General features: G+C 31.4%; 5 protein-coding genes across 5 annotated transcripts in view; 3 read left to right on the plus strand and 2 right to left on the minus strand.

The window, feature by feature from the left end:
* Window positions 1-6,051: 6,051 nt before the first annotated feature.
* Window positions 6,052-16,836, minus strand: LOC114393318. The gene is made up of 8 exons (XM_028354611.1): window positions 16,399-16,836; window positions 13,967-14,709; window positions 11,416-13,154; window positions 10,179-10,381; window positions 9,424-10,021; window positions 9,255-9,336; window positions 7,017-7,064; window positions 6,052-6,562 (listed from the first exon to the last, which is right to left on the minus strand). The coding sequence occupies exons 1-8, from the start codon at window positions 16,712-16,714 to the stop codon at window positions 6,359-6,361; spliced, it is 3,933 nt and encodes a 1,310-aa protein (XP_028210412.1). The 5' UTR covers window positions 16,715-16,836; the 3' UTR covers window positions 6,052-6,358.
* A 12,740-nt stretch (window positions 16,837-29,576) lies between these two features.
* On the plus strand, window positions 29,577-32,097 carry LOC114392115 (transcription factor bHLH85-like). The gene is made up of 5 exons (XM_028353152.1): window positions 29,577-30,290; window positions 31,023-31,238; window positions 31,380-31,445; window positions 31,545-31,610; window positions 31,863-32,097. The coding sequence occupies exons 1-5, from the start codon at window positions 29,667-29,669 to the stop codon at window positions 31,950-31,952; spliced, it is 1,062 nt and encodes a 353-aa protein (XP_028208953.1). The 5' UTR covers window positions 29,577-29,666; the 3' UTR covers window positions 31,953-32,097.
* A 9,357-nt stretch (window positions 32,098-41,454) lies between these two features.
* LOC114394248 (zinc finger protein ZAT10-like) lies at window positions 41,455-42,572 on the plus strand. The gene has a single exon (XM_028355924.1). The coding sequence runs from the start codon at window positions 41,654-41,656 to the stop codon at window positions 42,374-42,376; it is 723 nt and encodes a 240-aa protein (XP_028211725.1). The 5' UTR covers window positions 41,455-41,653; the 3' UTR covers window positions 42,377-42,572.
* A 17,307-nt stretch (window positions 42,573-59,879) lies between these two features.
* On the plus strand, window positions 59,880-61,699 carry LOC114392044 (LOB domain-containing protein 39-like). Its single transcript, XM_028353080.1, has 2 exons — window positions 59,880-60,403; window positions 61,292-61,699. Exons 1-2 carry the CDS (start codon window positions 60,220-60,222, stop codon window positions 61,612-61,614), a joined length of 507 nt encoding a protein of 168 aa, XP_028208881.1. The 5' UTR covers window positions 59,880-60,219; the 3' UTR covers window positions 61,615-61,699.
* Window positions 61,700-68,313: 6,614 nt separating this feature from the next.
* LOC114393928 (QWRF motif-containing protein 2-like) overlaps window positions 68,314-72,089 on the minus strand; it is a 6,165-nt gene continuing 2,389 nt past the window's right edge. The window contains exons 3-6 of the mRNA XM_028355434.1: window positions 71,632-71,748; window positions 71,413-71,502; window positions 68,908-69,015; window positions 68,314-68,777 (exon numbers count right to left, since the gene is read on the minus strand). Coding sequence (XP_028211235.1) covers window positions 68,694-68,777; window positions 68,908-69,015; window positions 71,413-71,502; window positions 71,632-71,748 — 399 coding nt within the window. The 3' untranslated portion in view covers window positions 68,314-68,693. The remainder of the gene's footprint in view (window positions 68,778-68,907; window positions 69,016-71,412; window positions 71,503-71,631; window positions 71,749-72,089) is intronic.

Below are 72,089 nucleotides of genomic sequence, written 5' to 3' on the forward strand. Positions count from 1 at the left end.
GACTCCTAAAGGTTGGTTTCCCTTATTCCTGCACGAATCCTTGCTTTTGCTCTCTGAGGGAAACTTTAATTTCGTGGTTATTCAGTGTCTAGTTATGTATCTTTTTCCTTTGCTTCCTCCTCTTTTTATAGGTAAAATTTGCTTAAAATTTATGCAATCTCACGCTAAGCGTGACCCCTGCGCTTAGCGAGTGAGTCTGATGGTCACACGCTTAGCGCATGACTCGCGCTAAATGCGTCTTCACATGATATCTAGCTTCTCTATGTGACTTCTTTGTGTTGAGCGAGTGCTGCATACGGAACGAGAGTCTTCAGATTTTTAACTTCTCTTTCAAGTTTTATTATGTGTTTCTACAGCAAATATAAAACCAAAACAATATAAATTCACTAGTTTAAACACCTACTGGACAAAAACTTAGATGATGTTAAATTTTAATTATTCACACAAAAAGGAGCAATAAAAGATGGGAAATCTAACAATTTTTATATGACTTAATCATAAAATATACCTATGCACAACAATTATCAGTATGAAAACTCAATTACTATACATTTATTTTAATTTGATGTAACTATTTAGCATCTTCTGACTATCGCATTTTGCTTAAAAAAATAGTATAGGAAGATGTTTTTAATATTTATAAGTAACAATTAAAAAAAGTGACATGTATTTCTAAAATAAATTAAATTAAAGTATTTTCAAACAATATTTTTAGTTTTAAATTTGAGGCGTTACAACCAAACCTAGTATTTTTAATTAAATAGCCTTTCATAAGCTTAACCTAGTTTATTTAAAAAAAAGTCTAACCTAGGTTCACCTTATATAAACCAAGTCATAAGCTTATATCGGACAACATGTCCTAATAAAGAACTCATTATTCCTCCAACATCAAGCAAATAAAAATTGAGGTAAGCCTTTCCTTGTTTATTCTACTAGTCACGAATATTTAAATAAAGGTCTATTTTTATTTAGCTGTAGGCCTGTAGCATAAATTTAAAGTAAAATTGTACAATCATGAGGGTATAGCTCAATTAGTTGAACATGGTGTATGGGGGTGTATTTGATTTGCTAAAAAGATAGGATATACATAACAGTATTGGACAAGTAACTGACTCACAGGATAATTTTCTGTATTATATGTTATTTGGTGATCGATGCACAGTACAAGTAATTTTATATTATATTTTGTTTGATGTGCTTATATAAAGAACAAAACAATATAAATTTTACTATAAAATTCTAGGTGCATTAACAACACCTTGACAGCACAACAAAGGAGATACACTTCCACGGAGGAGCCCTTGACGCCATCAAGCGGAGGCCTAGCAGTGTGAGGCTACCACATGGTCATGACGATGGTAGCAACGACATGATGCGGCCTCGTTGGAATTGGCCCAAAGAAAAAAAACATAACGAGAAGGAGGAAGATGACGACATGAACATTTAATTTGAATAAATTAACAATGAAAAGAAAGAAATAATGAGCAAAAAAGGAACAACAATAGTCCATACAGTCCTCGCCGGCAACCAAGGTGCCCACGTCGGCAGCCAAGGCAGCCCTCGTTGACTGCCAAGTTACTACGTTTGGAGAGGGAGATTTAGAAAAGGAGGTGCATATGGAAAAAGAAAAAAGGTGTGGGATAATGAAAAGTCAGAAAATAATGATAGTATTATATTTTTACTTTTATTAGGCATTGGACAAAAAGTTATACTAGAGTTTAGTGAGTTACAAGTTTTTGGATATTTGTCTCGTCCATCATTCTTTATTTTGTATTGTCCCTCGGTCATTTTCTAAATCAAACATTGAACAAATATTTTTGTGTTGTCCAATCTCTTATTTTTTAGCGAATCAAACACATCCTGAGTGTTGTAGATTTCTTGGTATCGTATTCAATTCCTACCAATAAAAATAAAATAAAATTGTACATTGACCAATAAATGAAAAATGATTGACTGTATTAAGATGTCTATCATTCAACATTGTAAACGGCAAAGAACTTAAAACAATTTCTTAAAAAATATTTTTTCATTGGTTCTTTTTATAAGATTCAAATAAGAAGTGATGTTTGGTCTTTTATTTTTATTTTTATAAGAACCACTATAAAGAAGTGTAAAAGATAATGGAAAAATATCAAAAGAGTGATCATGTGTGGTTGATTAAGCTTTTTTTTTTCTTAAAAAAAAGAGATATTTTATAAAATAACTTTTAAAAGAGTTTAATATACGTGCATTGTTAGTGTAAAAATAACAAACTAAACATACATAATGTATGTTTTGTGATCTAATGACATTGTAAAAGACTTTTACATTGTTAGTGTATGTATTACTTTTTTATATAAAAAAATAATCAATATTTATAAACTAGTAGTGAGAAAAAGGACGTGAAAGTGTAAGCAAAAACAAAAGTAATAGAAAACAGAAAATATAAAAGTAAAACATCTTAAGTATAGTTGAGTCTAATGGAAATGAAGGAGTTAATCTCCTGCAATGTGGTGAATCGAGTTTTGAATCTTCATCAATGAAAAATGTATCTCACTTGATGTTCCATAGTGCGGCTTTGGTTTCAAAAGAGGGTACTTATAAGGAACCAAAAAAAGGTATTTTGGTTTAATTTTCTGATTTTAAAAGGTGAAAAGGAGATATTAATTTTAAAAAAAATACTTTTCAGAATTATATTTATTAAATATTTATTTATTATTCATTTTTATGCTTTTAAAAACAAAACAGAAACATACTTTATTCTTGAAAAAGAATTATGTTGGACTAGGTAATCAACCGTTCGTACTAAAGGCATCCCTAGATTTTTTGCAATATAAATGGAATAACTAACGTTGCATGTTGGAGCTTTCGGTAGATTCTTGCATGAAATATATTAATTCCATGCGCAATTTTAAACGAGCTCCATTAACAAAGAATGAATTAATATATTAATTTAACAAGGCTCACATTTTTTTAACAATAAAAAGTATCAAAAGAGTATAAAAGATTACTAAAAGAATATCGAAAGAGTCAACAATTCAATATTCTTTATTACGAAAAAATTGTATGTTGTATTAAGTAATCAAACCGAAATCCCTAGACTTTTTGCAATTTGAATAGAATAGCTAAACCGACAGTTAAAAGTTTTATGTTTAAGCTTTCGGTAGATTCCATGCATGAAATACTAGCTGACCCAATCAGTTAACAGTCTTTTCAAGTAAAAGAAGTTTATTAACATTCTATTGATGGTTCAGGATATTTTCAGCCCATAAACAAAGAATAATCATTCAAGATAGGCAAATTAATTTTAAGAGCTATGATTTCTTCCACTAAATTATTTTTTATGCACTGACTTCAAATTAAACTTTCGAGCACATGCTTAAAAAATATAATTATATGTCAATTATATCACGCCATTTTGATAAGCTTAAGATCATTACTGTTATTATTAGTCATTTTTGAACAGTGAAAATCTCAATTTCAACGTAATATTTAGTTTTTAGTATGCAAGGCATCTTTTACTATTAGTTCAACTCATTGAATACGAATGCTATATTGGTCAAAAATCATCAGCCGCATTCAAGTATCAAGCCTTTAATTACTCTTTCTTCCCTCCTCGATATAATAACTTAACTCATTGCTAGCTATGTGAGGCACCACCAAGAAAAAAATACAGAAAATTAGAGAGGGAAGAGGAGAGGACTCGCACATTGATTATTAGAGAGATGGCACAGGACATGTGGGGCATGAAGAGATGGTTCTTCAAGAGGCTTAGAAAGCAAGCATTGAGAACAATGAAGCTTTTGAGGTCTGCATTCAAAGGGAAGAAGCTTTATTCGCCACTCTCCTTCATGGACTATGTGATTTTTAAGATTATGTCCGCGTTTGACACCATTGTGTTGGTCTTCATGCTCTCTTTTTTCTACTTTTGTTGCGGCTGCACCTTCTAATTTTTAGAAGTTTGTTTCATGTAATCATCATAGGAACATATTGTTTTTTACCTTTAAACTAGATTCTAGCTGAATGTTAGGTTAGGGTATTAGAACTCAGAGCAGAAAGAGAATCGGAAATATATTACACCTAATACATAGTTGCCCCAACTAACTCAATGATATTAACTGTTTCTGTTGTACAATAATTTATGGCTAACCTTACATGTAATCATATACACTGATAGCTACTAAAGAGGTCTAGCTCACTTGGTTGAACATGGTGCATAAGTTGTTACTGGTACTTGTTTTTTATTCCTACATATCAAAAAATATATATACACTGATATCCCTCTACAAGCTCAAGGTGGTTGCTGAGAGGGAAACACTTTTACCTTGGCTCAAATGTCAGCAAAGGAAGTAGACAATAGAGGTTTAGTTAAAACGTAACAAGTTGATCAGAAGTTGCAATAATATGCCTTGAACTTGAAGAGCCTTGGATTTTTCTTCTCACAATCAAAATGAATATCCAATTTCCATGTGCTTAGTTTTTGCATGTAAAATAGGATTGTGAGAGAGCAGCACAACACTCAAATTATCACATAGAAGCAAGTCACAAGACTCGCAAAAGGCTACTTCTTGGAGAACAAGGCACTAAATTGGGTCCAAAGAAAACACAGGAACCCGAAGTTGATTTACAATCATCCGGCTCACTTGTCCAATCTGATTTACAATCGAGATTAGCAGGTTGTATGAAATGGCCATCTTTAATAAAATCATTTTGTTTCCAAATATCCGTTTGTTTAGGTTTTTAATCGAGTTAAATGATATTGTATAATCCATGTAATCAACTCTACCTACTGGAATAAGGTTTTGTTGTGATTTTTGAGTGCATGACAGCACATCAACAATTGTTCAAGGATGAGCCAAAATTGAGACACTTTATTGTCAATTTTTATTTTTCATCGTTTGAGTTGTCATTTTTTATTCAAATAATTAAGGATTTCAAAAGAATTTGAGGTGAGAAATTATTTAAACATTCCTGAATCTAAATATTTGGTAAGAACTTCAAGATTTACAGACAACACGAGGTTAAAATTTTAAACAAAGAAAATTTGATATTTTTAAAGTATTATGTGTTATTCTGATTGGTAAATTATACGTTTAAAAAATTGATAAATTTACATTATAAAGATTTTTTGAAGTAGAGAAACACTAACACAAAACTTAATTATGAAAATTAAAAAAAAAGAATCGCATTCAAAGAAAAATTATTGAAGAGCTAGAGTCTTGCATTTTGATTCTCTTTTTTAAAAGGATCAAGAGTAAAAGCCCAAAATATATAAAAAAAAAAATGAAAGAAAGTACTCGCACCTCGTTTTATTGCATAGTTAATGATATATCAAAGTCAAGATCTAACTTGTCCTCATAGCTTTTGCAAATTTAGTCACTATAATCTGAGTATAGGTAATCTGAATATATACTTTGCCAATTTTCACGTTCATTTGAAATCACAGTGCCTAGCGATATGTGGAGAGGACTATCTTAAGTTTTGCTACACCCTTGATGGAATGGTTTAATAAATTAAGGAGTAAATGTATCTTTAAATTGCTTGCAGTTTATATACAAGCATCAAACAAGAGAAAAGTCCTTGAAACTTGTAAAAATGATTTCTCATAGCAAATCTATAAATTAGACCTTGAGATTGTATAAAAATGACTTTATAAAAAATCGTTTATTTCAGTATTTTATACTTTATTTTTCTACTGTCATTTTACACTAATCTATAACTATTAAAGACAATGCAAACATTTTGTCAGGCCAATTTACCCTCTAACTAATTCTAAAAATCACTTTTGAATCAAACAATTTTTTTTTAAAAAAAAACTCCTCAAATACAGTTATTAAAAAAAAATCCTCCAATGTGACAATTATTTACATATTTTAATTATTTTTTATTTTAATTTAAAACTAAAAAAATAAAAGAATTAGTAGTTGAGGCACTTAGTGCTTGGTTCCAACTTGTAAATAATAAAGTGAATGAAATTTTATAAAATTTAGAATTAACGTAGAATATTTAAAATATCAAGAATTCCCCTAAAAAAATCAAGAATTAAAAACCTATACGATTGAGAAGACTAAATTCAGTAATTTGAGTTTATTTAGCTTAAGAAAGAGTTTGGCAGATTGTAGACCAAAATGGGAGGGGGGAAAAATCTAGGATCTACAACAAAAAATTTTACATCGGCATCATTAGATCTACAACAAAACAATAGAAATGCACCTGGGCAAACCCCAAATTTCCGTGTCTGCTACTCACCAGAAAGAAACTTTACAAAAGCAAACGACATAAAATATTTACATATATTCCGGGCATACAAAATATGCCTTCAGCTCCACCGCTGGCTTAGCTATATGATTTTACTTTTGATAAAGGACACCTATCATATTCATATCCACTCAAAGTTTGTTTCTTTGGGAAGAACCAAAGCAATGAGGCAATCTGATGGATCATGTGCAATAGAAAGCAAAGAGCACGTTTCAAGTGAGTGGGGGAGAATGAATAGCAACCTTGCCCATATGGATTTTGAAGCTGGGATTTTAATAACCCCAGCACAATCCCTCTGCTTCAAGTATGATATGAAATCCTGAAACTGGTCGACAGACATAGGATCAACGAGAGGAATGGACTGTGTTACAGGACACAAACATGAAATTCCAATTCTTATTCATAAATACGTAAGTGCAAATTCCAATTCAAACAAACTGGAATGAATAATAATGATAAGAGGATTTTAAAAGAAAATATAGAGCACCAGGAGAGGTGATATATTCTATTTAGTACCAAATTAAGATTATATGAAGTACATCTCAGCAAGGGGTTATAAGTTGGTCCTAATTCCTAGCCGAGAGTAGTCTTCATCCAAAACATAAGCAACCATTTGTCAAAGGAATCTAAACAAAATATACTAGAACTTGAGATAATTTAGTTGCTCCTGGAAGTCTCAGAAACGACAGGTAAAATAGATCAACATTAAGATTCAGTGCTCAGTTCTGAGAGACAACACCGTTTTGCACTCAGAAATAAGTGAGGAAAAGAAAACATACCCTTTTGTGGTCACTAGAGGAAGATGGAATCAAACGGCACACTTCCCTCTGCACCAGAAATCAATACCATAAAGTCAGATTCAGGGAATGAAAGGGCAATGCAGACAACCTTCAACAACAACAAGCCTTATCCTACTAGGTGAGGTAGGCTACATGAATCACACAACACTATTAAGCTTAGTTATGCAATGCAGACAACCTCAAATACTTCAAATAATATTGGATATTGATACACATATAATACAACTGTCTCAGTATCAGAACAATGTTGCCTTGTCTACAAAACTCTTCATGATTTTCTTAAAGTAGTGAATGAATCATTACCATAACGTGAATATAACATTTTTTATTTAAATTTGGCTAGGATTATGCCTTTTCAATTAGATTTCAAGGGCAGAGAAGAGTAAAAAGAAAGACAGTCATTTGGGTTTGCTATTACTGTGTCACTGCTACATCGATCAACGGTATAAAAACCTAACTTTGCCACTCTTTCTGTTGTCCCTTAAAGTCTTAACAAAAATTGAACTACCAGGCAAAATAAACCTCCCAACATTCAGCAGCACACTTGTTTTTGGGGTGATTTTCATGCAACCTGGTGATTTTCTGATGAATCCACTTGTTCAACCATCTGCTATATTTTTTTTCCAGCCAAACCCAGCATCTTTAATCAACCCACTGATCACCATTAGCCCTCTGCCAACTCATGTATGTTCCCTGTTGGTTTGGTTCCAACAGAACTCATTGCTCCCTCCTTTACCACAGGTCTGATTCATGCAAGTCTCTGTTTCTGTTTTTCGCTGAGTTGCATACTTCACAGCTCAAAAATTATGATCTCATGAGTTCATTCATAGTTTTCTGTTTTCCTACTATAATTCCATGTTTTTTACTTCATCCTCTCTGAATCCCCCCCATGTTCCTTGACTTTTGTTATTGACTTGATGGTGATTGGGAGTCTACACTATTGACTTTTGATTATTAATGATGAATATGTCTTTAACTTTGATTTTTTCAAGCATTTATTTATGTAGTATAAATAATGTAATTTACATCTATAATCTTTGGTATACAGCACACACCATCAAGCTATTGTATTTTTCATATTGATGTCTTAATTATCCTACACTAGTATTGACGCTGGTTCAAGGTCCTTGTCCTCCTTAGTAGGTGTGTCATCATTCCCAGTTAGTGTGCTAGAGGAAGATGTCATATCCTGAATAAGGGGAAAGGACGACAACCCAACAGACTCAACTTCTAGACTACTCTTCTCCTGAAGCTGAGGAGTGAGGACTAGTGTAGAAGGACTCTGTTTTATGAAAGGTGACATCTATGGAGACCAACACAATGATTTTTTGGATGATAACTGTTGGTATCCCACATCCACTATTGACATAGCCAATGTAGAGCTTATAAAGGCTTGCACAATCCACATCTTATGAGCTAGCTTTTTAAATTGAGTTAGGTCTAACATAAATTCAAGATGGTAATAGAGAATAGATCCTCATTACTATAATGCATTGGACAGGACTGTGACATTGAGTTCATCAACAAAGATTCACTCTTTCACTTGCAACTGTCCAAAATCTACCAGTCTTGCAGCTCTCAATGCAATATAAAAAAAATCCTACCTAGCTCCACGACTTTCCTAGGTCAGTCCTACAATCTCCAGGCTCTAGATGTCCAACCTTGGACATAGGGGAGAGGTGATGAGATCCCATATCAACCTAGATATAGCAAAAGTAGAACTTGAAGATTTGGGCAATCCTCATCTCATGAGCTAACTATTTGGATTGAGTAAGGTTTAGAGCAAAGCCTCCCCAGGATCTGGAGATTTGATACCAACTTGAAAAAGGAGGCTGAATTTTATTTCTAATTCAGTAATTTACATAGGATGATTACAAATCATATATATAGACTACATCTAACCTCATAAAGCAAATACAAGAGAATAAAAATTGTACAAACCAAGTCTAATCAAATCTGTCCGAATTATGGTAATTATACTACACAAGCTCTTATAGATTGTAGATGGGGGCATAGATGGGGACCAAAGCATGCTGGTTAAGTTTGTGCATGCTATAATATTTTGAGCCATGTAAACCCAATAATATAATCAAAGAATGCTTATCTAATGTAATAGCCTGAGAAAAGGCATCAATTACAAATTACACACATTTCTTGACAAATTGAGCATGACATGATTGGAGAGGGGGAGCAGCCAAAGGATGTTTGAAAACTCACTCTATGAGATGGAGTAGCAGCAAATGTTGATTTCACATGTCGAAGATCTGTTCGTTTTGTCATGTCTAATTTTGAGGGCCACCTGCATCAGAGAAAAGCAATCTAAATGGGAATCCATTTGAAGAAAATAGTATTCCAACCAAGAGGAAACAACAATTTGATATCTTACTCGGCAGGCTCAGGTATGGCATTTGAATATCGACAAATATTTGAATCTGCTTTGCATGCATAAATTGTACAGTAATTAACCCCACTTTTACAGAGATTCCCCTGCCATTGATACAGCAAGGACTGCCCTGAACATTCCATATCGACTGCTTCTTGAACAGGCAGTGGTGGAGGAGGAGGGGGAGGAGGAGAACTAGGCAGTGGAGGGACCAAGGGTGGCTGAACCTGGGGTAAAGGTGGTGGAGAAGGAGGAAGTGGAGGTGGCATTTCAGGCTGAGGAGGTGGCAAGGATGATAAAGGTGGTGGTATAATTGATGGAGGCACCTGCTGGTTATAAGGATGCATTGGAGTTCCTTGTATCTGAGCAAGTGGAGTTACTGAAGCAGGAATAAAAGGACTGACAACAGCATTACCATGAAAATTATTTGGCATTACTCCTGTCTTGAATTGGCTGACAGGTAAATGATTATTAATTCCCCGACGATCCCATGGACCATTAGGAGGAACATAAACAGGGCGAACAAAAGGAGAAGACTGAATTTGTTGTGGTGGTGGAATGGAAGGTCCATGTGCTCCAGAGTGTGAATGCGGAACAATACCTGGTGCAGTTGGACTAAATTTCAAAAAAAGACACCATAATTGTTCGCCAGAAAGCAGTATATAAATCTAACTTAGTTATTCAATTTATAATTCCATAACCAAGAAAAAACTGTACCCACAGACATGCGCATAAACAAAGAATTCATAGAGCACTACCTCCTTGATGAGGATCCTGTGACAAATTATCATAACCATCAGGTTTTCTTGCTCCAAGCTCTGACATCTCCCTAGAACCAGGAAAGTGCCAGTTTGACTGAGGCAGATTATGATTTTCTGAATTTATTCTGGGGGATACAAGCTCCATTGAATTGTTCTCTGGTTTAACTGAAAATGGTACAGCAATCTGATTTCCGGGTTTGCTGTATAAAGCAAGGAGAACAATATGTAAGTTATTAAACACTAATGACTTATTCTGAGGACTTACTATGAAACAACGTAAAAGCTGTTGGCCTTGGAAGAAATAGCAATCCTTAGCCACCCACCACACATTAAAGAATCCATGATCAACAGACAATGGTGTAAAATAAAATTAACTTTATCATTGGAGAACTAATGTAGATTAAGTTATTAGTTTCTATTATTTATTTAGGGTTTTAAATTTCAAAATTAGGAATTTTTAGTTTGGGATTATTTTTTCATTTTTGGTTTAGGGATTTTATTCTATTTTGGATTATCTTGTTTTAGATTAAAATAGGAATAATTATTTGGGGTATTTGGCTATTTTAGGTCTATAAAAAATAAGCTTAGTGTAAACACTTGAGATGCTTTTGATTATATTATATGGTAATGAGATTTCTTATTTTAGAGATATTCGATATTTTGGTCAGAGGAGCACCCCACCCTAGAAGAGTAAACTTTGTTTGCCAAGGCCTGATTTTGGAGCCTGGTTTTGATAACATTGTCACTCTCCGTCTCAGCTTTCATGTTCTTCCCAAAACTCATGCATTTGAGATTTACCTTCAGATTCCATATTGAGACTATTTGTCCCAAACAGTGGTGCATTTGAAAACACTTAAAATATTAAATAAATTTAGTTGTAACAAGAAATAAACCATTAGCTTCACTCAATGTCGAATTCAGTATATTTTACACTTAAATCAAATGACACTAGTTAATCATCAATTTGCTAATTTAGGAGTATATATTTATGTACCATCTAGTGAACATGTCAAACTGAAAATACATTTAAAAAATTGAGAAAAAGTGGAGCATGTGTTCACATGCAGATCTATTTTGGTGCCTTTTGTTGGGACTTAGGAGAGAGTGAGAAGACATTGAAGTTTAAGGCATATGCTTCCAAATGGGAAAAAAAGAAAAAGAACCATGCTCTTCAGTCATCAAATATATTTGTGTTTGTGTGTGAGTATACATTATAAAAATCAACCTTATATACCTGAATTCTATCTGGAAGAACAATCCTGGACAACCACGGAGATTCTTTAGAACAGAAACTGCACCATCAACATTACTACATTCGACAAACCAACTACATCCCATCTGCAAGTTTGTTTGTGTCAACTGCACAATTGATCCAGAGTTTCCAATGGCAAGATTGCAAATGGCCATTAACTCATCATCTGTGAGGAACAAAGAGCTACTACGTGGAATAGTTATGCACAGAGTGCTGGATGGCACCATATCTTCTTCACGCATGGGAGGACAATTATTTCCAATCGTATAATTATCACTGAGACCTAGGTTTTGATTAATATTATACTTTGTGCGCAATGAAGCAAGTAAGGTAGACAAGTGAGACATCCTTGTTCGACTGCTATCGGCGGGGCTCCCTGATAGAGTTCGAGCATGAGGTGATCCAGCAGGGTTGTTAACTTTAAGGTCAAGATTGGGAGGGGGAGGGGGAGGGGGAGGGGCAGGTATAGGCCTTCCACCATCCATATAAGCATGCCCAATTCCAACATTAACTGTTCCTGGACCAAAATGCTGGTTGTAGTTACTTCTTTCTCTTCGTAGTTGTCTCAAATGCAACATGACAGTTGCAGCTTCTTCAGGAGTTTCAAATTCCATAAGTAATGCAAACTCACAGCTAAGATCAATGAATGCAAGAGGACCCTTGTGGATCACCTTCCTTGTTTCATGCATGATCTCATCCCTGGCCCATTGACTAGGAATATTTCCAACATAAATATGAGAACTAGAGCCAACTGCAACACCATTCATTGCACCCCTAGTTCCAAGTCCTATATCCATGAATTTTACACGGCAAGGAAAACATCCAGGTAAACAGTGTCGAGTTTTTATTGCGTCAATGATCCTTCTGTACTCAACCAAGGCAAATCCTTTTACTGGGAAGAAAATAAATTGTTCAATAGTACCAAATCTTTCTAAGTGAAACCTAATATGATTTTCAGGCACATCAGGACCTACATAGCCTATCCATAACTGCTTAGAAGCAGAGACAATATCCATGGCTGCAGGATCCCCATCACAGCACCAGACAATTTGACCTTTTGTTGAAGCAGTTGGTGACATAAAATGATGATTAGGAGATGCCAAAGAATTACTAACAGATCCACTAGAGGATCTCAGCGGAGGTGAATTGAAGTTCATATTTAAGACATGATTTTTCTCTACATTCAGGAAATCATTTCTACCTTCAAATGAATTGCTCCTAAAGTCTACTGGTGTTCTAACAGCAGGTGAGAACATTTGATGGCTTACCGAGTCCCTAGGTGTGGGCATATTCCCTTCCTCCCCCACCCCAATGCTCATGGGCTTTGAGACTCCATTATCGTAATGTGAACCCACTTTTAACACAGGAACATGGTCAAGAGGAACTGCTGAGCTATGATCCATCACATATTTATCAGTAAAACCATCAGAAGAACCAACATGAACTCTCAAACTGCTGCCTTTTCCAGATGATTCACCAATGCTTTCATGTTCCTCAGAGATCCTAGGAACCATGTAGTTCCTATTCATGTAAATTGAAGAATCAGATTTATCTTCATCACTATCTGCTTGACAGTCCTCCAAATCTGTTTGTCGAGGAAACATTCCAAGAATTCCTTGCAGTACTGACGTAATTTCCAGTGATACATCAGAGAGCAAGTCAAGCAACTTCTTACATCTACACAACATCCATTTCCGCAGTAAGGGATCCTTGTCAAGGACCTGTATAGAGAATGGTCATGAAAAGGTTTCTTAATTAGTAAGAAAACTAAAATTCTTAATTAAGAAAAATTAAGCAAAAAGTATCAAGTTTTTAACAAACATTCTTCAGTGTCACCAGCAACCAATAAGCTAGCATTTCTAACAAAATATAAAACCTAAAAGCAAAAGGCTCAATCATGACTCAAAGTAAAATTCAAAAAAGAAAATCGCATCACATCATGTCTTTACAATCAAGTGTCATGTATAAAGTAATCTCCCTTTGATGAAAACAAAGAATTATTAGGAGCAATACTGACAAGCTGTACATTACAACATCATAAATTTCTACCAAAATTGAAAGTATTTGATACAAATCAGAAAGTTTCTTATGATGTATGGTTCACATCTTAATGTGGATTTTATAATAGTACTATTTAGTATTATATTATACAAATAAAACCAGGAAAGGAAGAGAGAGTAGAGAGAACCAACATAACCACAATAAATATAAAGAAAATTGAATTACTAATTTCATTCTACGCCTGGCAACATTTTTCATTTTAGTTCCTATATGATATGATATAACCTTACAATTTAGTCCCTACATGAAAAAATGTTCAAAAGTAGGTCCCTGCCATTTGCTGACTTCATAACAGGGTCAGTTTTGGTCTACTTGATAACATCATCAAAATAGAGTAATAATAAAGTTCACAATAAACGTAAAGTCTATGTATGCAATTTGTTATAACAGCTATATTGCAGAACAAAAATATAAAACATATACTGTGTATAAATGATACCCACACAAGAAGATAAAAATTATGAAGTATTACCTGCATAAGCAAGCAGCTTTTGCCAACAGATGAATCACCACCAGAAACATGGTTGTCTTCAGTCATAATTGCCTCACCAGCCTCATTGTCTCTGATGCCTGACCCAGTAGAATCTGTACATGATTTAGATCCACCAATTGCTCTTTCGAAAAGGTGAACTGCCTTATCATCATCAAATGTGCTAGTCACCAGGCTCAGAAAACGCTGTCCTTCGGCATTAGTTGCCTCTTTTGTGGCAGAGCCAAAGAGATCCAAACAAGCTGCAAGCAAATCTTTTGGACAAGAGAAGAATATCCGAAGTAGACATAACACGCGCAACTTGGACAGTTTAGTCAATGAAGATTCATCTTCATCTAAAATCTTTTGTTTCAACTCAGAAAAGGCCTCAGGAGTATCTTGCATATTCAGGAAATTCTTGTCAACCATCTGTAAGACATCCTTCCCTTCGAATAAGGCTATAAAAAAGGTGAGCACATTCTGAAAAACTGCTTCGCAAATTCCTCTAATTACAGCTAATGTAGGCGCCACCGATGAAGCATCGCAGCAAACATCAGCTAGGCCACAAATACAGGCTCTAGCAGTTTCAAATGCAATACCACTGGAATCCTCTCCTCTGCTGATCAAGGCCAAACTCAAGTTGTGCATATTAATAACAACTTTAGCTGCAGCTTCCAAAGCAGTTGGACAGTGACATGCGTACCGAGGAATAAGATCCGCCACAATTCTTTGTACACTCATACAACCTGTCACATTATAGAAGATTCACTTTGGGAAAAAGAGAATTCCAATCATGGAAATTTTTCTATCCATTCCTTCAATATTATTGACAAAGAATATAGTCCACTTGCAAATTAAGCACTTAATCAGGCAATAAAGCCACACGAGGTAAAGACATGGCTACTTTAGGTGATATTGAAACCCAAATCTCTTGTGCTTTATGCAACTAGCTTGGCCTTATGGAGGGAGACTCCAAAACCCAAGTACTTTACAAGCATAAAAGAAACTCATACTGCAGATATCAAAGTCCAAGTTTAAAGTTAAATGCTTCGCTTGATTCTTCAATTAAAACTATATCATGAACAAAAAAAATGCAATTAGGGATAATCTTTTGAAGCCCCTTGTAACCATGTCCAAGACTAGATTAAACAAGAACTTAAGGCTGAGCTTTGATGCAATCATATAAGAAATTCCTTAGTTTCGTCTCTTAGAGTTCTGACACTAGTCGTTACCCTGTCATACATGTCTTGTTACTCTTGTATAGCCTGGATATAAGCCATGCAAACACCATTTTTCTTCAAAGTTTTTCACAACACTTCTCTAGGCACTCAATCTTAAGCTTTTTCCAAGTCAATAAAACCGTATGTAAGCTACTGTTGCAAACCTTTTCCTGGTATAAAACCAAATTAATTCCCGATAATCCTCATCCCTTCTCTTAATTTATGCTCAATCACCTTTTTCCATAATTTCATGGTGTTACCTGAGAGTTTTATACCACTATAGTTAGCACAAATCTACATATCTCCTTTATTCTTAAAGTTATTATGATTAACCAATATATTCTTGTTAGAACTTGTACCTTTTTGGAATCATAGAATAATATTCAAAAAAATTTCCTCATATTTTAACAATAGCATTCTCGTAGGAACATCAAGACTTCTTTAGTGAGTTTTAAGAATCAATCGGCAAACATCTTCACCAAGTCCTAGGATAGTCTACATATGTTACAAACTGGATGTATTTGATCCATATGCACAAGCTTAAGGGGGAGTGTTGATTATTGTCAATCATGTGATTGATATTGTTGATTCTTTCTCAATTTCATAGTTTCTTCATTTAGGAGATTACAATATCATAGGAAAGGTTGGTGTATCATAGGAAACTATTATTATATCTCTTAAACTTAGGGGTCCCTTTCTCCTTTTTTTATTTTATATCTTGTATCTATGTTAGTACCTCAGAGCATTGCTCAAATGCTCAATCAATCCAATTCAATACAAAATATTCAACATTTTTCCGTCTTATAGATTTGGCATTCTTCACCATATGTCAGCGACATTTTATGTTTCAAAAGAACATTTGAAATAAAATGATTCACAAACCCTAGTAACACTGGCAAGAATAAGATTTCTAAACCGTGAGATGTCATCACGTACAAAACAATTTCAAAATGACTTGAAACCTCAAGCAATTCCCAAACAAAAAATGGAAACTATTTCTTTCATGTCAAATACTCCAAACATTGAGCAAACATAAATAACACCTAACAGGGTGAACTTTATGCACAAGATTCCCATAGAAACATTCCTAAATGGCTATCTACAGAAACGCTCCTCTCCAGCAAAATCACATTCCGGTTACAATCAAACAAATCATAAAAGAAATAGTAAGAAACGCTATTTAATGAGCTAAGAGTGAAAAAAAAAGGTTATTACCTCTGGAAGAAGTGATGAGAGCGAGATAACTCTGTTCGAGTTCAGACATGGAGGAGGGAGCGTCTTTTCGAAGCAAGCAACGCTTAATCCGCTTGTAACCTTCGTACACGCTTCGAATTTCATCCTTGTTCCGCCGCTTCGCGAGAATCTCCTCCTGAGACAGCGGGGGAGTGGACGACGGCGTGGGTAGGGTTTGCGGAGAGGAAGGGGTTGCTTCGGATTCCGGCGGCGGCGGTTGCGGCGGCGAAAACGGTGGCGGTTCTGGTAAAGGCTCGTAGAGCTTTCGCTTCTTCAGAGGCTGCTCCGCTGAAGCCATGGGAAGTGACGAATGGACTGTACTCGGCAGTCGGCACGCAGTCCACGAGTTTGGAGCGCTTCTCCGAAAATGAGGGATGACAACGGGTCGGGTCGGGTCGGGTCGGGCATGGATAGTGTGATTTTCGCTACCCACTGGTTCGAACAAATTTGTGTCCACTACCCGCATGTTACTTAAGCATATTCAAATCATATAAACCATTAAATCGATAAAAAAAAAATCAAAAATTGCTTAAAGTGGAAATCTTAAAAAATAAAAATTTAAAAAATCACATATTTTTTGCTATTCAGTTCTATTTTTTGATCTTATTATCAAAATCAAGTCAAATTACATATTATATTTTATTTAATGAATATTTAGCTTTACCTAGTTAGCATTGTTTTAAATTTATATTAGTTATAGGTAAATAGTCACTTCAGTCATTAAATTTGCAATGCGCTACATTTTAGTGCTTGAAAGATGAAAAAATAAAATTTTATCCCTGAATTTGTGAAAAGTGTAATAGTTTAATTCAAATGTTAAATATCTTCATCAAAGCAAACATAATGTTCTACATGACATTTGTGGATGAATTTATCAACGAAAATTATCTTACATGTGTTATTGACGAAGTTGGACGAAATTGTTACTAGAAATTTTGGGTGAATTTGTCATAAAATTTTGATTATCTTCAACTCCATCATCAAAAAGCTCTACAACATTGTCCCCTTCCTCTTGTGTTATTGACATCGCTTGGCTTGACCTTCTCCCCTTCCTCTTCTAGTGGTCACCTCCCCAACCCACGCTTCCAAGAAATCTCGCTCCTAATTTTTGCATCTAGATCCAAACACAAAATGCTCAAATATGTCAAATATGAGCCTATGTTCCACCTTTTGCATCACCATCACTCACCTCCGACACCACCACTATCGTCCAGATCTAATGACACTAGCAAGGTTTTGTTCCTCTTAGTTGTCATGTGCCTTGAAAGTTATAGAGAAGGGTTAAATCATCCATGGCAGCCATGGGAGAAACAAAGGGACACAAATTGAAGAATGTGAAGAAGAAAAATCTAAGAATGCAAAGAAGAAGATCTACTTTTCTTTTTGGATCTGAGAAGAGGGTTTATATTCTTGCAAAAAAATATTTTTTATTTTGTAATTTGTGACAGTTTTTAACCCCCAAAATTGTATTTATGTTATATTTTCAGTTTCTACCTTTTTGTTTTAAGCTTATACCAATATAGCATATGTTCACCACATTTTCCACTCAATAATTTGCATTTCTTTCTTAGTTTCTGATGGCCTCAAGACTTTAGACAAAGAGCAAAGTAAAGAATCCAACCTTTGTGAGACGCAAATACTTAAAGATAAAAGTCATAAATAGAAGAAGCTTTGAAGAAACAACATACAAATTATCTTGTGCAAATGCATTCTTTCATTCTTTCTTGTAAATCTTTGTATAGATACTAAGTTCTCAAAGTACCTTGTAAACCTTGAGATAAAAGACTAAAGTGCGGAGAGATATATCCGTTTGTAAGACAATCTAATTTTAGTCAGTATGCAATCTTCCAACAAACCTTGTTGCCTTGTTTCGAGCCAACAATGGCTTGGTAGGACAAAGAATATTGGATTAAAGTTAAGCTTGGGGTAAAGCTTGCATTTGTAAGAGTCATAAGTGACAGTGAATAATACTTGTAACTTTGTAATAAGTTAGTGGAATCTTGATAGTTTGTCAAAAACTAGACATAGTCTCAGGGTAAAGATGAACAAATATAAACTATTGTGTGTTTTTCTTTATTGCTTATCCTAATGTTAACTGACAAAGAGTTCAAATTTGTTTTTAGATTTTACATTTGTTTTTTTATATGTCAAGAAAACTAGTTTTCTCATTGTTTAATAAAGTTTTATTAAAACTTCCTTTATCTATTTTTAGTTATATTTGCATCAAATGATAAACATGTTTTCAGTATAAGAAAAAGTTTAAGATTTCAAAAAACACAATTTAATCCCCCTTCTTGTGTTATTTGTTTTTACAGAAGAGAAAACAGTAAAAAGATATAATCAATTGAATAACATCAGAAAACTTTATTAAAATAATGAACTAGAGTACATGTGTACAACTACATCATAATCCAAGCTCTAACGTTTTAGCCAACCATGGTCATAATATAGTCGAACAACATACAAGATTGCATTAAGAATAAAAGAGATCGAAAACCCTTAAAGATTAAGACCTCAATTGTCCCCGATGTAGTTTTGTCTCTCAAAAGTCCTTGCTGCTCAAAAATAAAATAATACCTTCTTAGATACAACACCAATACCCTATTTATAGCTTTGTAAAGATAATTACTCAAATTAGGCGCACTACAACTATGGTGAAATCCACCACTATTGTGGTAAAAAACTATGACACTGAAGCTTTGGGGTGTTGTGGAATGGCTATGACCCTCATTGTGTTGATCATGACCCTCATGGTGTTGACCATGACCCTCATAGTATTGACCATAGCCAACAGCAGAAAGATGACGTTGTTCTAGGGGACAATTATCCTTTTGCCATGGCTATACTACTTACCACAATCGTGATAAATTTACCATGATTGTTATCAAATGATAAAGTCTTCAAATATTTTGAAAAACATGTAATTTCAAACTCTATCACTCAATTGAGTGACTTATGTTTCTGCAATACAAAACTAATGTCCAAACATAAGTTCTGTCAATAAAATGCATGAAAATGACACAAAAACTTGCACAGAATATCACTAAAAAGGTGATTTATCATGGAGCTCTAAAGATGAATTTGTGAAGATGCAAAGTTGGTTTAAGAGAGCCATATTCGAGACGACTTAAGTCATTAAAATTTGAAGGAAAAAGACCATTGTTGTTGCGGCTTAAGCCATGCTTACATGGACGACTTAAATCAGTTAGAAAAAGGTTAGACCGCAGAAAACTCACATACTATTTAAAGGGGATTTATGACACACGAAAGAGTGCTTGTTTTGTATGTTTTGGGAAGTGTTTTGAAGCAAGAGAATCGCACAACGCTTTTAGGCTTGTGGGCTCTTCTTCAATTGATTTCTTCTACCCCAATGGCTATGCATAACTAATTTCATCTTTCATTTGGGTTTAATGTAATCGAACCTATTTTCATTTAATTACTCATTTTATTATTCAATAAAGAATTGTTATTGCTTCCCTTCTATGTTTAATGCTTGTTTTTTGTTTGATCACCCGATTCCATGAATCTCTTTATTCAATTATAATTGAAAATTTTGATTGAATTGCAAATTGTAGGGAGCACCTAATAATTTTTATGCTTAGAGATAGGATAAAAAGGATTGAGCATCGTTAAAATCATTATTCCCAATACAAGTATGTTGGTTACACTAATTCAAGGGATTGATACTAAAATTAAAGAACTCCGATTGTCTCACTTAAGAAATTAATGTTTGAATAAAATTGTGGGTTGATTTTTTTGTTTGGTAATGTAAGATAAAAACAAGAAAACAACAAAGAAACAACAATCTAAGGATTGCAGTGCCTTAGCATCCACCGTAAGCAACTCTACCAACTCCAACGGGGGAGTAGAAATCTCAGTCAGACTATCACCCAAGTTTGGATCCAATTTTGCTAGAAAATTCACACACATGTTTCCTTCCCTTAATGTATGAACCAACTGAACCCTCAAGTTTTCCTTTAGAAAATCCTTGATACCTTCAACAATGAAAGCATAACGGTGGGAATCTTGACGCGGTTGTTTGATAATGGTGAAAGCATGAGTAGAATCTGACACACACAAAATGTCATCAAAATTCATATCCCAAGCAATCTTAAGCCCATTAAGAAAATGTGGACATGAACATCCGCGTTCAGAGTCACTTGGTTACCCTTGGTCATGATACAAGATACCCACTTCGAGGGAGAAGAGCTAGCCATCCTAGTCTCTGTGTTGTCATCAAAAGCCGACGTAATAGACTCGTACATAGCCAAAATTCTCGCCAAAGTCTGTTGATGTTCACAAGCAACCTGCTTGAAGACATTGTGGATTGACGATAACAAATATTTGTTTGAATAAGAAAATAGTAATTACACATGTTAGAATATATGATTTGATGAAGTTAAATTCCAACTAATGTTTTTTTCTTGATTTAGACTCCGTTTATTTTATTGTGCATGACAAGTATTTTTGAAAATTCTAAAATTAAAATTTCTTTTCTTAATTTTTTTTATCTTTATGTAAATTATTATTTAGATTTAGTTACTATAATTTTTCAATATGCATAGTCTAAAAATTATATTATTAATTATCAAATTATCACCCAACTCCTTTGAAAAATATATTTTTCAATATCCATAGTCTAAAAATTATGTTATTAATTATCAAATTATCACCCAAGTCCTATGAAAAAGATATTCTTACTCATCATTTTGTTCCTCGATCGTGCGATTTAATTTGGTACATTCATTACCTTTTGCATTTTGACTAATGGACTATTGGTTAATATTACGAGTGTTAATTCTCCATCATTTCATTGGTTATCGAGGGAAACGCGTTTGGTTTGTTTCCAATTCATTCCATAATATCGACCTTCTACCATCCACGTATATTAGGCAACCTGGCGAAATTAAATAATTATGTCCATAGTCTTCGGCTGACAATGAAGTGGTAAAAGGTCTCAATGGTTCTATATTTGTTTCGCGAAGTCTGCATGGAGTGAATTAATTTAATACGTATGTCCATAACTATACTTAATAATTATCTTAAAAAACTATACAATAATTACTTACTTAACACGTCCATAATTATACTTAGTTAGTGTTACAAAGACTGGAAATACATTATACGTATCATACCACCCTAAGCAATTATGTAACTATATTATAATTGTATTATGTGAGCCTTTGAATTAGAAGTCCTATATATTATATATGCACTCAACAGACAGGACCTTTTTTTATACAGAATATTAATTGTTTATGTCATTATGTGGTCTAATCCTTTGTTATGTTATTAGAGTTTACACTTAAGGTTATAAATTGTTTTTTTTAATCTTCCCATTCTTAGGGAGATAATGTATAAAATTGTTGTTATAAAATACGTATTCTCTACAATTATTAAAGTAAACACAAAGGTTAAAATATAGCATGTTAAATATAATAATAAACAAAACTGTAAGCTTGAAATATGAAATAAAATATTAATGAATTTCAATTACACTCCGTGTTCTTTGCTCATACGTGCGCCTCACCTTTAAGATAACATGTTTGTAATATTTTATCGAAACTCCCACCGTGTTTCACCTTTTTATTAGTATATTGTGTTTTAATCTGTTTAATGTATTATTAACTAATATGTGCTGTGAAAAGTTGTACGGATTATCGACCAATCTGAAGTTTCAGGCCAATTTCAAGTTTATCAGACTCCATAAATTTCTAACCCTAAAGCGAATTTTGATGTGATGTTCTGTTTAAAAAAATTAATAGTCATTTTTTTTAAAATAATAATATTTTATTAGAATGGTTATATTTTTATTACAAATGATCCTTTGAGTTTTTTTTTTTTGTTGAAAATCAATATGTTTTTAAGCAAAAATCAATATGTTATGAGACAGTGTATATAATTGAAATTAATAACTAATTAATTTTTAAGCGTGGCTGTGTGAGAGTATCGAAAATTAGGGGTCTTACAAAAATAAAAGTTATGCTATGTTTGTCATATTTTTTGGCATGCAGTGATTTGATGTACTTGGAGGATGCACAACAAAATTGTGTTGACACGGTAAAAAAAAAACATTGTGTTTTAGTTTTAGAGCTTCTTGGGTGATTAGAATACGCTAGGATATGAAAGATAACAACATTATAAATATAAGAGTATGAAATTTTAATCTTATTGCATGTTTAACGCACATCAAATAAAAAATTAAATAATAGGATAAAACCCCCTACATATATAAACATGTAAGAGACTTACTTCCTTAAGCCTCTAGTCTCTCTGTAATTTTCTCGGAAATTAAATGTTTTATTAATCCTAGAGAGTATTTTAGCTCTTCGTTAGATATTCAGAGTATTTAATGCCATCTTTTTCACCTGTAATTTGTTTGAGTTAGAATACTTAGCTTGAACGCACTTGCCTTTGCCTTTCGAAACGACATTTTCCCTTTCTTCTTTTATATATATATAAATACACTTTTCTTTTCTTTCAAGAGATTATGTATTATATATAAGGAATGGTTGGTCCATACTCATATAGCAAAACACTGATAATTAATTACTAATAAATATGAGTTTGGGCCATTGATATAGAATATAAGAAGTAAGAGACAATTAATTAATAAATCATGATGCTTATATCTTTAATTTTTGACATAGTTATACAAAAAGTATCTGTACAAATTATAACTAGTATAGTAGTATTCATTATGTTTATATATATTCGTGACCAAAATCAAGAGACTAAGTAATATAAGTATGTTAGAAAAGCAGTGATAGGGTCACGTGGCATGCGCTGCGTGGACGAGAGGCTATATAATATAAGTTAGTTCGGTTGGTAAGGTAGTTTAATAAGACATAACAAGCTGTCAATAGAGTTAAATGCTCTAATTCACAGTTCACATAATGATATCGTTTTAGCATTTGGGAGACGACGAACCCTAACATTGAAGAACAACGTAAACTAGAACTTGAGGCCACGGCATAATAGCTAGACAGAATTTGGAAAGGGAATAAAATCAGATTTTTAGGGTCTCCAATAATGATATATATATTCATGTCCTATATCTTGAGCTTCTAGATTTTATTCTCTGGCCTTTTCAACTCCTAAAAAGCTTTGGTGTTGGCTGATTTAGGGTTTCTTTAAGCCATTACCAAAGGTCGTGCAATGGCCGGTGCAATTTCCAAAGAGCAACGAAGACCTCACCCAACTTTGTTTGAAGACAAATGCTATAAGAAAATGTGGACATGAACATTTCTACATCCGACGCGTCGAACGAATGGGAGCGCAAGGTTCGGCGGAATCTATGGATATAGATGAACTGAGAGTTCTTAATGTGTTTAATTGCCTTTGTTCAGGTAACCTGTGGGATTAATCTTTGTACGATCCTTTCATCAATTTGATTAATTTTATGTACGATATCACAGCTAGGGTCTTAGTTTTTTCGTGGATATTATTATCCCCAGTCATGCACAATGCATATATATATATATATATATATATATATATATATAATTTTTTGTTATTATCGTGATTGACACATAGTATTTACTGATTTTTTTTATGATTGATCTTTATGAAAAATTTGACTATCGTAAGATTTTATTTTTAATTTTTTTATTCATAAAATTCAAACACAAAATTTTATTTAATAAAATCAAATTTTGTACTACTTAAAACAAGTTCAATAACTTGTTGGTAATGTATATAGTATACTTTGTGGAAATGTAATGTGGGAACCATTAAGGCATTGACAAATTGTTTAATTTGATTTCTTTTGTGAACTATGTGATATATTTAACCTACAATAAATACTTACAGCGGGCAGGAATTCTTGATTCTATTTGAACACATATATCAATGCAAAAAAGTAGGTGCACAGATGATGATTTTAGAGAATTAATATTAGTATATTATTGTAGCTTCATCTTATATTCAGTGGTAGAGATCGAAAGAGAGTTTCACTTACAGCTGGAGGAAAACGCAAAGATAATATTTTGGCCATACATTAACAACTTTGACTTTTGTAGGGTGTGGGGGTGCGAGATATATAGAAATTCACGGCAATGTCAATTCCGTATGGAGGTCTACTTCGTTGCTGTCAATGAGTTGGAAGATAATAAAACTTCTTGTTCTTCATGGAGCAATGGGAATATCGATTTTCAATGTAAACAAAATAGTGCATGCAAAATGTTCTCTCTGACTATAATTTTTAATTAGTTTAACTATAATACACTTACGGTGTAAAGATTTAATTATATTATCATTAAGAATAAAATATGTTTCTTTTCTTCTAGAATTTCTAAAGTTCAGTTTTAGTTTCTGAAAAATTTGTTGTCTGTTTTTTCTTCTTTAATTTTGAAATGTGACTTTCTCATCTCTAAATTTAAAATGCACCACTTTTAATTTAGATAACCTTTATTAAAGAGATGAGAAATATATATATTTAAATAGCACTTAAGACAAAAAAATTCAACATTTTAAAAATGGAGGATGGAAAATGAACAATTTTTTTAAGGAATTATAACTGAATTTTGAAATTTTAAAAAGACCAAAAACATATTATACCCTATCATTAATCATATATTATCATGGATAATAAAATTATTCATCTTAATTAACACCTTGACCTATTCTATCGTTTAGATAATTGCTATCACAAGGTCAGTTATTCTTGAGCTTGTTCTAGTGGCAGAACCATCCATTTTAATTAGAGTAATTAGATAAAAAAAAAAAAAGAATATATTTTACAAAAAATAAAAAATAATATTTAATTAACACTTTTTTTTTTATCTTACGTTCTTCAGTATGTTTATAAGGTGTTTAATGACAAGATGCCACTGAAAGTAAAACATGATTCAAATCTTTTAAGTAAGGTGTTAAATTTAAATTTTGTGGATGAAAAATAGTTAATTAGTTGAAAAATAAAATCCCACTAAAAGTGATATTTAGCTAAATTTTTTGACAAAAATTAATTATCTATGAAATTAATGGAAAAAAAAACTAGACAAAAGAGAGGAAAGAGAGATGAAAATAAAATATAAAATTCTTCTATTATAAACTAATAAGATAAGATCATGTTGAAAATATAAAATACAATAAATAAATACTTTAACCAATCATGATAAGTGTTTACATGATGGAAAAAATGTTTTTACTCTTTCAAGCATGGATATATTATTATTCAACATCAAGAATGATATAAATTAAAAAGAAAACCTTATTTTGAAAGAGTGCCAATGAAAATATATTGAAAATTGATGTATTATTCAGTGCATGAATTTAATTGACGTAAAGTTTTTCTAATTTAACCAATAATATTAAATTTGAGTCTTGGGTCTACATATACATTGAATACTAGCTCATAAAAAATATGATAAGAACTTTTTTAAAATAGAAAGAAAAATTCCAATTTAGTTGTAAAAGAATAAATTGAATATGAACTGAATAATTTACATAAATAACAACTTAAAGATAGAGAGGGTATGAGAAAAAATTAAAAAGATAAACAGATATTTTGGGAATAGAAGCACTTAAACACTCACGATTTCTTAAGTCTGACAGATTTCCCTTTTATTATAAATTTCATTTTTGTATTGACATGTAGAATATGACTCTATCTTTACTACTCATATTCTAGCAGAGTAGCATGTCAAGTAAGATTCCCTCTTGTATTAATGTTACCTACAAGAATTTTGACACTAAAGTAACCAAGAGTTAATTAGGAGGTTGAAAAGGGATTGAAGTCACATGTTCTCTAGTGGCATTTACAATTCATTCCTTATGATGACTCTGATAGAAAGAGCTAAAAATGATCTATTATCCATAGTGGAAAGATATCCTTATATGTAGAAGGATACGGGGGGTGAGGCTTCCTTGAGATCTTAATTAGGATAGTTCTTCGCGCATTAGCTTGATTGGCTCCACATTAAGGCGGTTTAGGTCTATTGGATAGAGTTGGACTTGTGATAGGCTAGCTAGGTTCAAAATAGCCATAAGTTATTTTTAGCTTATTTCAATTAATTGTTCAGGATAACATATGAAAATAACTTACAACTTACATAAGAATAGTTTTATCCTATTTTTACTTTGATTATAAGAACAATTTACATATACATGAAAGTTTTATATTATGAGGGATTTAGGTAACTTGATTGAGTAATGTATATGAATTGTTGTAAATTTTATTTGTATCTAAGTTTAATTCCTACCAATAAATAATAGAATTAGCACTTATTCAATATAAGCAATTAATTAAACTATTTATCTAAATAGACCATAAAATTATAGTGAAACATATATATAACAACTTTATTCCATTGAGAAAATATTTTTACTTTTAATTATAAAAATTCACATTATTTTTATTTTTATTTTTTATTTTTATAAATTATATGGGAAATTAATAGTAAAAATATATTAAAAAAAATTGTAATTAAAAGTGAAAATATAAAATAAAATTTAAATAGTGTCTTTAAAACTAAACAGCTCCTAAGTTTAAGAATTTTTTCTTTTTATTTTTTTTCCACTGGGTCGAGTTATCAATATAATATAACTCGCATCCAGATCATACTCTCAGCAAAGTATGAGAATAATATTTTAAAACCTTTCATGCTTTTTCCCGAAGATGCTCTCTCACCTTTGCATCTCATCTCATGGGAGAGTATTTTACTAATTTACACCAAATTATTTGGATAAAAATCCAATTATTTCTTTTCTAATAATAAATTTATTTTAGGATAATATGATAATTTAATGTTTATATTTTTAAAACTCATTTACTTTTCTTCTCCACCAAATTTAATGTTTATATTTTTAAATTAAAATTAAAAAGTATTTAGAAAGAGGAGAAAAATGAATGAGAGAAAAAAATAAATGAGTTTTAAAAATATAAACATTAAATTATCATATTGTTCCAAAAAAAAATATTATCACAAAAAAATAATTAGATTTTAATTCAAATAATTTGGTGTAGGTTACTAAAATACTCTAACATGAGAGTATGTTAACAAACCTATATATATATATATATATATATATATATTATTGGAGATTTTACATAAATAGGAGGCAATCTTTATTTTGTCTACATTGGATTTCAAACCCTCATAAGTAATAACACAAATTGCTGTGCCGTTTTTGTCGTTAAACTTAGGAAGGTTAGTAACTTAATGGTTTATACTTTGTAAATGGTAAAGGAAAAATATTCTTTTAAAACATTCTTCAAATTATTGTTTAAAACTGATAACAGTATCTAATCATAATTTAGTCAAAATATTTTTTGTGGATGAAAATGAGTTTGCATATGAGGTGCACAAATTATCATCCTGCTTCCTAGAATACAACTTAACCATTATATGCGAATTGAAGTGTAGATTCGGAATGCCCTACAGCCTAGAGGACATGATCTGTGAGATATTACAGCATAATGTCTGGAACAAGATTAAAATAAATTGATATGTAAGGCATTATATAATAAATAAGATATGGGAATCATTGATTGGATTGTACATTAATCCTACAAGCTTATCCTGCTACTGCTGGACAAAACTTAGATACAATTTTTTATATTCAATTCGTATATAGCTATGTTTGATATCCGTTCATTCTAATTTATGTGCTCAGATAGAACAAAAGTAACATAGGGTTACTTCTCTGAATGTAGATTGAAAGTCCCTCCACCACATTCCCAAACATGCATTATATTATTCTTTAATATAAATTAAATTTTACCGTAGTTATTTGCACAAAAATATTTTGCATTAAATATCAGGTTAAGTTATTGAAGTGAACTCTAGTTCTAATTAGAGACCAACACCAAAAACACTTCAAAGGATTTGTATCTAAGTTTATTTTTTATTCTGTACTGGCCAAGCTTGTAATTAGTTTATTGGAGTTATAAGTGAAAAATAACTGTTCCATCTGATAGTAGAGATTTAAGTTCAATTTAATTCTTTAACACTTATTAGTAATTTATTATATTGACTTGGACGATTGAGTGATTTTGTAGACATTATCTCTATTGTTAGGGAAACCAAACTATTACACGGAAAACTTGGGAAAATTTGAGCGTCAAGAGAGCTTAACTATTACAAGAAAGACACAATGACAGACTGACTTATCACACCTTGGCAAAAAGAGTATCTCAATCTTATGCCAGCACAAGGTCCTATAAGGATCTTTCTTAAAAAAAAGTGTTTGTCCAATACACGATTAAATACTAAATATAAATATCTCTCTTAATAAAAATTCGAACACCATGTTATAAGAGATTAATCCCGTCTACTAAATTCAATTCCAATTGCTAATTGCATCTAAGTTTTGTTCATTAGTGTATACACTGCATACACAAGTTCAAGCACAATGGTGAGCTTGCTACACCTAGGAGACAAAGAGCGTTCTCCACGGTTGCTCTGTCGGTCCATAAAGTACTTTAAAGAATGTGAGATTCATCCCACGATGTGTGGCCGGCCGCCCTTGGACCTTCATTTTTTTTTTATTGCCTGACAGAATTTCTTTGCGTTTATTATATTGTAGACTCCCACGTTCGTTCTTCAATATCAACAACGCGCATGCTAAGCCCTCTCTATTGTTCTAACTTCTGACTACATCACTATCACCATTAATTAACACACTTATTAATCTTGGTTTGTCACCTCTCAATGATTAACACTTAGACCCCGTTGCCATTTCGAGCACAGTTTTAATTGAGTCCTTAAGGTGTCTAAAACCCATTGAAATATTAACATTAGAAAAATGCTTATCAGTATCCATTGGTTAAAAAATTATTTTAATTTTTTTTATTAAAATGTATAAAATTATATTATCTATAATTTTTTAAATATTATCCTATGATTTTTACAATAAATATTTTTTAAAATTCTTTAATAATGTTCTAAGGACACTGATTAATAATTTTTTTTTGAAAATTAACATTATTCTAAATTATCACGCATGAACTTGGTCCCATATGAGTTGTCCTTTGCCCTCAGTGGACTACTCCTGAGTTCAGTTACAGAGAACTAGGACCTATCCATGACACAATCATGACAATTTAAAAAATGGCATTTACAATTGAAGTCAATGCTTACACTAACACTTTTCTTGGGATTGAGTATAAATATGTCTATAGTTTTTGCTTATGCCAAGCAAAGCATTTAATTCGAGCTTCAATTCTCTTTGCAGTGGCATTAGACCACACAAGAATAACCAACCAACCCAACCCTTTTGGCCTTTTTTTTTTAAACACAAACAATAGAATGGAACCTGTAGGAGCCTTCCCTGATGGAGAATGGGATTGCTTTCGCCGAATTTTTGCGAGTGATGAGGAGCATGAGCATGATTTATTCACACCTCAATTTCCACTTCTGTTTGATGGTGATGATGGATTGAACATTGTGACACAACACACATTTTGTGCTGCTCCTGAAGCCGGTGAAAATGCGTGTATGTTTTATTCTTTAGATGCTGATCACAACTCAAATTCTTCTCAGTATATTTCACAAGAAAGTAGCTATAGTAATACTAGTAGCAACTGTAGTGGTGACGACACTGTCTTCATTGCCAATCCGGGTAACGCAAACTATTATTTTAGTTACCCTGATCATGTGCTAGCAAACAATAATGCATGTGTATATTCCATGGATGAGAAATTTTTTGCCTCTTTTGTCCCATCGATTTCTGACATTGTAACGGAAGAGAGTGCCAAGTTGTATAAAGATGTGGGGAGTGACAAATTGGAGAATTCTCAATGCAATCAAATGGAACCTATTGTTTTTCCCACCAAGCAGTTGCAGCTCAAAAGGAAGCTTGATGTGCCTGCTGAAGATAAAATCAACAAAGGATCTGAGAATCAAAAGAAAAAGGCTCGTGTTTCAAAAGATGTAAGTTTTGTCTCTAATTTCTCGAAGAGTAATGCATTATACTTTAATTTCTATGCACTTCAACCAACTAAAATCATCATTTTATGTGATTTTTTAAGGCAAATGCTAATTAGTGGACATTGATTAAAAAACTTAAAAGTAAAAAGAATTCTATTGAGATATTTAAAATTACGTTGTGCATAATTTTATTTGTGCTTATAAATTTTATAATAAATATTTTCTTTTTAATTCTTGTGCATAATTTTATTTGTGCTTATAAATTTTATAATAAATATTTTCTTTTTAATTTTTTAACCCGTGTATGTTAACAAGATTCATTTTTAAAGTAATTATTCTATAAAAAATCAACAAACTTAAGTGACAATTTATAATTAAATGAAAATATAAAAACTCTTCACTTAAACTAATTGCTTAGTACGCTAAATTAGTTTCTAAAATTGAAAGCACAAATCAGTTTTTGATCCTTAAAATTCATAAACATATCATTTTAATCCTTGAAATTATCAAATGACATGTTTTTCTAATCCTTAATCTTACAATATGAAGTTTATTTTTAGTCCTTGGAATTGCAACAACAAAGATTAAAATTACAAATTAACAATTAGTAATATCAAGATTGAAATGATATTAATATACTTTTAGGATCAAATTGATCAAGACTTAAAATTTGGGACTAAGTTATTCTACACCGAAGGTGGAAATTTGTAACAGTTTGTTGTGTTCCATGATCAGGGCCAAGGATGCATGAAAAACACATGGTCCAAGAAGAATCAGAAACATACCAGCAACGGGGAAGAGGCAGAAGAAACTAATACAGGATTAGATGGACAAAGCTGTAGTAGTAACATGTCAGAGGATGATAACACTTCTAAATCTGCTCTCAACTCAAATGGGAAAACAAGAGCAAGTAGGGGATCAGCAACAGATCCCCAAAGTCTGTATGCAAGGGTATGTAATTAATTAATTAATTAATCACATTCAAATACAAAATCAGTTTTTATTTTATTTTATTTTTGTCCTTATGTGATGTGCTTGCTTGGTACAGTTTGTGTGTGGTACTTAATATATATTACGTCTTGAATCTTGCAGAAAAGAAGAGAGAGAATAAACGAGAGACTAAGAATCCTACAGAATCTTGTCCCAAATGGAACCAAGGTAAATATAATGTAACTTTTGTTTTTAATATTGAAGTCAGTGGAAGCCAAATTCAATGGAGTTGTGTATTAATTTCATGGATGGTCGTGTATAATGTAGGTTGACATAAGCACAATGCTTGAAGAGGCAGTCAATTACGTGAAATTTTTGCAGCTCCAGATCAAGGTAATGATCATTGTTTTCTCTAATTTATTTTAGGATAACCTTGATACTTAAGCTCTTTCGCTTTCCAGTAAAATTTAAAATATTTCCACACATTTCAGTCTTTAACCAATTATGAGATTAATTTTTTATTTTGAGATTTAGTCTCACTTAAAGTTTATCTCCTCCCAAATGATGTATTGTGCGATTTTCTCTAATTTAGAGACATTTGTTAATGTACGATCATATTATAACTCTTTTTTCTTTTCTGTGTAGCTTTTAAGCTCCGATGATCTATGGATGTATGCACCATTTGCTCACAATGGGCTTGACATTGGACTCAATCTCAACTCCCTGCCACTTTAAGAGGCTAGAGGACACGTTTACCGTTTTTAACAACAAACGGAAAACAACTACGTAGAAAAAATAAATATGTAAAATAAAATTGAGCAATATATGTGTATTCTAACTTGTTATTATTGACTAATGTGAATAATAGCAATTTCTTCACTTTTTCATTATTTATCACTGCACGTGGCGTCTCCTTCTGACTTTTGTGACAACTGACAATCATTAAATAATTAGGAAGCCACCTTGGTGCTCTAACTTAGGGACTGCCCATGTTCAAAGAACATCGTAGTAATGAGCTCAAATCTAAAGTGCACTGTGCACACGAGTTATAGTAATTGCGTCAGCTTATTCTAGACATTGGAAAAAGAAATTCATGAATATTTGTAATCAAAACCTGTTTTATGAAGTTCATATCGAGATCCACGTGAAGCTGGAAGACCATTGCGAATAGTATCGGGCGTGTGTTGTCTTTCACAACAAAAAACAAGACGAAAATAATACATATCCCATGTTAAATAAGCTTTATATTTTGAGATTTGTTAACAACTTAACATAACCTATATATTTTTAAAAAGAGTATGCTAGTAAATTAAACCATTGATGTATTTTGAGAAAAAATGTAATTATAATTAGCTAACGTATTCTTATAAAAAAAAGTTTGCTAACGTTTTTTTTTATAAAATTAATGGGTGCATCTTAACAAATTCTTTAAGCATTTGCTAGTGTAAGAAATGATATTTCAGTATTTTTTATTGATAACTTCAATTTTTTATACATTGTTTTTCCATTTACTTACAAACTTAAGAAAACCCATTTTTTTTATAAAGTTAGAGTGATGGTGAAGTGAAGGCAGAAACATCCCAATTAAATTGACACTCAACTATCAACCAACACAACAATAGTCCAAAACTCCAAATAAAAAACCCATTGTGCATTGTGCATTTCATTAAAACTCAGTATTTCTTAAAAATAATCATATGTTAAAGGTCAGTCGTTTGATTTGTCAATTAAAATTTAATTTAAATATTATAATTTGTGAGTTTACACTAATAATATGTATATCATTTTCTTATACCAATAAAATTATTTATGGATATAGTATATTGTTTTATCGACATAAATTTAAATATTTATACCTACAACCTCTTTATTGTTCCATAAAGTTTATATAAACACTAGCAACACACTTTTTAGCATATTTCTTTTAACAGACACTTTATGGTTGGCCAAGATTTATTGACAATTATAAAGTTATGAAAAAAAAATTTAAATAGCAAAAAATATGTTTAAAAGAATGTATTAGAAGAGTGTTCCTGGGATTTTTCTATTTTTAATAATGATTCCACCATCAAATATGACTTTAGTATTTCAATTTTTAATTATTGGATAGGATTTTCAATTATTCTCGTACTCAATAGGTGAGTATAACTTAGTTGACAACACACAATAAATTTAGTGTGCCACAGTTGTTGAGCCCTAGCCTTGTTATTTCAAATACTCCATTCAATCTTATTTATAAGACCTAAATTAAAAGTGGTGTTTAGTTCTTTTTAAAATGCCCAATTCATAATATCACTTACATTAATTTTTTTAGACTAAAATACCTCTCTTGAAAAGATAGGTTGTAATGACAATTAACAACTAGAAAAGTGAGAAATATGAATATTAATGAATAATGACAATGATAATTTTTAAAATAAATTTAAATTTAAGACACATTTATTATTTTAAAATTAATTATTTTTCTTAATTTTAATAAATTAAGTAATTGAGTCTTATAAATATGATTGAATTGAGTAATAAATTTTACTTGTGAAGATTCTAGCTATTTTTTTTATTCAAGTCTAAACTGATCATTCGTACTATGCACTTAATTTTTATGTGACAAAATTAGAAGAGAATAAAAATGATGCCTTATGAAGAAGAAATGCAGCTTGGTATAATAGGAATTGTCAAGCCCATAGTAGCATTTGGGCTAGGGTGACAATGACCTAATGTCACACTCATATGTGCTTCAATAGAGGCCACCATTTCCGTTACCCATTATGGGAAGTGTGTAGTGTGTACCCATCGTTTCTCTAAAACCAACCCCGTTGGTGACCCCTTTCACCCAGTTGCAAGTTGCAATTGCTTATTGTCACTAAATAACAAAAATGAATTAATTTGTAACATATCTGTGCCCAGTAAATTCATGAGATCATCTCTTTTTGTATTCTTTTGGGTCCAAGTGATAAATAGAAGCAGCAGCATGGTTTACATATAATTTATATGTTTGAAATGGACACAGAGGTAGGTTTCCTCGTCTTTTTTCTAATTGAAAAAATATCACAATTTTCAACGTGTTTTGCCTTGTTAAAACTAAATTGTATCGTCCATTGTCAACCTGAAAGTCTCTACAAAGAGAATTAAACGTTTTTTTTATTAACTATAGTTGATTAAATTGTTATTTTTATATTTCACCTAATCCGTATCGGTAATATATTATATGATTGGGTTTGGGCCGTTTGGCTGCGGTCTTTAAATTGACCAGAAACACACTAGGTAAGCAGTGACTTACGCTTTCTCAGGTATAATTTTTTTTTAACAATGAAAATGATATTAATATATATATATATATATATATATATATATATATATATATATTATTTATTTCAGAAAAAAATATCCTTTTCAGTTTTCAATTCATAGTATTTTTACTTTTTTTTGCTAGTGTGTATCACTATCAAACCTTGATATTGGGAGCGGTGGAAAATGGCCATTCTTTTGTTTTTAACAATTAGCATTCTTACTGTTAATTATCTTTCTTGTTAATTAATATCCATTGCAATTACGTTCACAATGAGGTATTGTGACGGGGACTGGTTGTTGATAATCTGTGAAATAATTGTCACTACACGTCTTGTGCATTAGGATTGCTATTTTTTTATTATGCATTAAATTTTTAATGTGCTGTGCCATTATCATTGGATGTGTCAATACATTATATTTAGGCACGTGTATTGTACTCAGAAGTAAAAAGAAAAGTAAATGATGTTTGGACTAATTTATTATATAGATCCAAAAATGTTAAGTCTGAAAAATTATTTAGTTCTTTTGCAATTTTGATGGATCATCATAATATTATGTTTGTTCACATTTGGTATATTATTTGTTGTATGATATTATTTTTTTAATACAGATTGAGTATTTTATATACATTTCAGAAAACAATAGGTTTCATCTTTTTTATACTTTATTTTAATTAAATCTATATATCATCAATTCCTTTGAATTTAAGGATATATTATGCCCATAAAAAGGATAGATTATTATTTAAAATTTTTATTTGATCGAAATGTATATTTAGATGCAGAATAAAATTGCATCCTAATATGTCATACACCCCTAGAAATTAATTCTTGAACGCCAAAAAGTGAACTATAATCATATAGCTAGAGTTCTATTGTTTTAGACTTTAAGTTCTAAATATCTTATATAGTGGTGTGTGTACACAGGTCTCATAATTAAAATACTTTATAAAATTTAAATAAATGAAAAATATAATCTCAAAGTTGTTGTAATAAATTAAAGAGAGGCATGCATGATGCATGTAATACAAACATTGGCTTATACCTGTCTCTCATTGTAAGGGTTCAAGAATATTCAACAGTTAAAGGTATTTAAATTAACAAAGTTTACTTCATGGTTGCTCTCAAGTATGCATTTGTAAAACCCTAGAACTAGAAGGAAGCCATAACCAAAAGCTCTAGATATGTGTTATGAAGCTAATTAATAAGGCTACAACTACTGTAAATTACAAAGGTATATACTACGAAGAAAATAAAATTGCTAGCTATTAGAATACTACTTTCATTCCTGTATATAAGAAATAAATGAAAACACTCCCCTCTAAAAATCTGAGTTTGGTGTTATAGTCTCTAAGTGTAGAAATCTTCTGAGGATCAAGGCTAATATAAGTGTAGGCTTTGTAAGGAAACGGGCAAATTCGGTGCTCATAGATTGACTAGGGCAACTGAATTTTAAGTTGGTCCCTGCTGTTTTAACAATATGCCTTCTTGTTTTGTTGAACAGATCTTGGCAAAAATAATAAAAGTTTGTTATTCTAAAAAATAAAAGAAACATATTATTACTTTTAAATATATTAATTATTAATTTTCTTCTATATACTATTATTTATTATAAAGACTCAAGTACTAATGAGATAAGTCGTATTTATTGGTGAAAAATTATTTCTTAAAAAATAAGTAGTGTTATTAAATATAATATTTAAATCATTTAATTTAATGGATACTTTTGAAAAAAATTATGATATTGTTAATTAAATTATTAAATATTATTTTTATTGGTCTTAGATGAATTATGTATATAAAAACAAAGGTAGTAATTCATTTCTTTCATTAATGCTTAGCAACTTATTCACTAATCAATTAAGTTGTTAATTGGGGCTTGGAGTTTAGATACAAGCCTAAAACAAAGGTAAAATTTTAATTTGTATATTTATTCATAATATACACATTAAATTTCTACGCGTGAAAGAAAATACGGTGGATAGAGAATTTGTTAAGTATATGAAGTCTATAAGGATTTTTTTAAAATATAATTAAAATTATATTGAAATATCATTTTATAAAGTAAAAGAAGTATTCAATAGCAAAAAGAATTCAGTTAACATGTCAAAATAAATAAAATAGTTTTTATTTAAACTATGTATGTAAAATTGAAAAATAAATCTAAATATAATTAACAATATATAATTGTTAAATTTTATATGACACGGTTTTTATTATACTTTATGAGATCATAAAGATACGATTAACATTTTTAAACAAATATATCTTCAAAATACTAAGTATAAAATTCCCTCCAAAAAAATAAATGAATTTAAATATACACTAATTATTTTTACTGAATAAAAATTTCATAATCATTTTTTTACTGATAAAAATTTCATAATCATTAAAGTATGAAACATTGTACAACTATAATTGCAGCTCCTTTTTTTTGTCTATTGTTTAACGTTATAACAGATAGACAAAGAAAAGTAATTATTTTTTTATAATTATTTATATATAATTTCTAACATATAATATATCTTGTTTATTTTTTTTGGCATTTCATATATTACTATTTTTCCATTTTTAATGGTATAGTTTAAAAATAATATAGTTAATGGTATTTAAAAATTTTAAAATACTTTTTAACAACTTAACTATTCTACTTTTATTAAAGGACTTGTAGCCTTAGGTTATGTTTTATAAAATATTTCAGCTAACTTCTTATTTTTTTATTATATAAAAAATTTATTTGAATGTTTGGAAAATAAGTTTTTTTGGTATTTTCGTAAAAGTTTTAATTTCTAATTTTTTTATGTTTTTTCTTAATATATTTATTAATTTTTTTACTTATTTTTTTAAATAAATCATAATTTTATTATTTTTTACTCTTTAAGTGTCAGTTTGATTAAATACTTGTAATTTAATAAATTAATTTTTTTAGTTAGTTTTATCAAATATAGCGTTAATTATATCTTACATCTTTCTTATTTATATTATTTTTCCACATTGCATATATTATGATTTTATTTTTTTAATGTTATAGTTTAAAAATTATATATAATTATAATAATAACTATAAGCATAGCATTAATGTTCACCATAAATTTCATATATATGCCGTCATTGATTGTTGGCACTCGTGGAAGGTAGAAAGAGCCCGTGTAAATGAACATTACTAGACGCTTCTCGTAGCTTTCTAAAATGATATGGTTTCTAGTTTCTACTTTCTGGATACTATATTCTAAAACATGGAATTTTCCAGCAAAGAAATTGGCCGGTACTTGTTGTGCTTGTGCCCTGCCTTTTCCCGTCTGATCATAAAGGAAAATTAGAATGAGTAGACGCATAAAGTCATCAGATCATAAAGATGTGATTTTATATTTTTAATTAATTTTTAACTCATGATAGCTAATTCTATTTTTTCTTGCTTTTTATATATTTATTCATGGTAAAGAAATAAATTTTCTACAAGTGAAAATTTTTCATATAATTAACCTTAATTTGAAAAACCAAAATTAAATATTAGAGTTATAGTAAATTTGGATAAATTTGTTAATAAATATTTGTTAAAGAAATAAATAAAGTAAATTAAGAAATTAAATTTGTTCAGGTATATGTTTTCTATAGGTTTGAAACGACTTAGCCGAAACATTGAAGTATGTAATTTGTTTTTGATTTGGTCAATTTCAGGATTTTACTCCCCGGATCTTCGTGTCCTATATAGTACACTTCTGATATTCCCGGAGGCAATTTCAGGTTTGGTTGATATCTCGAAATTCTTGAAGAAACATCCTAGGCGGTTATAATGACAAAAATGAATCACAAAAATGAATCACAATTTTCTTACAAGTTAAAATTAATTTTATTTTAAATTTACATAAACTGTTTTATTTAACTTTTTCATAAATTGAAGTTTCATTTACTTTGTCGATTATTTTTACTTTCCTTATCCTTATAATTAAGAAAACCAAACAGTCCCCCTCCATGTCTTTCCAAATATAGCAACACATTTGAAAAATATTGATGATACCATCAACTATTCTCTAAATCTCTTTACAAAATCTTCCCAATCGATCCAAAGAAACCAAGAACAAAGGCTCTGAATCAAACTAGTTAATTCCTTCATCCATTGTCGTTTGCCAATTGCCACTCACATTCTATCATGATGGGTTTTAAATCCCTCTTCAACAGCCAAAAAAAGGATGTGATCCCCTCAGCCACACTCTCCCAATCCAAGTCTTTGTCAGTGTGCTTACATGCATGTCTTGCGCTTGAGATTAAACAAGTCTTCAACAAGTTTGACATGAACTACGACGACAAGATCTCAACATTGGAGCTCAGAATGTGTTATAATCTCGACGTCCACGAGGTTCAGATGGACACTTATAGACCCATCATACTCCACATGGTTCATGATGCCTCCACTCTTGAACTGTGAAGTCGCTTCCATGTCTCCAATTTCGTGTGTGTGTTTCGCTTGGTGGATTGAGAAAAAAATGAAAAGGGAATAATGTATTAGTATAAACTAGGAGTGTATATAGCAACTACCTTAAATGAAAGTGGTCATTATAAAATCGGTCGCTAAATCAGTGTTTATTATATTGGTTTTTAGATCAGTATCTATATCAGTCTCCAAAATTAGTTACTTACAGAATCTGTTAATTTGGTCTCTAATTGATCTAGTGACTGGGATTTTTTATTTCACCTACTGAATTTTTGGTCTCTATAGAGGATTTTTCTTGTAGTGTGCGTTTGATCTGCAAGTTAAATGAACTCTTTGTAGATCCATACTCATAATTTTGAAACTTTGTTAACTTTAATCAATTTCAATGTGAATTTGAATTTTAAATTTTGTTATCGTGTATTAAATTAAGATATAAAATTATTACACTTTAATTTAAAAATTCGATTTTATAATTTCTTCTTTCATTTTGATAGTATAGGATGCTAACATCGACCAACTTAAGTAAATTATTTGAGTTATTAAAATGCGTAACTGATATTAATAATTTTTTTAATTTTATTTTATGTAAATGCAATGATAGATCTAAGACCTTAAGTTAGATAGACAATTTATTTTAAAGAAATAAAAATGAATCATTATTATTATTATGAAAGTGGTAAAATTTTGGGAAAGGGGTTCAAATATATAAAATTAGGACGATTTAGAGGGATAAATTTATGATTCTACATGTTTATGTTTTTTTAAAAATGAGAGGATACACTTGCACTAAATGCACCCTGTAATTATAAAGTTTAATACTACTTAGATTTTTTATTTTTGAAAATTGGAAGGTCTTTGTTCCGAGGAAGGAAAAGGTTAAAAAGTAAAAAAAAATAAACAATCTTCAAATTCTTCGAATTAGTAACCAGTCATGCAAAACATTTTAATTTTTTAAAATGTACAATTTGTTTTTTTTTTTTCTTTTACCTTATATTCCCACACACAATTACGCGAATCCTGCTGCATTAGTAAACAGCTATAACGCGCTCCACTTTCATGAATGCCTAAAGTATAATTAAAATTAGTGGTAATATATAGCCCACACTACAACTCTACTCCACTAGTTTTTGCTGGCACAGATTCTACCCCACAATAAGAAAACTCTCCCATGTGATCTGGATGGTTCGTTCCTCCTTTTCCAATCACTCCCTTCCCTATCTTGGAACAACCCAAAGCATAGCCTCATGGCGGTGCCATTCTTTTTTAATGCGTGATGTAATTGGCAGCAAGCACCCCACATTTAACCTTTTTATGTTTTCTTTTACATTATATAGAAAACTATACAAATAAATGTACTCTCTTGAGTTCTTAGCTTATCTATATAGTTCGAATATATCTTAACCTCAATCGTCCTTGGGTTTGACATCGAAAGATTGTGTTACCATCTAGAATTTGGGTAAAAGAAAGACATCTATTCGAAAAGGCTCTCAAAATTTGGACATCAAACTAGAGCCTCCGGAAAAACATCTAGAATTGTAAGAATATGAGAATTGAGAATCCATATATCTCTTCACGTATAAAGCTTACATTAATCTCTTGTTAGTTCTAACAATCACTAGGGTCGGTCTATTAATAAGGTTTGTGTTCTAAAATAAATTTCTTATCCAGGACACGAGAATCAATAATCCCTGTCTTCTAGGTCTAGAGTAAGTTATATAATAATATTGTATAGTAAGTTATATAATAATATTGTATTTGGATCATATAGTTTGACTTTAGGTAGGTGAATTCAATAAGAATTGATTGATATTAAGCCGCTTAACTTCAAACTCTATGACACGAAGAAATTAAACATATATAGACCTCATCTCAAAGAGGATCCGAGAATATCGAAGGATTGAAGGTAAAATAGTATATGCATAAGGTGATATATTCAAATAAGAAAAAAATATGTTTTAGAATTTGAAATAGGATACTTATTCAAAGGAGGAAGAAGGAACAATCCATGATGATAAATTTCCAAGTTGCAAGACAATGTAGAGGGTTTTAAAAGGTCGGCACCCAAAAGATGTTGAAAAGGAAAAGTCATTGGGTTGAGTATCCCTGACGTTGCCCGGCTGCTGTAGACGAACTCTTGTAATTTGGACCGCGTTCATTCACTCCACATACACACACATAAGAGAGAGAAAGAACTTAACCTTTCTTTCTCTCTTTTGTACTTTATTGTGGATTTTGACTACCATCTTTGAATTTGGAACCAGTCTCCTTCCAGACACACTTCACTCGGTGTTCGTTGGTTCTCAGTCCCTTCTCCACTCTCCCCTCACAAAATAAAAATAACACTACTCAGTCCCACAGTGACACTTCTTTGACCGACCTAATCTTAATGTCAGTCTTGGCCACCGAGAAATTCATTCCCCCCACAATATGTACCCAAAAACGTGCTCCACTCTACTCCACCTGTATTCTATCTGTTTATTTAAAAAGTAAATATTTTATTTTTATGTTAGCTTGCACACCGCGCTTACTTGCTCACCACTTGTCACGCAACTTCCCTCATTTCCTCACGTCTTTATAAACCCTCCTCTCCCCACTCTCACTCCAAACTCAATCAACTCGATCAACTCAACACAAACCAAAACTCAAGCTAAAATTCTCACTCTCTCTCTCATCTCGAGATCATAGTATCATATTCAATATCATTTCATACCAAACACATGGCTTTGGAAGCTCTCAACTCACCAACAACAACCGCTCCATCTTTTCCCTTTGACGACCCAACTATTCCATGGGCGAAACGAAAACGTTCAAAGCGTTCTCGCGACCATCCTTCTGAAGAAGAGTACCTCGCCCTCTGCCTCATCATGCTCGCTCGCGGCGGCACCACCACCGTCAACAACCGCCACGTCAGCCCTCCACCGCCACAGCCACAGCCACAGCCGACACCAGATCCTTCCACCAAGCTCAGTTACAAATGCTCCGTTTGCGACAAGAGCTTCCCCTCTTACCAAGCGCTCGGTGGACACAAGGCCAGTCACCGGAAACTCGCCGCCGCCGCCGAAGACCAACCCCCCAGCACCACCACTTCCTCCGCCGCCGCCACCAGCTCCGCCTCCGGAGGTAAGGCCCATGAGTGCTCCATTTGCCACAAATCCTTCCCCACCGGACAGGCCCTTGGCGGACACAAACGTTGTCACTACGAAGGTAACGGTAACGGAAATAACAACAACAGTAACAGCGTTGTCACCGTCGCCTCGGAAGGCGTGGGGTCCACCCACACTGTCAGTCACGGCCACCACCGCGACTTCGATCTCAACATCCCGGCCTTTCCGGATTTTTCGACCAAGGTCGGAGAAGACGAGGTTGAGAGCCCTCACCCTGTCATGAAGAAGCCTCGCCTCTTCGTCATTCCCAAGATCGAAATCCCCCAATTTCAATGAACTCATTGAATTTTTAGTTTATTTTTCGACTATATATTTTGGAGAATTTTGAGAGTTACTATAATTTGATTTTGTACATAGTACTTGGAAGTTTTGTTGGACCGTACCGGACCCAGTTCTCTGGTTGAGGTTGTACTTTCACAACAGTGGCAGATTTGCAATTCAATTCAATTTATTTGTTTATTTTAATTAGTAATTTTATTTGTGAAAATTGAAATTATTTGATCTGGTTTGGTTTTGCGTTATGAGTGATGATGCTCGTGAAATTTTTGACATGATGAAACGGCAGAGTCGCGTGGAGAGTGCGGCAACTCGTGGTGGCAGTGCCTGTTTTTCTGTTTTAGTATTTCGGTTGAAACAAACCACTTGCGCATCTTTCTGACTCTGTGTCACTGAAAAGTGAAACTCAGCATCATCTTCATCCCCCTTTTTTTAAGAGTTCACGTTTACGGTGCTTTATTCTATCTGCACTAATTTCATGGCGGTTCTTTTCAGCTTTTCCTTTCACCACCTATCAATATCTACGTTTCACTTGAACACTTTAGTTCAACTTGAGTCTTTAGGTACAAGGTTTTAAACTTACTTTCACCTTACTTTTAGGTACAAGGTTCTAACTTAAATTCAAGGAGATACTTACAAGTATTTCTTTTCGCAGCCTAATTCTTAACGGAAGCATTAAAGCGCTTATTCTACTAACGTGAGAATTGAGAACAGAGTAAAAGTTCACGTTTTTACTGTTGGAACACTGCGCACTAACAACTTATTACTTATGGATGGTATGATATAGTCCTTTTTTTCTGTTGCCCATAGCAATGAATACCACTTCACTTTTGTATTTTTTTTATTAACAAATTAATTTGATAATTTAATTAAAAATCTTAATTGGAGAGATTCAAATCCTTATAATTAAAAATCTTTTTTTTTTCAGAATCAATCTTTATATCTCCTGTTTTACTTTGTATTTAAATGTGTTTTAGTGTTCAACAACAATAAAATATATTTAATTTTTATATTTATACTCTAAATTTTTAATTAATACTAATGTTAGGTGTTGATATCGACTTTCAATATCTAATTTGAAGTTCTGCTAGTGATCATGAACCACTTGCAGAATTAAACTTCGTTAGTGACTTATAGCCTGTTTGGTTTTATAACTAATTGATGTGAAAATCACGTCAATTTCACGTTTAAGGCCAAACGAGTATTTATAGCTTTGAATTTTCACATGGAAATATGCACGGAAACGCGGAATCAAACACGGGCATGGTGCCTATATATATTTCCTGTAACTGAAATTGTATTGCGCTTCACGCATGTAAGTATATGTCTCATCCCTTTTTTTTTTTACTCCTAAACAAGAATCTGTTTCATTAAAAAACAAAAGGTGTTTTTTTTTTACCTGCAGATAAATAAAAGTTAAATTTGATATTCTATGAAATTGCTGTCAATGATTAAAAATAGGATAAACTACATTGACCTCTTCCAGGTCTAATCCATTGACATTAGGCATTTTTCTTATTTAAAAAATTATTATTCCTCCTTCCCTCCTTAAAAAAAAAAAAAGACTTTTGAGATTTAATTGTGATTACATTTATCTCTTCTAAAAAATAGTTAAAATTACTCCGTTAAAGAAAGTGAGTATATATATTGAGTATAATCAGAATAAGTTTCAGAAAAAGAATCACTGTAATTTTCCATTAAAAATATAGTAAAATTGAGATTTGGAAAGGAAGGAGGTAGACGACACTGAGTGGAGTACTAGCCAGTGCAGAGGGGATGAGGATGTTTCGTGTATAAACTATGAAGTATGGTTCAGATAAGAACGAGGTTTAGCATTTTACACATTGCAATCAAACGGTGTTGATGTGAACAACACGTGCCATTACTTATCTTCGAATTACTTAAACTTTTTATTTTTACATATTTTATTGTATGCACTATGCAATACTAATAAACATGAATGTTGACCCTGTTAATTTTCTCGCATTTCCAATGCCTCCGAGTATTGTTCTTGTGCCGCGTCATTCATTGAATGCAAAAAATGGTCTTAAGAATACTAGACGCCAACGTGTCTTTAACAATAGTATATGGTTTGATTCGTTTCACATGTGTGCGTATTAGGTAAGGAATGGAACTGAAATTTCGTTTTACATGTGGGTGAATAATGATGTAGAAGAAAAAAATATGAATTCCTTTGCATGCCGTGTTACTTTGTACGTTTCAATTACTTACTCCAGATTAACTGCTACGGTATTCAATCTTTATCTCTCCATTGTGAAATTTACTTAGTTGCAGTCACATGCATTAAAATAAGAAGTACCAAGAGAAACCGTCTCTTATTATTGTTAGCAAATTGATCGGGTACCCAATTTTAGGCCAAACTCACTTTGCGTGTTATAGGGCAAAGTAAAACGAGGACGACCCTTTAGTGTTCATACTAGGATGTTTTTTCACATGATACAATCAGTGATGGTGATCACTAAATTGTGCTGAACGCGTGGACCTTCATGCACCTTCTCAGATGCACACATTTTCTAATTTTAGTTTACACGTTAATAACTTTCCACTTCTTCATGTAAGATTAGGAATAAATCACATGATAGCATAACCTCCTTTTTATTTTATTAACAATTCAGGATTCGGTTATTTGAGGAATAATCACTTATAGATCCAGAGAAGATATTTAAGAAAAAGTTAAAAGTGAACAAAATGTGCATATAATTGTTGCAGATAAGGACACTCGACTTAAACTAGGCTGTGAATACTATTTAAGAGGCTAACCCAAAAGTCTTGTATTGTTAAGAAAGTTTCTTATAGAGCTCGAGCACAACATGACCATAAAAAATAATGATTGTAGCTAATCTCTGAACCGTTCCCAATGGCTTTCTAGACAATAGTAAGTTAATGTTGAAATATAAGTGTGAAAATGAAATTCCATGTTGAATAAAAATACATAAGTTGAGCAATACTTTCAGAGTTAGAACGTCTCAACCTTTAGTTAGAAGGGACAATTTATTTAAAAAATAATAATTAATAATTATTATCATAAAAATGACTAAAAAATTAGGTACAGTAGATTCAAAGTACAAAATTAGAGAAGATAAAATGCACACATTTTAGATATTTATATAACTTTTTTAAAAGTGAGAACAACTCAGTAACCTATTGTCTTAACTGAAAACATATAATTCTACGTAAACAAAGATGTAATTTTCCTAAACTCTCACTAATTAAAAAAAATACTATAAATACACATAGAAAAAATGTAGTAATCTTTATTGAAATATTCAAATTAAATAACATTTCACCCTTACCATTTATAAGTCACATTAATTTGAATTATGCAAGCAACTATCTTAATTTTATTCACACGAGACTCAAAGTGAATATGCAAATTAAAAGGATTTAAATTATCTATTAATTATTTCTCTTACTTTATTTGGTGAAAATATTAACAGAAAATATAAAATTTTTAAAATAAATTTAATATCTTCACAATGTAGTAAATGATTCAAGATTCGAATTTTAATTAATCGATTTTTCAGTGTGAAATAAATTATGTTAATAAAAAATACTCATATTATGTAAGTTTATAGTTTCCGAAGAGAATTAATCACCACTTTCAATAGGAGTTAGTTCAATTTGTATCAATATCATATGTTGAATAGAAAAATTAATTGATAAAAAATACGATTGATAAGAAAAAGCAAGTAAATTTGTAAAAGCAACAATATAATAAAATGGAAAGAGAAATATTCTCATTCTGTATTATCATTTGCATACTTAGCAATTTTACTGACTGTTACGTAACTATCATACGCTTATAAAAAAATGAAACTATTATAAGAATTTTCCAAAAAAAGTCAGTCGTGATTACTAATTAAAATTTTAACAACTAATATTTCTTAATAAAAAAAAGTCAGTCGTAGTTAATGATGCACATGTACCTGAAAAATATACATTAGCATATAATTATCCACCAAAAGAAAAATACAATAGCATATAAAGAAACTTTTTGTTCCGGCCTCAAATTCTGTGATCTTAATTTTACATATTTAAGGTATTGTGCACTTAGTACATAATTGATTGTCACAAATTTATTTTTAATAAAGATTATTTTTGTGGGTTGAAAAGGAAAAAATATTTATAAATAATTTGTGACCTTAATTCTTATGTAACGTGAGATTTTGTGACTATGATTAGGTATGATAATTTTACTCATAACTCAAAGATCCTCATGGGAATTGTCTCATTCGGGGTCCTACGATCGTGAAAAAATTTTGTGGAAATGGGGATGAAAAACCTCCCGCAACTAATTCGAAGGCGGGGACTATGCTCCTCGTCCTGCAGGGTCCCCGTATATAGAATTTTACTTATATACTCTCATAACTTATAATATGTATAACATAAATATAAGGGTTAATATAGTATTTTACTAGTAAAAAATATAAAATAAAATTATCATATATATAAGTAATATTTCACAAGTCACAAAGACACAAACATTACCCAAATCCTAAAATATCGCATGAAACATTCAGACTTCGTTTCTTGACTTCCTTCTTCACCTTTGTTCCTTTTTCACTGCTTCACCTTCGTTCCTTCTTGACTTCTTCACCGTTCGACTCACCGTTTAATATTGTCTTCACTCTCTTCACTTCTTCGATTCTTCACCATTCGTTTCACCGTTCCTTCTTCACCATTTGTTTCACCATTCCTTCTTTAATGTTTGTTTTAGCCGTGAACTCGTAGAAGCCTTTGTTGCACCTTTTTCTTCTTCGAGTTGTACCGTGCATTTCTGGGTTTCGCAACTTCGAATTATTCTTCCTCTGTTTTATTTATTTATTTATTTCTGTTGTATTTTCAATTCTTTGTTCTGCTGCTAGCTTATTGTGATGTTTTGGTTTGACTGATTCATTGAGTTTAAAATTTGTAATTTAGCAATAAGAGTCAGATTTGTGCATTTACAATTTTACATGACTCATATTTGTAAATTTTGTTACTTGTTTGTTGTATAGAAAATGGGTACGCCTATTGATCCATCCGTTAATAGTATGCTTCATTAGAAACACAACAAGTTGCTAATGACGCACAAAGCAATCCAGTGGAAGAAGCAGAAAATTCTCCAAATATAGAAGAAGTTGAAGATGTTGAAAGAAGTTCAAATAAAAGAGGATTAACTTCCGCTGCTTGGACTCACTTCAAAAGAAATAAAATAGAGGAAAAATGGAAAGCTATATGTAAATATTGTGAAAAGAAACTTGGTGGTGATACAAGATGAAATACGAAGCATTTGCACGATCACATTAGAACCTGTAAACTTCGAACAATGAGGGGTCCAAAGAAACCAATACTAAAAACTCTTCAGCAATCATCATCTTCAGTAGGAGATAGAGGCAAATATATTTTAGTTGTAAACTATACCTTTAATCAAGATGCTGCTAGGATGGAATTGACAAAGATGATTGCATTGCATGAATACCTTCTTGCTATGGTTGATCACACTGGGTTTCGAAGGTTTTGTAATGTTGTCCAACCTTTGTTCAAAGTAATATCCTGTAATACACTAAAGCTGGATATACTAAAGTTCTATGAGAGTGAAAGGGCCAAAACTATGAAGTTAATTCAAAAAAATTCAAGTCGCATAGCTATAACAATAGACACGTGGACTGCATCAAATCAAGACAAAGGCTATATGACTATTACAGCCCATTTCATTGATAACAATTGGAATTTGCAAAGTCGGCTTATGAGGTAAATAATCATTCACTTGAAAGTTTTATGATTTTAATTTTATATAATTGGTAATATGTGTAGTTATACTAGCATGTATTCATAGAACTTGGTTTTAAGATGAATAATTATTTTATTTTAGGTTTATGTATGTTCCTGCATTGCATACTGCTGAAGTTCTTGCAGAGATTATAATTGAACATTTTTTTGAATGGAATCTAGATAGAAAGGTACAATAACTGTAGTACTAATGATGCAATGATTCCTAAAATTCTTAGCAAGTTTGGACGTAGTTCATTTATTTTGGGAGGGACTTACTTCCATATGTGGTGTTGTGCCCATATTTTAAACTTGATTTTGAAGTATGGAATGTCAATTATCCATGATTCCATTGAGAAGATTAGGGATAATGTTTCCTTTTGGGTTGGAACACCTAAGAGGGAAGAAAAATTTATTGAGGCTTGTGAACAATTGGAAATTCCTTATTCAAAGAAACTTAGGATGAATTGTAGAACTAGATGGAATTCAACTTATTTAATGTTTGTTTCTGCATTGCCATATTTTGAAGTTTTGAAGCGTTTGACTCAACGAGAGCCTCAATATAAGTCATTGCCAAGTGATGATGATTGGAAAATGGCAACTGAAATTTTTGAGAAGTTGGAAATATTTTATAAAGTTACTGAGTTATTTTCGGGTACACAATATCCAACTTCAAATGTTTATTTTCCAAAAGTGTGTGAAATTCGATTGGATTTGAATGAATGGATTTTTTTCTTCTAATAGCACCATTCAAGGTATGACTGACAGTATGATTCCCAAGTTTGAGAAGTATTGGGGCATGATCAATGGAGTCATGGCAATAGGGGTTATTTTGGACCCTAGGTTGAAAATGAAGTTGCTAAATTATTTTTTCCCTCTCATGTATGGAAGTGAAAACGCAAATCAATTGAATAAGGTGACAACATTATTAGAAGATTTGATTTCTAAATATCAATCTAGGGAAAAGAGGACTACTTCTATTTCCACTTCATCTTCGATAATGCCTGGCTTGGATAATAATGGTGGAAAGGTTGATTGAAGTTCTGACTTTTTAAAATATGTTCAAGAAACTTCTTCTGGTGATTGTGTTAAGTCTGAATTGGATTTATACTTGGAGGAGCTTGTATTGTTTAATCAATCAAATATTAGTAACTTTGACATTTTGGGATATTGGAAAAATATTGGAGTCAAGTATCCTACTTTGAAAAGGATTGCTAAAGATTTTCTAGCTATTCCTATCTCAACGGACACTTCAGAGTCTGCATTTAGCATTGGTGGACAGTTTCTGACTCCACATCGTAGCAAATTAAATGAAGACACTGTTGAGGCATTGATGTGCTTTCAAGATTGGTTGGATAATGAGATTGAAGGTAATAAATTTAATTTTACTTGTAAATTTTTCTTCTAAGCAATTAATTTATTTTAATGATTGTATAATTGTGTCATTAGGTTCCTTAAAATCAAAGATGGAATTTTGCTCAATAGTTGACGATGCAGACACAACAATGCCAACAGTATTAAAATTTTATTATATTAATTCATGATTTTTTTATATTTTCTAAACACATATTTACATGTTTCATTGTGTAGGTTTGTTGTTGAAGATGTTTCATTGCACTTGGATGAAAGTATGAAGATTTGATTCAGTATGATGATGTTAATTTATTGTATGAAGATTTGTAATGTTATGCTAGTTTTATTGTTTTTATTGTGTAATACTGTATCATTAATGTGTATTTGGATATTTCTTGGATGCTCTTATGCTTGTATGATTTTATTATTATTATTATTATTGATTTATTTTGGTATTTTTAGTCATGTTTTAAACTTAGAATTAAATATTAAATTTATTATTGTTGAAAATTTGAGATAAAACAAAAAAAATTATATTTTTTTATATTTTTTAATGTAAAATGGGATCTCCGTAGGTCCCCGCGAGGAGCCGGAGAATGGGAACGAGGCAAAAAATATCCCATCACAGAAGACGGAAAGCAGGGTAAGATTCAGGAACGGGAAGCGGGGAGTCCCCGCCCCGCGTGGTTGTCATGCCTAACTATGATAACACTTTGCAAGGTTTCTTGGTGAATTGAATATATGATTGAGTGGTCTATTACTATACTCTCTCTGAATATTAATAAAAGAAAAAAATGCAATTACATTTATACATGCATTCTACCCTTATTTAGTACTGTACTATATACGGTGCCCTAAATATTTCACACAGTAGAAATTTGATAGATTTGAATCTCTAAAAAATGAAGAAATTCTACTTTAATTAAAGAAGAAATTGCATTTAAAGAATAAATTATATTAATATATATAAATTTATTAAAGCAATGATTAAATTATAATTAATTTCAAAATTTATTATATATACTTAATTTTATTATAATATCTATTATTAGTTTTTAATTAATAAATAAAAACAATTTATTTTCTAAAATGCATTTCTTCCTTTTGAGAGGATTTGAATCTTAAAAAAAAGAAGTTAAACGTACAATTTAGATTTTATACATATACCAGATGCTCAATTTGCCCCTAAATGTAAAAAAATTATTTAGTCGGCCCTTATATGTATAAAAGTTATCAATTTAGTCTTTGCCATCTTAATGTAATCTCTATATGTGAAACACATTTATAATATAGTCCTTACATATAAGATTTAAATTAAGATATGTTAAGAATCAAATTAAGAATGTTTAAAGGGTCATATCTATAATAACAAATTAACAGGATCACCAATCAAATTGAGATCCGGACATATGCAAGGATTAGTTTGATAAATTTTTTTATATAGAGACAAAAAAGAATATGTAAGAATAAATTACTGTATTTTTTTGGTAGTACTATAAAAAAAAATTGTTTATAGCAGCTGCATAGAATATAAGAGTCATTAGTTTACAAAACCAGACACACCTACCTTCCAACTGCCACCAACGTCGTTGGCGGAATCTTGGTGTTGTCCAAGTTCATAGAATCTTTCTCGCTTTCTGCTGCTAATTGCTTAAGGCGGCGTTCTGCTTTGGTTGACAATTAAATATTTGGAGAATATATCTATGCCCCTCGCCCTGGATTTAAAATTAAGCTGTAAGATATGACTTCAAAATTACATTATTAAAAGGAAGATCACACTTGTAAACCCTATGTATGAAGTCAAAAAAAGAAAAGAAAAATAACAAAAGGAAAAGAGAGAGAGAGAGAAATATGGACAATAATTAAATGATGTGATAAAGAAGAAGAAAAAATAAAATAAAAAAGTGTATATTTATAAAAATGCTTTTTTGGTTTTTTTTTCATAGAGAATAAATTTTTATTTATGCAGTTTTTGAAGAATTATATAATAGTATTTTAATACTTACACACATACTATGCTTGACTTTAAAAAGATTTTTTAAAAATTTTATTTCATTAATTAAAAAATTGGAGAAAAGAAAAATAAATACGTTAAGTTTCTTATTCTTTAATTTTTCTCTCTTATCCAATGTTAAAATATTTAAAGGAAATAAAAATATAAATATAAATAATATTTATATTTTTCAATTTAAGAAAAAAGTGTTTTCATTTTTATTTTAAAAACGTCATTTTATTTTAATTTTATTTTAATTTTAAAAATGTATAAAATAATGAAAATATTATTTTATTATTTTCATTTATATAAATTTTTTTAAGTAGATGATAAAATAATATTTTTATAATTGAAAATAAAATAAAATCTCCAATCAAATACTTACGCTTTCAAGAATCACTTGATAAACCTTGTAACAAAGACATTGGATAGAATCTTTCAGGGTGTTTGGATGCACATTTTTAACTTTCGTTATTCTCTCATCAAATCCAAAAACAAAAATGGAAAGCTACTCTCAGCCACTTCAAACAAGACACAGATCCCTTAATTAAAGAAGCAGGTCTAAACATACTTTAATAATGAGCGAGTCAATTTTCTTCCAACATATCATTCCTTTCACGCAACGTGACATAAATGAGCTTCTTCCGTCCTAATTAACTCAAACCAATTTAGAAGCCTTTGATTCAGCTCACTAGCTGGGAATTAGTAGTAATGTAATATCTATATCCTTTGTATTATATATTTGGTTTTCAAAAAAAGAAAGAGCAAGAGTATATTTTTAATTCGGAGCGTGGGCAAATCATTATCTACTATAAAAACTTATAATGAGATTATAAATTTTATAATATATTGAACAGATTAAATTAAATTCCACACGTGTAATTCAAGTAAAAAAGAAATCACTAATTCAGATTTCTTAAATATATATTGTTTTAAAGTTCAATTTCAAAATTTATGTATGTAAACTTATGAAGAGGACTAGAGGAGTATTCGGCTTCAGTGTTTACAATATCGCGAGATATATTAGTTTTTCACATAAAGGAAATATATAATAATCTATGAGGGTCTTTTTGTTGGAGTTATATAGTCTTGTCGGTTTGTTTTTTGATATATATCAATAAAAATTAGGATAAACACGGGAAAAAATATAAAAATTAAAGATCAAATAGTAAAAGGATTATTAGTTAGTGAAATTATACTCTTCCTTTGAAAGTTTTATATTAGGTAGATAAGCGAAGTTAAAATACTTTCATCAACATCGTTTTAAAGAGGTGTCTACTATTGTTTTAAATATATCAATTGTACTTCCTATTTAATTTATAAACAAATACAAGTCAATATATACTGACTCATAAATTATATTAAAATTAGCTTTCTGAACTCTATCATATATATGGGTGAGTGAAAATTTATTGCTCTACTATTCTAATAGAATAAAAATATAAGATTAATTGAGTAGTTAAAAAACAATGGAATAAAAAAAAGTCATTAGTTTAATTTTTTTGTTAAAAAAACATCAAACTAACACTTTGTCAATAAAAAAAACTACTCCAATCAAATTTGCCATATTTTTCGAATCTTTCCCTTACTTTTCCTTGGTGTTATGAATAAACTAATTGATTTGTATGGATGTTGTGACGTTGAGGCCTAGTTATTGTTCATTAGAGATGATAAAATTTATTTGAATCCTACATGTACTTGCAAAATATCTGCAAATAAAATAGATAATTACATGTAATATTAGAGCTGAATACGAAAAAGTATATATCTATAAATTTATGTAAGTATGGTTATTTTATATATATATATATATATATATATATATATATATATATATATAATTTTTTGTGAAAAATAATTATATTGTTGTGACTAATAAATCTTTAACAGTATCATAATGAAAGAGTGAAAAATTCCTAAATCGCTATGTTGGATTAAACTTTTAATTTGAGTTTTTGTTGACTGATTGAAATATTAACTTTAATAATTATTATATTATATGATTATTTTTATAATTTTATTTATTTATTAAACTAATATTATATTTACTTGTTTTTTTTTGTGTGTTTTTAATGTTATGGTTGGATTATTTAAGAATAATTTTTTTACTTTAATTGCAGTAATTGTTTTAATTAAATTTTTTTATTAATTTATTATTATTATTTTTATAAAGTACGGGTAATAAATATAAATATGTATATAAATATCCAATAATACCTAAATGAAGGTAAAAATTACGATCCACACAAGTATAAAATCAAATACCAGAATATTATTTATAAACACAGTACATGAACAAGTGGTAAGATCCTAGCCATTATCATCATTATTCTCCATCCTATTCATTTGGCTTCAACATCCTCCACTAATTAATCACACAACGCATCAACTTCTTCCTTTGTTTGGGCCTCACCAAACATAACTCATCAACTTTCATTTTCCTTCTTTTAATGTTTTGCTATTTTATGGGCCACGACTTCGGTGGACCACCTTTTAGGTGGTCTATTATGAATAACTCTTAATAACCGTTAGATTCATTTCGGGCCTATGCTGATACCATGCATTTTACGCACTAGATCCCTTCTCATCTCCCTCTACAGTACCTCTCATCTTCATCTCTGTCCATAGTACTTGCAAATTTTCCTTTCTCAAGAGTGGTTAATGAAAACCATTGACTATTAACAATCAACTTGGAAGATAGCGGTCAAGAGTGGCTCTGATCACTGCATGAAATGTTTATTTTTAATTTTGGTTCATTATTCATGCGTGATTTGAAGGCAATAGATGAGACCCATCTAGTATATCATTATTGAGGGCATTTATAAGTAGGCCTGTTATATTCAGGAAACTCTTGTTTGATCTTTCCACCCCCGCTTTTTTTAGTTTTTATATTTTTATAAAAATACCTTTGACAAAAACAAGTTTTTGTTTGATCATAACATAAACTAGTTTTGGTCAAATTGACAACATGCCAAAAAATAACAAACAAATTGTTATTTTTTTTGGGGGGGGGAGGGGGGGGGGGGGCGGTTAGAACCAGCACAAGAATAAAATAACTAAAGTTTATATTTTAAGTTCACCAACAAAAAATACAATTATTATTAGTTTTTATAAAATAAAAAAATCACTTGTTAAAAAAATCATATGTATTGGTCAGAAGGCCCAATAGTAAGGTCTCTTATTTAAAGTAATTTTTATCTTTTAAAATCTACTTTAGGTCTAATTCTCCGTTGGGTTGGGCTGACCCGGGGGCAGGGGGAGGGGAGTGTGGGAAGGGGTAAAATAGGAATTTGATAAAAACCTAAAATTTTGAGGGGTGAGAAGATAATTAAGGGGGTGTTAAAATCATGGTCTTTATGAAAATTGAATCGGGCTTATTTCTTGGACAACTATAAAGACCCAACCGGTAATGCTAGTGCAGTATCTTAAGGACCCAATGGGTTGGTTGACGCTTACTAATGATAACAAATTAATAATGTTTTTTTTTTTCTGCAATGATTCATAATAGTGAAATTGAAAACGTATCATTTCAACTAATGATAAAACTTACATGTAATGATGCAATTACAAATAAATAATAGTCATGGTCCACTATTTAGAATATAAGTAACTTTACAAATTCATGATTATATAACGTACACATCCACGTTATTATGATTTATAGCAAAGAAAGGAGCCATGTGAAATTGACGCGAGGATAAAAAGAATAGACTAGACAGTTTGACAAACGATGAATTCGGACTGTGGTGATAATTTTGTATAGTTTACAAAAATGGCTTCGTTACACTGGTATGAATTATTATTGCTAAAGCGAGATCCAGATTATTTAGTGAGTGCTTGAAGTTGCGTTTAGACATATGAACAAACGCACGTTCAACATATATCACTATATGTAACTTCTGCATTAACATGAAGTGGTGAAGTGGTTTCAAACACGTGGTTAAACACCATTTAATTATCAACAAAATTAATTCTACCCGTGATTGGATTCAGAGAAATGATTCTGTCCTGTGTGATCTGATACTATGTTAGAAGAGAAATTAGAGTCGAATTTTCTTAAACAGCTAGGAAGCTAACTTCATATAACTAAAATCACAATGGTAAATTCACTAAATTAATATCATCAAGGCCGGAGGTGACACTTACTAATGAAAGTGCAAGTGGTGAACGAACTGAATTTTAACTATATAATTATACATATAGAATAGATAAAATTGATTTTAAATTTTAATATGTTTAATATTTTTGAAGAAAAATTTAACATGGTTTTAAGATTATTTTTTATTTCTTGTAGCATACGAGCCAAAACTCAAGTTATTGGCTATGATGTATACATCCTGAAGTTAACTTGTAACTCAAGGAGAATGCTCCTCAGACAAGATAATTGAAAAGTTATTTCTTGAATACTTCATTCTGTAGGAGTCTATTTCGATCGTTTCTAGATACGTTAGGCATCTGTCGCGTAAAACTTAAGACATTACTAATGATGTATCATTTAATATATTTAAAGAAACTATTAATAATGATGAATTGATGATTATAAGATGGAGGAATATTGGTTATGGCGGAGACTTTCAATTTTCTCTATTAATTATTCCATTAGTACTCGATCTCCTGTTTAGTTTTTTCTTCTTCTTTTTCTCTTAGCCTTTGACTTCACATTTTATATGTGATTTTTCAGATTTTGGGTGTCATTTTAAAAAATTAATAGTTATATAACATGTTTGATTGTAGCTTTTCAATATAATTTTGTACATTTTGAATATGATTTTTAGACGGTCATAATTACAACTTTCATATATCAAATATGATTCTTTCATTCTAAACAAGTTTTCAAACACACTAATAACTTCTATATCTTAAATGTGATTTTTTTTTTCATTTTTAACAAGTTTCCAATGATTAATGGCTTTTAAATTGAATAATTAAATTACTTATTTTCTTTATATATTTTTATCTCTTGTATTAAGAAACATATAAAATCCTGCCTAGGTTAGCTTTGCTATTCTTAGCCGGTCCCAAGCCCGGATAAAAGGAGAGGGTTGTGTTAGGCTTTCGACAGCCAACGTTAAACTTTGTCGAATCTCTATGACATGGATCAATTACGTAATAATGTGAATGTTAGGTCGTTGCCCGGAAGCAACGCGCTGTATGGCTCGAGTACAGTGTCAAAAGAGCAAGGGCCACTGCATCGCCGCCCGGATGTAGTGAAAAGTAAGCAAGGGTTCCCACATTTTCGTGAACGGGTGTGGGTAAAGAAGCTAGTTCATGACAGGAGGATTCGCTTTGGTACATGGAATATAGGCACACTTACTGGAAAATCTATGGAAATAGTGGATGTTATGGTGAGGAGGAAGATCAATTTTATGTGCCTACAAGAAACTAAGTGGACGGGTGAAAAAGCGAAAGAATTAGACAACTCAGGATTTAAGCTGTGGTATACGGGAAAAATCAAATCAAGAAATGGGGTAGGGATTATTGTGGACAAGGAGTGGAAGAAGGATGTCGTGGATGTAAGAAGAGTAGGAGATCGTATCATAGTCTTAAAATTGGTAGTGGGACAGGACACCTTTAATGTTATTAGTGGGTACGCACCTCAGGTTGGGTTAGCAGAACACTTTAAGGTAAAATTTTGGGAGGATCTAGAAGGGGTACTTCAGGATATACCCCAAGGAGAGAAAGTTTTCCTAGGAGGGGATCTCAATGGACATGTAGGTAGCGTGGCTAGAGGTTTTGAGGGGGTGCATGGGGGTTTTGGCCTAGGGGAGATGAATGGGGAGGGTAAATCCATCTTGGAGTTTTCGGAGGCTTTGGATCTTTCTATAGCCAATACATGGTTTAAGAAAAGAGAGGAACATCTTATCACTTACAAAAGTGGAGGGACATGTTCTCAGATAGATTTCTTCCTTATCAGGAAGTCTGATAGGAAGTATTGCTTGAACTGTAAAGTTATCCCGGGAGAGAGCTTGACTACCCAACATAGAGTTTTGGTTATGGATGTAAGAATTAGAGATAGGGCAAAGAGAAGAAGTCCTATGGTAGCACCAAGGATCAAATGGTGGCACTTGAAGGGTGAGAAACAAGGAATCTTCCAACAAAAGATATGCGAGGGATGGTGTGGACAATCACAAGGAACTGCAAATGATATGTGGAACAAGATGTCCCAAGAGATTATTAAAGTGGCTAAAGAGACGTTGGGTGAATCTAGAGGTTTTGGACCTAGGGGTAAAGAATCGTGGTGGTGGAATGAAAATGTTCAGAGCAAAGTTAGAGTAAAAAAGGAGTGTTTCAAGGAGTGGTCTAGGTGTAGAAATTTTGAAACTTGGGATAAGTATAAGATAGCTAGAAATGAAACCAAAAAGGCGGTGAGTGAGACAAGAGCCCAAGCTTTTGACGGACTATACCAAGCTCTAGGAACCAGGGATGAAGAAAGATCTATATATAGGCTTGCTAAGGGTAGAGAGAGGAAGACTAGAGATTTGGATCAAGTAAAGTGTGTTAAGGATGAAGAAGGCAAAGTCTTAGTGCATGAAAAAGATATCAAGGAAAGGTGAAAGGCGTATTTCCACAACTTATTTAATGATGGATATGGATATGACTCTAGCAGTCTAGACACAAGAGAAGAGGACCGGAACTATAAGTACTATCGTCGGATTCAGAAACAGGAAGTAAAGGAAGCGTTGAAAAGAATGAGTAATGGTAAGGCGGTGGGGCCAAACAACATACCTATTGAAGTGTGGAAAACTCTTGGAGATAGAGGTCTTGAGTGGCTCACCAAACTCTTTAACGAAATTATGAGGTCAAAACGCATGCCGGAGGAATGGAGGAGAAGCACGTTAGTGCCAATCTATAAGAACAAGGGGGATATACAAAATTGTGCAAATTATAGGGGAATCAAGCTCATGAGTCATACCATGAAATTATGGGAAAGAGTGATCGAACGGAGACTAAGAAAGGAGACTCAAGTTACTGAGAATCAATTTGGTTTCATGCCGGGAAGGTCGACCATGGAAGCGATTTATTTATTACGGCGGGTGATGAAGCAATATCGCATGGCCCAACAAGACTTGCACTTGATTTTTATTGACTTGGAGAAAGCGTATGATAGAGTGCCTAGAGAGATTTTGTGGAAAGCTCTAGAGAAGAAAGGGGTTAGGGTTGCATATATTCGAGCTATCCAAGATATGTATGATAGGGTATCGACTAGTGTTAGGACACAGGGTGGAGAGTCAGACGATTTTCCCATCACAATTGGTTTGCATCAAGGGTCAACCCTTAGCCTCTACCTTTTTACCTTAATTCTGGATGTCCTCACGGAACAAATCCAAGAGATAGCGCCGAGATGCATGCTTTTTGCAGATGACATAGTCCTCCTTGGAGAGTCGAGGGAGGAGTTGAATGAGAGGTTGGAAACTTGGAGACGAGCTCTAGAAACACATGGCTTTCGCCTAAGCAGAAGCAAATCGGAGTATATGGAATGTAAGTTCAACAAAAGAAGGAGGGTTTCTAACTTAGAGGTGAAAATAGGAGACCATATTATCCCTCAAGTCACACGATTTAAATATCTTGGGTCTGTAATACAGGATGATGGGGAAATTGAAGGGGATGTGAATCATCGCATTCAAGCAGGATGGATGAAATGGAGAAAATCATCGGGGGTGTTATGTGATGCAAAGGTACCGATCAAGCTAAAGGGAAAGTTTTATCGGACTGCGGTAAGACCGACGATTTTGTACGGAACAGAATGTTGGGCGGTCAAGAGCCAACATGAGAATAAAGTAGGTGTAGTGGAGATGAGGATGTTGCGGTGGATGTGTGGTAAGACTCGACAGGATAAAATTAGAAACGAAGCTATTAGAGAGAGGGTTGGAGTAGCGCCTATTGTAGAGAAGATGGTGGAAAATAGACTTAGGTGGTTTGGGCATGTAGAGAGAAGACCGGTAGACTCTGTAGTGAGGAGAGTAGACCAGATGGAGAGAAGACAACCAATTCGAGGCAGAGGAAGACCCAAAAAGACTATAAGAGAGGTTATAAAAAAGGATCTCGAACTTAATGATTTGGATAGAAGTATGGTACTTGATAGAACATTATGGCGGAAGTTGATCCATGTAGCCGACCCCACCTAGTGGGATAAGGCGTTGTTGTTGTTGTTGTTGTATTAAGAAACATATAAGTCACCCTCAAGTTACATAAATAAATTGGTATGAAATTATTTCAGTTTCATTAGTAATTTAGGATGGAAGTAATGAGTAAATAATTCTATTAAATACTTTAAAGAAGAGTTTTTCCAATGATCTTAGAAAAAAAAAAGAAATAAAAGAATGATCACCTTTTAATTAGAAAATGAGAAAAAAAAAAGGAGGATGGGAAGAAAAAAGAAAAGTGATTTCAAAAACCGAGGGAGGCATGTGTGGAGTCTGACAAAGCGGTGCAGAAACACGGAGCTGTTCTTCTTAGAACTGAGAACTGAGATGGATGATATATATATATTCCCTTCACAACCCTACACACAGAGCACAGCACAAAGCAAAGCAAAGGAGTGAAAGAACCCACCTTACACACAAACCCAAACTCAACTCAACCCAAGTTACTCCTTAACTTAACTCTACGACCTTTTCTCCTTTGCCCTCACTCCTGCAAATAAAGTACTGACATAAAACAAACACGATTCTTGTCCGAAAACAAAAAGCAAGAACGTAGTAAAACTCAAAACCAGGAAATTAATATGAGTTGCAACGGTTGCCGTGTGCTCCGGAAGGGGTGCAGTGACACATGTCCTCTGAGGTCGTGCCTGCAGTGGATCGAGTCTCCGGAGTCACAACGACACGCCACTCTCTTCCTCGCTAAGTTCTTTGGCCGTAGCGACCTAATTTCCTTCATTTCTTCCGTCCCCGAAACCAAAAGACCCGGTTGCTACTATCAAACTCTACCTTAATTACCTACTAGTCATTCTTTCACACGTGCTTTTATATTATTAGCAACAATTATAATCACTTTTATTCAAAATTTAGTTAGGCTTAAAGTTTTTTATTCTTCCCTAATAGGATATTATATTAAAATCAAACTTAAGTCTTTCTATATAAACTTAATCCAACTAGTTAGCTGATGTGTATTATATTTCATGCTAACTGTCTACGTCATAAAAAATAAAGTCTATTTATATTTTACAAAATGGAGTATATTTCATGCTTATATTTGTTCGTTTGATTTGATCGAATCAATTATTATAAATCAATGTTATATATTCTTCAGGTGTAGCCTTCATATAAGATAGACTGGTCCTTAGATATTTATGATAAACATTGCGTTTCTATCTGAGTAAATATCTCATATCTATAAAGAGATTAAGGTCTGTATGATTCACAGTACTTTTTACTTTTTAATTTTAAAAAATTATATTTTCTAAAACAATTTTATACTATTTTATAATCAATTTTCATCTAAAATTATTAAATTTTCATCAAGTATTTTAAAAATTTTAAAAACAGAAACAAGTAGATGGTATTTTTTTTTCATCTTCTTCTTCTCTTTCCACATATATCTTGTTCATTTTATCATTCAGTTTCACACTTTATTTCCTGTATGTATTGCACCATCTTCTACCAACTGTTGTCTGATTAATCGTGTTCAATTAGTTATATTTTGAAAAAAAAAAATATTTAAATTAAAAATCATAGACACTTTAAATGATTAATTTTTCGTTATTTAGGAATCAAAGTATATCTTGTATTTGCTTGAAACAATAACTTAGATATTTATTCTTTTTATTCTCTTTTTTTATTATTCTTTATTATCAGCATTGTTTCAGTCTCTGCTATTTGAAGGGTGCGGGCGAATGGTAAATCCGGTGAACGGTGCCGTGGGACTTCTGTCGAGCGGAAAATGGCACGTGTGTCAGGCCGCTGTGGAGACGGTGCTCGACGGAGGCGTTCTTCGTCCGTCGTCTGAGACATTCACCGGAGATTCCGATGACACGCGCTATCATTTACGGACATTAACACTCATGCATGACGTGAGAGAGATGAATGAGAACTCAAGTTTGATGAATAGACCACAGGAATTGGAGATGGCCAGTTACGGCAACCACAAAAAAAATCAGATTTTGAATTTGTTCATGTAAGACCATATATGCGTTATATTATGACATGTTACAATATCTTAAACATATGAAATGATAAATAGACTTGCAAGGTGAAGGTGGATAGTTCCTTAAAATTAAAAAAAAAAAAAAAAAAAAAAAGGTGAAGGTAATAGTAGAAGAGGAATTAACACATTTTTTACGAATTTGTAGTGTTTTTTTTTTTCATTTTTTCCCCTCTATTTCTTTCCAATTAAATAACATAAAATTGAAATTTATTTTTTTCTCCTCTACTTTATTTCACCTCGTCCAAACAATGTCTGGAAGGAAAAAAAAAAAAAAAGCAAGGTAAAGGCTAATAATACAAGGATATCATTGAAGACATTTGTTTACGGTAAGTTTGCTTTAAGGAAAGAAAATAGGTAAAAGTTAAACGATTAAGTTGTTTGGTGGGAAAAAAAATAAAATGAAAGAAAGTTAAAAGAAGAGGTAAAAAGTTAAACGAGTTTATAAGTTATTTGGTAGCCAGGAAATAAATAAATTGAAAAGTTAAAAAAAAAAATCTTCTTGTTTGATTGGATAGAAACTAGCAGAAACTATATATATGTGTGTATGATTCTTAGTTAGACTTTTTCATTCCTCCTTTATGTACATTCTCTCTATCATGCACTTCTAAACTGAGCCGAAGGAGTAGAAATAGAAAGAAATAGGAAGAAAGAAAGAGTGAAAAGTTATATTATTTTTTTACGTTGTTTGATACGATAAAAAATAAGGTAAATTTTTTTTTTCCTCTTATTTAGTTACATACAATGCGAAGAGAAAAAATATTCATATTTGTAAAATGACATAAATAGCCTAAATTAAAGAATGAAATGTGACAATCAATCTTTTCATAAAAAATATATTTATAACTATACATTTTTATTCAAAAGGATATTTTTTACTCATAGTTTGCATAGAGTTCTAATTTCAAATTTCATTAATTACCAGCATTGTACATAATTTTTTTATATTTTTGTCTTGCAATATAAAAAAATAATATATTGAAAAAATTACTACTTGTTATTTTTATTGTTACCTACTACTATGCATTAACTCTGAGTCTTCCTCTTTCAGTTTTATAAAGTCGCACAATATCCAACGACAAAAAATAAAATAAATGAAAGGTTCATAACATTTTTATATTTATTTTAAAAGATGAAGAATGTTTTTTATATAAGGGACATAAAATTTCATTTAAATAAAATATCATTTAAAAATAAGTTAATTGGTTAAGAATAATTCTTTAAATTTAATGTCATAGTTTAGAATAAACCAGAAAAATAAAATATTATATAAAAACCAATTTTTAAAAAATAGCTGCTAAAAAATAATTTTTTTGTACTTCATTATTCAAATATTAAATATTAACACTACAACTGATCTTATATATAATTATTTTCATTTATTTTTTTATTTTTATCCATATATATTTTGAAAAAAAATTAAAAAAATGATTATTTAATTTAATTTAATGTTCATGAAGTATTTCCCTTTTATTTCTACTTGAGAATTGTAATACAAAATACCGATGTTTAATATATGGTATATGTAGAAAATGCTCTCGGTAACCTCGGGTCAATTTGAAAATTTGCTTCAAGTAATTTCAATTCGTACGTTCTCTGCGTTTTCCGTTGTTATTGGGTGAATTGATGTATCGCAATGATCAAATTCATTGAAATTTTTGGCCCTATTTTGAATGATGATGTTCATGATGAGGGTGATTTATTATCATTATTACATGTCTAAATCCGTCTCTTTCCTTTGAGAATTTCCCCCAACTAGAATTGAACTATGAATTGAAAAAGATAAATATTAAATAGAATGAAAAAAAAGTTTAATGATAATTTTGGTTCATTATATTTTATAATTGTTTCTTTTGATACATTATGTTTTAAAAGATTAATTAGAAATCGTTAGTGTTTTAAATTTTAAAATAAATAAGTTAATACAATGATGGCTAAAAACATGCGTTTATTACTTTTTTATTTAAAAAATTAAAAATCATTAAGCAAATGAAAAAAAAAAGATGAATTTGAAATCACAAATAATACCAACTTTCACTCTCATATTATTATTATTCAATTTAATAATTTAATAACGATAATAAATTCATTCACCAATTATTTTCAATCACAATTGATAAGGACCTCTTCTTCTTCTATCATTCTACTTCTTGTCATCAATCCAAAAAGACCATTGTCCTACTCCAATTTCTGTCTCCATTACAATCTTCCTACACAATCCTAACAACAACAATTGTCTCATTGTCGTCATAGGTAACAGTGATGAAGGCGAAGAAGAAGACCGACAAACTCTAATTGTGGATGAGGTTTGACTTGTTAGGCTAATCAAAATTATCTTTCAATGAAACGCATCATTCGATCTCTCTTTGTGTTGCTCGTCTTTGCCCAACCCAATTATAGATGTCAAATGGGAAATCTTTTATTTGTCCAACCCAACCATGTGTTCCAATGGTAGCTTTGCTTGTAGACCTCACAAATAATCACATTGTGACTTCCTAGTTCAGATTTAGATTAATTGACTAATCATGTTTTTGTCTTTCGTCGAAAAGAAAACTCTTGTTCCTATCTCTCTTGCTTCTTTTATTTCCAATAAGATAATTATATGAAAGATTTTCATTTTTTGTGAGTAATATAAGAATTTTTTGTAATTTCAACAAAATTATGTGTTGACGTTGTTCAATTTGTGATATTACATTTTTTATCTTTTCAGATCTTAAAGAGATTGGAGGAGATAATGATTTTTTTTATTTTTTATTTTTTAAAAATATAAAATAAAGATAGTGACAATTTTTATTTATTGCTATATGAAGTTAATTATCTTAAAATGTTTAATGTCACTTCTGATTTATTATATTTTACTTTTGTTTTGTTTTGGTAAAATAAGTCTTAAAAGTTTTATTTTAGTCTTTTATTTTTTTAAATATATTATTTTTGTTTTTTTTAAAATTTAAAAATTAATAGAATATTAATGTTTCTAATGAAAAATTAAAAAATATTAAAATAATATATTTTGAAAACATAAAAGACTAAAATAAAATTTTAAAATTTAAATATATTAAAATAAAATAACTGTCAAATATAATAGATTAAAAGGGGCGTAAAGAAGGGAAAAAAAAAGTTTCATGGATTTGATGTTAATGAGGTGTGTTTGTCGGTTTGTGTGATGCTCTATGGCCATTTTGTTAACGTCAATCTACAGAGTCCAGTGGCTGTATACTACATGCACGAGCGTGCTTGCACAATAGGGCCCGAGAATTTTCCGATGGATTAGGCTCGTCAAATCAAAGTAAAAGTATAAATCACGTACACCCATTTAGCATTTGGAATAGCATTTGGGACTTTATATTCTCTGTGTAAATTGCTGTTGTGTTTTATCCGTCCTTTTTAAGATTGTTTTCCATAAGGTTAGTGATGAACGTACATCCTATTTTGTGTGGTTTATATGGTGAAAAGAAGATAAATAAAAAGAAAAAAGAGAAAATAATATATTTTACAAATGATGTGATGAAAAGAGCTGTTATTTTGAATTTGTGAATTAAGGCTGCTTTGAAGTTAGCTGTTTTGGATTTGACAGGTTTTGAACCAAATAAAGAGCCTTTAAGAGGGAAGATGGAGGGAGAAGCCAACAGGGTGGCATGGGTTTCAAAGAGGAACTTGCAAGTTGCGACTTTGACGGAGGAAGCAGCTAGGGAACAAAAAATTACATTTTCTAGCAGTTATAAGCGCCAGAAAATGGTTTAACATGTATTAATGCGTTTGCCAATCCATTTCAGGCGACTAAACCGCCAGAAAAATAACTGCCGCAAAAAAGTAAAATAATAATAAATTTATTGTCATATCATCGTCAAAGCACTAAAAACATTTAGTGAAAAAAAGTTTAAAACTAAAATTGATCAATTTTTTTATTTAGAGACTAAAAGTGAAAATTCAAAAATAAAATCAGAATCAAATACATAGTTAACCCAATTTTATAATAACTAAAAATGCCAAAACGGTAAATTAATTTTAGTACTAGTACGAATTCGTACTAAACAGCATTTCCCTAATTTTATTAATGAGACTATGAGAGACACAAATTGTAATATGTTAATTTTAATGTGAGAAATAAGTTGTGTAGAATGTATGCAGGACATTTTAGTAGTTTATAAATATTTTTGATTAGTGTATAAGTTAGTTATAAGCTACTTAGATTAATTTATGTGATTAGCGTTTTAGTATGCGAAAGACTATCCTTAATAAAAGAACATATGTTAGTTATAAGAATACCCGTAATATATGTACCAATAATTTTAAAAAACTCTGTAAAAAAAAAACTTTAAAAAATGAAAGATTATCCTTAATAAGTTAGTTTGTTCCCAAACAATTGAAATACTAACTAGAACTTGTTTGTTTAAACTTTTGTGACTGTAAACGAACAGTTTGTTGGAGACAAATTTTCTTCCATCCAAATATTTTGTCATTTTATGAAACTAATGTATTTATTTTGCTAGAATTTCTGCTCTGTGGAGTAAATTTTTGTTAAAGTAGGATAAAAACTACATGTATGGTTTACAAAAATCAATCTTACTTAATTCAGATAGAGTAATTTTTCTTATTAGTAACAAAAATTTCTCTAATGCATCTACGTATTAACGCTCCAACTCAAAGTCAATTTCAAATATAGTAAGATTTTACTCCTACTTTATGCTAACAAAGAAAGCTAGTAAAAAACGCAAAGAATTTACTCTTATTACTGCAAAGAGAGATACGTTTCTTTACGCCGCTTTATATTATGTACAGAATAAATAATATATACATTTACAGAGTAAAAATATTATGCGTAATAAATTTGTTCACTTTTATAATATTAAAAAGAATAAAGCAGATATTTTTTTAATTATTCAGTACTATAGTTATTTACAGTAATAAGATGTTGGAGAAAATGGTGATAATCTATTGAATTCAAGATGTGGAAACACATCACCATTTATATAATTCCATCACCTCAATTTATTTTATACACACATATACCTAGACTAAGATTATCCAAATGAAAATTAATTAGCCGTCACTAAGTATAAAGGGCATGGAGTTTACGAGTCTTGGATGAATTATACAAAGCATTGCAATTATATAATTGGTCTACGTAAGTTTTATTGAAAAAGAAAAATAACAAAAGAAGAAAAATATAGAATAAGTTGATTAGTGTGATAAAAAAATATATATAAAAACAATAATATAAGCCAATCATATAACGTTACGTATCAAATTATCAATGATGTTTGGGGGAATGATCAAGAATAAATAGGAAACGAGGTGATGAATGATGGGAACTGGGCTTTAGCCCATAGAATTTGGCAGAGAAAAGCCACAAAAGTAAATAAAGGTGCGGTGCACGTCAGCTTCTTCCGTAGGGCATGGGATTTTTCCATTGGAAGTGGGTTCCAGGCCAACATGCACTCTGTATCTTTTCCTTACATCTTTTTTTTTTAAGACAATCATATTTAAAGCAAGATCAAACACTAAATATATACACCTCTTTTTATTATATTCAAATCTTGATTTAGTATGATATGAAAGACTAGTTTTTTTCAATAAATTCTACCCATGGAACCTCAAATTGTGTATTTAAGTTGTAAATTTTTTTATTTTTCACCAATCTCCTAATTATGTTCGAGACACGATTGAACATTAAATGTGCACACCACTTTTTGTGCGATTAGAATCTTAGTTCACTATGTTGTGGAAAATTAGTCTCTTTAACTAGACCTAACCTATCAAACCTCAAATTGTATATTTAAGTTGTAAAATTGATATTGAATTAAATTAATTTTATAAAACTGATTTTTTTTTTAAAAAAAAAGGCTTGAATTTACTTCTAATTTTTATAGTTTTGCAATTATAAAATTTGGATGCCTCAAAAAAAATTATTTGGCATTTTGATCCTTTGTTTTTTTATTGCTAAGAAATAGTCTTTGATTTTGTTTATTTTTAATCTCTTGTTTGTGTTATATTTTGGACTAATTTTGAGTTATAAAAAATAAATCAGGAAGTAAAATGGGTAAATTTTTCTTAAAAAAAAAAGACTAAAGTGCTGACTAAAAATTAAAGAAAGAATAAAAATTATAAAGTAAAATGAGAAACTAAATTAAAATCTAAAAAAGTTGAAGAACTACAACCCATAAATGAATAACCTTAAGGAAGAGCCCGAAATAATGACAAAGTGACAGATTAATTCGAGAACCCACGAACTTACGTGAAGCAAGTCAGAGCTCATTTAGAATGATCGGCAATCCGGTTCAGCTCATTATGAACAAACAGTTATGGACCACATCAGTATTAACCAGGTTGTCGGGTTTATCGATACTTTTCCATATTCCATATAGGCAATTAAATTTGTTCGACAACAGATTAATCACACAACCTATATAAATTTAATTTGTGCAAATAACGACTTGAAAACATTAGTGTTAATGTTTACGTAATTAATCAACAATACAACAATAGTTTAAATTTTACACTGCTACATTGTATAGTAAAATAACGGTTAAATTCGTTGGCTAATTTTAATTGACGAGGATGTGAGTGAGAGAACTCAAAGCAAGCGTAACAATTTCACAATGGAGAGTGGAAAATAGAAAACATCGTATCCACATTTTGACAACATCTTTTTTTTCCATAAGCTAATACACACAAATAAAACAAAAAAACAACTAAAATAAAAAAAAAATGCTACACAGTTTATATACATCCTTTAACAAAAAAGACAAATGACAAGGATTTTCTTTTTTATAGAAAAAAAAAATTGTATAAAAACTCCCAAAAGACAAATTTCAACCCTCACTGGTGTAACCAATCAGAGAGCAACTACTTGTTACAAATTTCTATGTACAATTTGAGGAAAAATCCTGTTTGACCAGGATATTTGTGCTATCTGTAGTTTTTTTATGCTTTTTCATACTAACTAGCTCTTCTCAATCAATAATGATGGTTTCATGTATTGAATTCAAGGCCGAAATAACCATTTCTATGTTATGAGTTAGCAATGAAAGTAAGCACGGGTGGTCAGACAGTGTATTATTTGCTTGTTACTTTCACTGTAGTACTTCTGGGTTGGCATTTCAGTTGAGCAACATGCGTTCTCAGGCTACACTCTCTAACCTGCTCAAGAAAAGGTTTTATTAACCAGTTTCTAGTCAGTTATATAACCTCAACTGCATTTAAAAATCATCCAAGGAAAATCCAAAGTACTTTAAAGCTCCAAGACCTCTTTCTGAGATACTAAATTTACCTGCATAGTTGTAATCGCTGACAAAAGGTCTCTGCACTCTTCAAGCAAAACACGCTCCTTCGCACTTAAGTTGGCAACTTCAACAACCAGCGAATTTAATTGCCCAACCTATCAATTGCAAATGAATTCAGACATATTGGCATGCTAATTGCTACATAACTCTCTGACCAATAGTAACTACTTTTGCTTGATATCCAAAAAAACAAATAAATGTACTAAGTCCTGACCTTACAGAAAGAAAGAAATTAAAAAAACAAACCATGTGAATTATACTGCCACAATTATACTTTTCTGTTAAATCACCTCCATATAATTAACAGAAAATGAAGTAGACATGTGGTGTGAAGCAAATAAAGTTAGTTGACAACGAAAATAAATACATGTGAGCAGAAAAATTTCAAAAGCAGGAGGGGTACAGAGCATTTCAACGAGTTAGCCTAAACAAATCAATTATGCCTTTTTCCCCACCAAAGCATTAGCAGCATATATAATACAAACCACACATCAGCAAAATGATAATAAAATAAAATAACACATGCAAAGATAAAGAGAAAATCAGCCATATTTATCTTGTTTAAAATTTAAAGCCAAATGGTCTTCGAGTTTCTCACCTAATTTTAAAATTTTGAACTTTTAAGACCTAACAAAGTAACAATATTACAATCCTCTCATCTCCTTTTCCGTCACCTTGTTTTACTTTTAGAAGTTTTTGACAGAAAGAATTGAATAACCTAATATCAAAAGCAGAACGATTTACATAAAATGAATTATGCTCTACTCTATTAGTGTCTTGGATAGTCTAAATATTAATTATCTGTGAACTCCTCGACTAACATGGATTGACGAGGCATACAAGAGAAGAAAAAATAGGCATATAAAGAGATCCATGTTTGTACCCAGATTCAAGCCAATAATCAACTCATTAGATTACTGGATTTTAGTTGTTTTCTTCCTAAATTGATTCCTATTTACTCTATATTTCAATCATACCACTCAGTTTACTCTGCATCACAAACCTACCATGATAGATATATTGCTCTCTTCTCACAATTGAGGAACAAAATGTAAAAAAAATGGATTGCCAATAATCAATTCATCAGATTGCTGAATGTAATAATGCTTTCCTCCCAAATTAATACCTATCTATTATTCAGTAAACTCTGCATTTTTAAACTACTATTTCAAATTGAAGATTAATGTCTGGAAAAAAAATGGAGGCCGTGAAGGAGCAATTGTTTAATAGTTCAATAAAGCGGTAACAAACAATTTTTACTCAGCATTTATTTTCCACAAAAGATCCAAAACACCTTACTTCAATTGCTTATTACATATACAAATCACGGGGTTTAAAAATATGTTATTCACATCAACATTCTTGGATGAAAATATGAATAAAGAATTTAAAAAATATAATAAATGCATTCACTTCACCACTGATATTCTCTATTTCCTTATTTTCTCCATCACATCCATGACCACTTTTGTTCTTGACTGAAAAGCCACACTCTATATATAGGCTAAAAACAAAGAATAATGATAAACAGCATAACAAAACACCAATTCTTAGTGTACTATCTGAACTGGAACTTTAAAAACATAATTGTGAAAATATTGTTCATTCTGCATCACATCAAATATCTCACATGATTTTTATATGAATATAATTAAAATGCACTGAAAATTGAAATTTTTTGCACTATCATTCAATTACATATGGCTGAACTTAATATTGATAAAATATACTAATAGAATAAAAATAGAACTGTCTTTTCAGTATTACTATATCCACTTTCATTGCTACAGCACTATTCACACAATTGATCGAATCATATAGAAATCCCCCGAACACAACATAGGTCATTGAAAGGATCTCAAAGACCCACCAACGCATGAAAAGTTGGGATTTTTCAAAATATGGATTTCTATTCAAAAGGTGCATACATGGATACGCTCACACAGTCACACCAGCAAGTCAATTTGAAGGGTGAAATTCTGAGTACAGGGTTTTGAATTGGAAAGTTGCTCAAATTTTAGGTTCCATGATATTCAGTACCATTCTTGGTATCACCATGTGGCATTTGGTAAAAAAAAATAGTCTTCTCTGGGACAATTCTCCAGAATATATTATAGGCACTGTGCGGTTAAGTTCATTAGTTTAACAGAACAACCAAGGACAGGAAGCCAAGGAACTTTAAGTTTGGAACCATCAGCAATATAGCTAGCTCAGAAATTTTAAGAAGCAGGACTTGCTTGCAGTGATTACTAAATGCTTATTATATAAACATCAAACCTTCTAAACTTTTCTTTTCTGGACACTTGGAAAGACTAGACTTACATTATATAACAAAATCACTTTTTTTTCATAATCATAATGTAGCTAGGAGATACAAAGGCAGGAAAAAGTAATCTAGAAAAATAAAACAACACTTTTGTACCATGTCTTCATCGCAAGTATAATTGAGATTCAACATCTGTAAAACCAGGTTAGGCAAAAGAAACACATACCTTTGGTGACAATAGGCATATGGAGGATGCCATTGCCTGCATCACATCCATTGCTGAGCTAATTGCATCCTTCAAATTTAGCAAATCTGTCTGAACAAAATACAGAGCTCTTCATATTAGTCCCAAATATGATAATAAGTAGTAACTGGCTATGTCACACACTATCAATAATTAGATAATCATTATTTAATTATAAACAAGAAGCCAAAAGGAAAATACCTTGGCCCCACCAACAACAGGAAGTCGAAGAGTGCTAGCCCTTAGGGCTTCAGTAGCTCCTGAAAGTGAACTAGAGTACAACCGATCCAAAGTAGCCCAATCTTCCAAATATACCATCTGCATAAATAATCTCCCATTAAGAACTTACTATGAAAGCTGAACACAAATCCAATGCTATCATATCCACCACATTATATGCATGCAAACAAAAACATCTCTCCAACTGCCTTGGATTAAATTCTAGTCAGTCAATGGAAGAATTCCACCTCCCAGATAACTCCAAACTAACTTTTTCCCAAATGAACATATTTTCTTGCTTTGCCTCATTAGACATTAGGTGTGTGTGTTTCCTGTGGTAGACAAACAAACATGTATTTTGGAACAATTTCATTAACCTACCTTGATTTTTTGTTATTAACTTCAACTGAAAAACAAGATCTGAAGAATGAGCAAAGTCA

The sequence above is a fragment of the Glycine soja genome, chromosome 17, assembly GCF_004193775.1.
Source record: "Glycine soja cultivar W05 chromosome 17, ASM419377v2, whole genome shotgun sequence".
Lineage (NCBI taxonomy): Eukaryota > Viridiplantae > Streptophyta > Magnoliopsida > Fabales > Fabaceae > Glycine > Glycine soja.

Coding starts and splice junctions, on each gene's coding strand:
- LOC114392115 (XM_028353152.1), top strand. CDS start 29,667: ATGGAACCTGTAGGAGCCTTCCCTGATGGAGAATGGGATTGCTTTCGC. Junction 30,291..31,022: donor AGGCTCGTGTTTCAAAAGAT/GTAAGTTTTGTC, acceptor TTCCATGATCAG/GGCCAAGGATGCATGAAAAA. Junction 31,446..31,544: donor TTGTCCCAAATGGAACCAAG/GTAAATATAATG, acceptor TGTATAATGTAG/GTTGACATAAGCACAATGCT.
- LOC114393318 (XM_028354611.1), bottom strand. CDS start 16,714: ATGGCTTCAGCGGAGCAGCCTCTGAAGAAGCGAAAGCTCTACGAGCCT. Junction 13,155..13,966: donor AAAGCTGCTTGCTTATGCAG/GTAATACTTCAT, acceptor TTCTCTATACAG/GTCCTTGACAAGGATCCCTT. Junction 7,065..9,254: donor CTGCTACTCCATCTCATAGA/GTGAGTTTTCAA, acceptor TTTCTGGTGCAG/AGGGAAGTGTGCCGTTTGAT.
- LOC114394248 (XM_028355924.1), top strand. CDS start 41,654: ATGGCTTTGGAAGCTCTCAACTCACCAACAACAACCGCTCCATCTTTT.
- LOC114392044 (XM_028353080.1), top strand. CDS start 60,220: ATGAGTTGCAACGGTTGCCGTGTGCTCCGGAAGGGGTGCAGTGACACA. Junction 60,404..61,291: donor CCCCGAAACCAAAAGACCCG/GTTGCTACTATC, acceptor CTTTATTATCAG/CATTGTTTCAGTCTCTGCTA.